The 72,089-nt window shown below is 32.1% G+C and overlaps 1 protein-coding gene across 2 annotated transcripts; it reads right to left on the bottom strand.

The window, feature by feature from the left end:
- Window positions 1–42,806: 42,806 nt before the first annotated feature.
- Window positions 42,807–56,607, bottom strand: LOC114340944 (PCI domain-containing protein 2). Of its 2 annotated transcripts, XM_028291730.2 has the most exons (7): window positions 56,433–56,607; window positions 56,210–56,339; window positions 52,372–52,533; window positions 51,010–51,188; window positions 50,790–50,957; window positions 47,400–47,974; window positions 42,807–42,997 (listed from the first exon to the last, which is right to left on the bottom strand). In XM_028291730.2, the coding sequence occupies exons 2-6, from the start codon at window positions 56,333–56,335 to the stop codon at window positions 47,413–47,415; spliced, it is 1,197 nt and encodes a 398-aa protein (XP_028147531.1). In that variant the 5' UTR covers window positions 56,336–56,339; window positions 56,433–56,607; the 3' UTR covers window positions 42,807–42,997; window positions 47,400–47,412. The 2 variants fall into 2 exon arrangements, with proteins under 2 accessions (XP_028147531.1, XP_028147523.1); XM_028291722.2 differs by lacking the exon at window positions 42,807–42,997 and having other exon boundaries at window positions 47,355–47,974.
- Window positions 56,608–72,089: the final 15,482 nt, after the last annotated feature.

Below are 72,089 nucleotides of genomic sequence, written 5' to 3'. Positions count from 1 at the left end.
ACTCAAAAAGGATTCCTTTTAACAAATTTGTATGTTGCTAGGACCAAAAGTGGTCAAAAATTTTTTAAACGTTTTTTTTTTTGTTTTTTTCCTAAAATATTTTTTTTTTGCATAGAAAAAAGTTTTTTTAAGTTTTTTGGATCATTTCAAACAGAAAAGGTCTTTAGTAACTTTTCTCTAAAAATGATAGTTTTTGACATATAAGCGATTAAAAATTGAAAAATTGCGGAATCGGCCATTTTTAACCTTCAAAAACTATGTGAAAAACTGAAAATTTGAATGTTGCCAAGGTAGGTAGGTATTCGTTAAACATCGATTGATGAAATCCCGAAGAGTTTTTTGCAATACTATATTCAAAACTCCTCTGTTTTTTAATTGCTAATCAAGCGTGCGCGACACTATTTTCCACGACAGTATGGTGCAAATGAAAGGAATAAATTCGTTATTTCGTAAACCGGCGACTTTAAGAAAAATTACCGAAACAGGTAGATTTTTATTTTTAAGTTATTATATTGTGGCATATATGGTATACTAGTGACGTCATCCATCTGGACGTGATGACGTAATCGATGATTTTTTAAATGACAATAGGGGTCGTGTGCTAGCTCATTTGAAAGCTTCTTCAATTCTCTATTCATTAATATGAACATTTACATAATTATTTATACAGGGTGTCCAAAAAATGTTTAGTAAATTAAATTATTTGACAAAAAGATAAGTAGAAGGGCACCCTGTATAAAACGCTGTTTGTCCGGGTCAATAACTGCCGGATAACTTTATTATTTATTTATTATTTATATTTTAAACAAATTATATAATACGTAATATTAAAATATTATTTTTAAGATTGAATAAAGGAATTTTATTATTTATTTATTGTTTAGATTTTAAACAAATTTGTGTTATAATAATATTTAGTTTGAATTTGACGGATCTGTCAAAAGTAAATAACCTATCGACGCTTAAACTGCAAAACCTCGTAAGTCGATTTTTGGTCCATTATGACTTTTATACTTTGTTGGTTTATACTTTTAAATATCTTTTAAACTACGAAAGCTCGTAAGTCAATATTTAAATTTAATGGTACTAGCGACATCTACAATAACCTCGTAAGTAAGATTTTAAGTTAAAAAACCTTGCAAGTAGCATTTTTATGCATTTTTATGAGACAAAACCTCGTAAGTTTAATGATAGTTTAAGATTTTAAGTTACAAAACCTCGTAAGTCACTATTTGAAAAAATATTACTGAATTTTACTTAATGGTAATGGAATCGTTACCTAAAAGAACCCTACACACAAAAAACGAATAAATTGAATCTTACATAAAGAACCCAACATGTTTTTCGTCTCTCCTCTAAAGTTATATAAAACGGACTTACGAGGTTTTGCAGTTTAACCGTCGCTATGCTTGAGTCTAGGATCAGTGGACCGAGTATACCTAAAGTAAGAAAATATAAATATGGTTCTTTTCATGAGGATTTTTCAGTGCGTCACAAATGATAGAAAAAAAGGTAAGTCCGTGATAACATACATTTATAACATTTATTCTAACATAACATTTTAGTTAAATCTGACAGTTGTCAAATTTTATTTGCAATTGGGCATAAAAACAAATCAATTGTCTTTATTGCATTTATAAAATGGGAGATTCTTTGATTTGTAATTGTATAGTCTTATAGATTGTACAGATTATATTCGTAGATATATTATATAATTAGTAAATAAATTTTTTTCTATTATAGCGCCATCTATCGACAACTAGAATAATCACCGAACTAGAATAATTACCAAAGTAATCACCGACGTGCCTTTTTTCCTGTCATATACAATTTAATGCGTTAGAAAGGAATCGAAAAACTGTTACGCACTGAAAAATGCTCATGAGAAAAAGTGTATAGGTACGTTTTATTCAGAGGTTTCGGCGTTGTTGTTAATTATTGCCAATTTAGTGCGAAAATACGATTTTTCAAATTCAGAAACTTAGTGCAGTGTTTAAAGTAAAAAACTGCTTCGAGCCATGTTCTCTTGCTGATAGGTACTGACTTAGGTTGCAAATAGACACTGGGAAGTCTCTCTTTATATATCTGAAACACTGAAAGGAGTCTTTACAACAACTTTTTTCACAAAATGTATAAAATGATTCATTCACTAACGGGACCACATTTCTTATTTTTTGCAATTTTATTGACTTCATAGGCTAGACAAGTGAATTAATTTAGGAAAAAACAATATTTAAATTAACAGCAGCTTTTAATTAACATCTATTCTGCAGCATCTGAAAGCATTAAAACTATTTTATTTACTGGGATAGGGTAGGGTAAAAACAAATGTGTTAAACTATCTCAATCACATTGTAGTTTGAAATGTTTGTTTTTATCAATTTTTTAACGGCATATAAAGAAGGTTTCCTCGCAAAGTTTTCATTCAGAATTCCAGTCATCAAAATATTTGATATTTGTACTACTTTAGAGGAATTAAATTTTTACAAATTACGAAGAAGTTTATCAGGTGAGGTTCTATGTAAAATAGGGTGGAACGAAAGGATAGGAAAAACATTTTTTTCAAAGAACTTTCTAATAGCACTCGGAAGTTGCCTTTTCATGTCTACAATAAAACTACAAAATATTTGTGTTCTAGGTTTACATTTTGAGGTGCCGCAAGAGTATTGAAAAGATAGATTTTTAACAAAAAAATACAGAAATTTTCAAATATTTTATATATTTAACCTGGTGCCATAGCTACATTTCTTAGTCAAATATTGTTTATAATACTGGTTAACATTGCTGTCATTGCTTTATGTGCACATTGCTATAAAATTTATTTAGTTACAATATTTCTCTTGAGACTCAAAACATTGTTTTTTATCTCAATCTTGGGCATAATCTTTTGGGAAGCAGTAGTTGCTCTAACAAAGCCATTTATTGCTTCTATGCCACAGATACGAAGAGATGACTCAGTCATGAGCTTTATGACTCTTTCCACTGCCTGTGTATGACAGCAAAAACACTGAAAATCCATACATTGCACCTGAAAACTAGGGTCTCTTGCTTCACTTATATACTTAGTCCTCGTCAGTTATATGTTTTTTCGTAGGAGGTTCAGTAATTCCTTCTTCCGTCCAGTTAATTATATCAATGTAGTCATTGGCAATAAAGTTAAGCTTCGGGACAGCAAAGTTCCTTACACCATTTATGAGTTCCGATCTTGCCTTCAAAAGTCGCCGTAGACCTAGCTCCCTTATGTGTTTTCTCTTGTCACATTACATGGAGAGAAGCATATTTTCTGGGAGAGAGAGACAATAAAAAAATTTTCAATTTTTCATCATTACTTTGAATTGCTAGATCAGGTATTTGGAGATGTTCCTCACAAAGATAACGTGAAAAGTTGATGAGTTCCCATATATGTTTTAATCCATTTACACAAGATGGTTTTAGTTTGATATGAGACAAGACTGGGGCATACACCTTCATCTTCATCACATACATAGTTAAAGTTTTCAGATTATCTGAAGGATTCTCTGTTGCAACATATAACCAAAGAAGAATGTGATTGGCCAACGTTAGCCATCGTGAATGAGCTAATTTCCCAGGGATTTTCAAAGAAAGATCAGAAGGGCATACACCACTGGAGATTGCTTTGCATATTTCAAGTAAATATTTTCGATCTGTGTTTAGATCATTCTTAATCTCTAGAACAGGAAGGTTATTTTGTATGGGAGCGAAATTAACCACAGGAAGCTGGTTACAGATTTCAAGTTCTTTGCTTAATATATATAATGTTCTTGAACTCCTAAGTGGAGCATAGAGCTTCAGTGAAAACGCGCCATCGGGTTCTATTTTGCGCTAGGGCCTTCACCTCATTCCAAGACTTTCCTTGACTTCTTATCTCGTCCATGATGGATCTTCTCCAAGTTTGTGCTGGGCGACCTCTTTTTCTCTTTCCTTGGGGATTCCACTCTAGGGCATTTTTTGCAATACTGGAACTATCTTTTCGGAGTGTGTGACCTATCCACCCCCACTTTCTGTATTTTATTTCATTTTCTACCCTCTTTTGTTGGGTCAGGTGTAGCAGATCTTCGTTTCTGATGGTGTTTGGCCAGAAAATACGAACAATTCTTCGTAGACATTTGTTAACAAAGACCTGCAATTTGTCTGTAAGGTATTTTGTCACTTTCCAGGTTTCACATCCATAGAGTAGAACAGACATAACATTTGACTGGAATATTCGGATCTTTGTCCTTGTAGTATATTCTCCAGACCTCCAAACAGGGTTAAGCATGCTGAAAGCTTGTTGAGCTTTTCGTATCCTCATACGAATATCGTCTTCTCTACCTCCGCTTTCTGTTATGACACTTCCAAGGTACGTGAAGTTCTCCACATTTTCAATCTGCTTGTTGTCGATATTAAATAGCGTGTTGTTCCTTGCATTTATTCTCATCGACTTGGTTTTACCAATATTGATTTTTAAACCTGTTTTATTGGCCTCAGTGGATAGTGTTTCCAATTGGTCGGCCACATCCTGGAACCTTTTTCCTAACAGGCAGATATCGTTGGCGTATTCCAGATCACTTAGGCGTGTGGTTAACGTCCATTGTATCCCTTTTGTGTCGAAGTCTATTTTGGAGAGAACATAGTCCAGAGCTATGTTAAACAGAAACGGAGAAAGAGAGAAACGGAGAAAACCTCTTTGCTTAAAACCTCTTTGCAATCATTAGGGTTTTTAGTTTTTTCATCCAATGTACAAAAAAATGACGCAAAGGCAATTGATTGGTATGGAACAAAAAAATCAGCCATTGCAGTGGCTTATTTAGGCTTTTTTCTATTAAAGCAATTACACCATTATTAGCACCGGTGATAGTGGCAGTTCCATCACATCCGACAGCTATTATATTGGAAATGTTCAAAGAATTGTCACCTTAAAAATGCTTGTTTTATAGCTTCACCTGTTCCGGAAGCAGGAGTTATATGCCCTATGAAGGTTGATCCAGGTTCCTCTACTATTGAAATGTGCTCTTCTAATATAGTCTTTTTGTAAAATTTGTGTCCTCGTTTTTCTTGAATAATTGTTTTGTCTTTTCTTCCATCAAAGAATAACCCCGCGTTTTTCCAAATTGAGTAAAGATTCTGTGACTTTTGTACGATTTTTGAACCGTGCTCGACGTATTTTCATCCTGTTAATTACCTTACTTTTATTATCTTCCATAATAATGCCAACATCTGGTGATTGATGCTGCTATTCTGTCAGAGACACCAGTCCTGTCACAAATAGAAGCTACTGTTGGCAGTTCTACTCGCATTTGTTTAGTTATACTTAAAGAACTTGAGGGCTTTTTTTAATTATAAATAAATTCTTGCTCGTAACTTTGATCAGAATTATCAGCATGTAAAACATATAATATTCACAGCTCTGTTACTATCAGCTACTGATTATTGTCTGTAATTCAAATGCTGCTGTATTAGTTTTTGCTTCCTTTCCTCCCTTGTTGCCAGAAACTTTAAAACTATCTTTTCAACTCTACCAATACACATTTTCCTCACGTCTTGGCTTTTCATCTGCTACTAAGAATGTTAAATTATATTAAGAAATGAAATAAATAGTTACTACTAAATATTTCTTTAAATGTGGAATTCTAGTTCAAACTTTGTCAGTTTTAGTAAAAATAAATATTGGATTGTTGTAAGTACTAAAATTATCTTTAAAAAGTAGTTTTAGAGTGTGTATTTATCAGTTAAAATAGGAGTTAAGACATTACAATAGCTATTTTTGACCAAAACAAAATCATCAAAATTCGCAAAATTTAACTAAAAATTCTAATTTTCAACCCATTTGCGGCACCTCTAAAAATATTTTGTTTGGAAAAATATTTTATTTGTGGCTTAACAATGGCTATAGGCACCTTTGTATCACTATTACACTTTAAAATCATAAAAACATTTTTTTCGTTCCACCCTAATGTACATACAATGCTGGTTAGTAATACGCTTTTTACTACTTGATTTTTGAGAATTTTTAAAAATAATAATTCGAAAATTTTATTGAGAAAGACACCAAAGAAAAAATATTAAAAAAAACTTCCAAGAAAAAAATAAACACTTATTGAAGACGGCTAGTATGAGGGAATATTAAAGCTATTTTTTTATGTAATTTTGACGACTTAATCGAAGTTTAAAGAATAATCTTGTAAAATTAAACCAATACTTTCATAAAAAATATTTTTTCCACCTAAACTTTAATTTGGAGAAGGTCCCGATTGGAAACATCATATAATAGATTTTTTTGTTTTGACTGGTCTATATACAACATTTTTTCTCAGTTTCATTCTGCTGGTGGTTTCATTGACCTAACACGTGCTTAGAATCTAACAAACAAATAAAGAAATATTTCTTCTAAAATCGCGCCCACGACTGAAGAAAAGCAACCGGAATGAAATGCCGTGGGTTCATTAAGGGCTTGTAAGAAAATATGTTTGTTGTTTACTTCCCACAGTAAGAATAAAATATCGAATTTCTGCTTATATAATGGTCAAAATAATATATTTCGAGATGGAGTTTATAAAACGCGTGTTCTATCACGTTAAATCGTTCCATTGACAAATATTTTATACCGTCGATGTCTACGTTCTAAGTCGTGTTTTCCAAACTTTCTTCGTTGTTAAATCTTTTGACGACAATATTAGTTGGCTAACCGCTTGTCTTATTATACCCAGTTCATTCGCCATTTATTTACACTAATAAATCGAGAATAGTTAATATTATGAGACATCAAACTGGTCTTTCGTGTGAAAATTATCACATTTAAGATACCTTAAGACAGAATAGAATCACATGGAAGGTGGCGTGGCACTCGTCGCTAATTAGATTATAAAGAGGTAAAGAGAAACAGAAAATAGATTATAATGAAAAGAAAAGGGAGGACAGTTGGCATTACATACTCGGAAATTAATAAATATTGATTTTTGACAAATTCGGTCGGACCATTTCGATGGAACATGTCCACTCTATCATAGAAGGTATAATACCAGTGTTGGCGGTAGATATTTTAGTAAGTTGGTTATTTCATACAAGGATGCATAACACAACTTTGTCAAACCACAAAATTACCACGGCACCGACCGTGCCAACCAAGTTGGAGGGTTGAAGGGGTACGTACCTAGTCTGTATCAGTGTCTGAGTTGGTTTGTTCATTTACCGACAAATGATGGTAAACTTCATTCTCGGGAGGAAAAGTAGCACTTTCCTCCCTTGTTATACAAATAGCTATTACTATCTGGTATTCCTGTAACATGTTAGTCAGTTTAATAGTGTCAAATCTGTCGACCACCATTATTTTTGTCTTAGCTTTATTGATTTTCAGACCAACTTTATTGCTTTCGTACTCAACTCTTCGCAGAAGGTCAAACATTTCTTGTTCATTTGCTGCTATAAGTGTAGTGTCATCAGCAAATCTTAGATTGGAGATTTTCCTACCAGCTACTGTTACTCCACCGGCCCATCCTTCTAAAACCATCCTCATGACATGTTCACCATAAATGTTAAATAAGTCAGGTGACAACACGCATCCTTGTCTAATACCTCTCTCGATCTTGAATTGGTTTGAGAACTTCTGATCTAGTCGTACTGACGCTATATGAGACTGGTACAGATTTTTAATAAGTGTCACCAGGTGCATTGGTGTGCCCATTTCTATTAAAATTGACCACAGATTTATCCAGCTTACACAATCAAATGCCTTTTGGTAGTCAATGAAGCATATAATCATAGGTACTTGAAATTCTCTAGACTTTTCAATGAGTTGTCTCAGGTTCAGGATTTGTTCCCTTGTACCTTTACCCTTTACAAACCCTGCTTGTTCCTGAGGTATTTGGTAATGTAGATAGGTTTTTCTGTTTTTGATGATATGCAACAAGATTTTACTAGCATGTGTTATTAGTGACAGTGTGCGATAGTTTTCACATCTGGTAGTAGTTCCTTTTTTGTGGAGTGGAATATAAATTGAGGTACACCAATCAGATGACCATTTTCCTAAATTCCAAACAGCGACACATCTAAAATGGATGATATGTAATCCTTTGTCACCTAGTAACTGTAGTATTTCACACGTTATTAAATTAATGCCTGGGGATTTATTTATCTTTAGTGATTTAATTGCATCGTTGACTTCAGCGAGTAAGACAGTAGGTTCTCTAGGGTAGTCAGAAGGCCACTGATTTTCTGCTTATACCTCGTTATTTTTATATAGCTCGCTACAGTAGTTTCGCCATGTTTCCAATATTTCATCAGTATCGGTCTTTAAATTACCTTCCTTATCTATTACAGACCACGTTTGAGGTTTAAATTCTCTGGTAAGAAGTTTGATCTTCTGGATTAAGTCCCTCGGTTCATTTCGACAGCCATATTCCTCTATCTCTCTGCATATTTGAGATATGTAATCAGCTTTATCTTTGCAGCACTGTTTTCTGATTTCTCTCGATAACGCTCTATATTCATCGTCTGTTCCGTATCTAGTTTTATGTTCTTTTCTGCGTTGAATCACAGTCCACGTATTATCGGATATCCATGGCTTACGGCCAGTGGAAACTACTGCCTCACAGTCTTTTGTAGCCTCGATTACATTATCTTTGAGATAGATCCAAGTGCTGTCAAGGTCACTATCTACTTGGTCTAAAGAAAGAGCATCTTCTAGGTTTTTTTGGAAGTCATTGATTTTTGATGGATTTAGAGGCATGACTTTTCTCTGGGGTCTTCTTTTGGGGACTTTAAAACGAAGTCGAACGTTCAATACCAGGAGTTGATGATCGCTTCCACAGTCTGCGCCAGGATATGTTTTACAGTTGATGGGCGACGACTTCCATCTTGATCTTATTAGGATGTAGTCTATTTAATTCCTTGTTCGTCCATCTGGGTTGCGCCATGTGTATAATCTCCGTGGATGATGTTGATATAACGTGTTTGTAATTGTAAGATGTTGTTCTACACAGAACTCCACTAGAGGGTCGCCATTCTCATTTCTCTATATTCATCGTCCATTTCATTTCCCAGTCCATTTTTGCCCAGCACTCCTTCAATATTTTCATTAGATGACCCCACTTTGGCGTTAAAATCTCCTAAAATTATGACGAGTTCACGATTCGGAATAGCGCGAACAGTTTCTTCTAGACGACCATAGAACCTGTTGATGTCTTCTTCTTGTTCAGCTGTTATAGGAGCGTATACCTAGACAAGGTGTAGGGTATTGGTGGATATTCTCATTTTAAGGGATATTATCCTGTCATCAACAGTATTATATCCAATTACGCAGTCGTTTAGCTTAGCCCTTTAGTATTGCCTACTTAGGAAACGTCAAAAAGAAAGAATTAAAAATAGTCCAAGTAATGAAGCTTAAACTAAGACAAAACCTTGCAATTTTTACAGAATGGATCGATTTTGTTGAAATTTGAGAATAAGTAGTGGTCCAAGGATTAAAATCTATATCATCCCAAAAGGCGCTCTTACCATGGGGGTGGTTTCCACCCCCATCTCGGTGGTTTCCCATGGGGAAAATTTGAGTCCAACTTCCATCTCAAAACAGATGCGCCCTGGACTAAATATCATTGTGGATAATCAAGGTATACTATGTATGCGCAATTATTAAAATAATTGTATAGTTTTAAGACTATATTATTATACAGTGCGGTGGAATAAGTGTTGCCCCTCCTATTAACTTGTTTATTTTAACAATATAAGCAAAACGCTCGGACAGGTCGATTTTTAAACTAACCGTAGTATATTATAGCATCAACGTTTCGAACTTTACGCGATCCCTCTTTAGGTGACAGGCATAACTTTGATTTTTTTAAATGGGAAAGTACATCATGTGACACCCCATTTAAGCAGTTTTCTGCTAATAACTCAAACAGTTGTCGTTTTATCAAAACAACTTTACTTAACAAAAATGTACCTTTTTAAAAAATAAACAAAACCGTTTTTTTTTATTTTCTTTAAGACCAATAGTAATCTAGTTATACTTTATTATATGTTGGCTCTTCTTCGTCAAATGCTAAATATTGTAGTTTCAAAGTCAAAGGACGGGAAAACTATGCATCTTTCGAGGATAACTTGTTGAAACTAATTTAAAGTATTTAAAAATATAAAAAAAAATCTCTAGTGACTTATAATGAAAAGAATGTCAGTCCCTATTTTTTTCAGCAAAAAAGTGATCGTAAACAACCACCTAATCACCACCCTAATTAAAATTTTTCATTGACCTGATTTTTTTTCCTTGATTTATGTATTTTTAATAGGTTCTAGAAGTTTGATAGGCTTAGAATGATTAGTTTTAAAAAAAATGGAGTCAAAGGCGAATAACGAGTTTTTGTAGTTTGGTAAAAAATGCCTTTTTCTTCAGAAGAGAAAGATTAGCATCAGAAATACGAAAAAATATTTACACATGAAATTGGAGCTTATTTAATTCCCAAGAACCTGGTTTGCAAAAAAATTTTTTACAGCAAAAATTGAGTGAGCTATTGACAATTAAAACTTAAATCATGCAAAAACCACCTTTATGCCACCTTTAACCACCTTTCAATGCCACCTCTTTTTTTGACTGAGAATTTTACAAGGATTTAATATTAATTGCCTTATAGATCTTGTGAAAACCTACAAAATTATTTTTAACGAACATTCTAAGATAAAAAATAAAAAAGATACGGTTAAAAATCAATATATTTAAAAAAAATGGAGAAATCCAATTGGAAGCATAATAATGTAAGTTAGCGGTGTTTTTAGTCATTGGCCTTATTTATTCTTCTTTACTTATGTATTGTTAATAGATTCTAGAAGTTTGACTGGCTTAGATTGATTAGTTTTTAAAAAACTAAAGTATAAAGCGAATAACGAATGTTTGCAATTTGGTAAAAAATGCCATTTTCTTCAGAATAGATAGATTAGTTTCAGAGATACGAAAAAATTCTTAAATATGAAATTGTAGGTAATTTAATTCCCAAGAACATGGTTTGATAAAATTTGTTCTACGGCAAAAATTGAGTGAATCGTAAATGAGTACATATAACATCGAAAAACATTGATTTTTTAGATATAAAACTAACACTTTCGATAGCGAATAAATCAAAAGCTATTAATTTTGTCAAAAAAACATATAGACATTTTTTGCTTAGAATGAATTTATTTATTAACTTTTGCGGTCAAAATATAAAAAAAAAATTGTTGCCCCCATGGTAAAAGCGCCTGCCGGCATCATATAGATTTTGATCCATGGACTATCCACTACTTACTCTCAAATTTTCAAGCAAGTTGATCCATTCTGTAAAAATTGCGAGGTGAAAAGCTTTGGTTCCTGGACTAAGAGTACGGCATATTAATTCCGAACGTATAAATAATAAATGTGGAAAACCAGTAAAATAAGTTTTGTATCAAACTCAATATTTGGTACTTAATTTTCGTTTTACTGATCTATTTCATTTATACGTATGTAGTATTGTGTTGTGGACGACAGTAACCTGGTAACTCTATTCTTAACTCTGCTTTAATAACCACCTTGTATTACATCAGCGTTCCGTTTCTGAACTTTGCATATAATTTTTGGTTAGGGACAAAACCTCGTACAGGTCGTCTTAATTTAGACAATATCTACCTTTGTCGTCGACAAAACATAGGGCACAGGAAATTATGTACCCCGTTGGCGTTCGTGTAATAAGGAAACTTAATAAATTCCTTGCAGTGCGTTTACCCTCTTGTTCATTTCGGTTTGTTAGAGTTAGAGAGAGAAATAGAGAGTTACAGGCGCTAGGTGTCTGGGATAAATAACTGCATTACTAGATAGACACATTGCGAACTACGTAGTAAAACAAAAGTGTAACTTAATTACAGTGCATTCAAGTTTTATTTAATTGTATATAATGAAATTAGTTAACGATATTGTGAGTTTTAGTTTTAGTTTGAGTTTAAGCTAAATTTTAGTTTAAGGGGATCGGTACGAACTTTCGACTTCAATGCTATTTAAATAGGATTCATTTTTTTCGAATGTTGTACATATAAATTATTACAATCACTGAATACATAGTTAGTGAAAAAATTATCACATTTATTAACTGAATTAATAATTTGCAATTATACAAAAAATAACAGTTATCCAAGAACATTCAAAAGCCATATCTTTAAGTTAGTTATGACATTGTCAAGTAGAATGACATTCTAGTAATATTTACCTATCCATACCAATGTGAATTTTACTACACGTAATTTTCCGTGTGAAGACAGAAAAAGTATAGATAGCCGTAAAATATTTGCGAATTATGTATCCATGGCCTTAAGCTAAATTTTAGTTTAAAAGGATGGGTACGAACTTTCGGCTTCAATGCTATTTAAATAGGATTTATTTTTTTCGAATCCTGAGAAAACTAGTAAGTATTTTTGAAAAATTTAAACGCACAATGAAAGATTACGGTATTACCGAGGACCGAAAGTCCCTGAAAATTTCTATAATGTTTATTTTAATAAATTATAGGGGTGAAAATTAAGAAAAAATTTAGTGTGATTTTTAATTTTAAATATCTCATTCAAAAGAAACTTTTTATTCATTCTTAGAGACTTTCGGCCGTCGGCAATAAACTAATTTTTCATTCTGCGTTTAAATTTTTCAAAAGTACTTATTAGTTTTCTCAGGATTCGAAAAAAATTATTACATTTAAAATACATTGAAAATGTTCCTTTCCTCTTAATTTCGTATTATAATTTATTATCTTGAAATGTAAGTATTATCTATCATTGTGGATAATTAAGTTATACTATACCTCGTCCAATTTACTTACCGTTGCACGTCATCCGCGCCATAGCCTGTGACACGATACCAACACGAAATATCTAGGCGGTAGGTGTGTTCCCCTTTAGGATCATTTTGATTTCAAAAAAGAACACACCCACCGCCTAGATCTTTCGTGTTGGTATCGTGTCACAGGCTATGGCGCGGATGACGTGCAACGGTAAGTAAATTGGACGAGGTATATGTAATCGCAATTATTAAAATAAATGTATAGTTTTGAGACTATATTATTATAGATGTGGTTCAAATAAATTAGAAGTGGTAATTAGTTGTTATACAGACAATAGGATAATCAAGTTTATAAAAGGGCTTACCAATATGTTATAAAAAGGAATGAATCCCTCTTATTGGCTGTATACCATAATAAAAATTACTAAAGAAATAAAAATCTTCCCTTGTAGATGGTATATAATTTATTTAAATTTTTTTCTAAAATAGATCCAAGCTGGACTCAAAGTGGGTACATCACTGGTACAATACAAACAAACGTTTTCGGACTAATCAGTCCATCATCAGGTTATAGCTTCAGATCCAAAGTAGTTAAAACTAGCTCTTTAGATAGGTCGAATGACCTTATCAATATAAAAATTAGCCATTTCGGCTACATCAAGAGCGACAATAAGTCGATGTTACAAGAATAAAGTGTATTTAAACCATAATGGAGTCTTCACCTTGGCTTCAAACTACATAAATTTGAAGCGATTTTCAGAATGGGTCGTTCAAACGGCGACCCCACGTTTTGGTTGATATCTATCTCAGTTATTCCAAGTTGTGGTTCTAAGGTTGAACAAAATACCTCAGTAACATAAAATTGACTTATTTCCATGAAATACTGACTTTTTCTGAAAATAAATGGGATTGTTACAAAAAACACACAGTAAAAGTTTAAAATTTAAATTAGAAGTGCCCAGTACAAAAAGGGGCTATAGGCGATATAAAACAGTATTTAGTAATGTTGCATGTGAAGGAAAGTTTAGTGTTTCATGAAATATACCGCCGCAGGGGTGTTTTAACTAAGGACTAAAAAATAACAAGGTAAGTTTAATACAGCCCATCACATAACAAACTTTACAAAACTGCATAAGCTTCACCTATATACAAACAGTTAAAAACATATTTATGTTTCAATCAAAAAGTATACAATTTTGTTTTAAAATTAAATTAGTTTCAGTTTGTAAACAAGTTTCGTAACTGTTAAAAAGTATAGGGATCAACTATTAATTCTACATCACAGTTTTTTCTATTTCTGGTTATTATTGTTACGTTCCCAGTATTAAAATTATTATTAGGAGAGGAATGAAGCACTAATAAGTACTAAACCTACCAATTTTCATGCAACTTTTTGCATTCGATTCGGAAAAGTGTCAGGAAAGTCTGTAAATAAAATTCATGGTCGTAAAATAAAAAATGCATTTTGTGTATAATGGAAAAATATTTCCAAAGTGTATAGAAAACGAAACATTTTTAACTCAGATCGACAGAAATGAGACAACTTTGTTACTCGGTTTTTAAGGTCGTTGAGCATGAATACGATAACAATAATGGTCCTAGAGCTAGCAGACATGCATGTCTTAGTTGACATCTGTACATTTCTGTGCCAGTACATTAAAGGTATACATGACTTCTATGGATCCGAACTGTGTATGTGATGTTTCATTTTCACCTTATTTGTTGTAACTTCTGGTATCTTCTTCTTCTTAGTTCACTCGAAACAAGATATTCTGTAGCTTTTGCTTATAAAATCTTTGTACCAAACCATGTATTTTTCATTAAACCGTTTACATTGAATCTTTTCATTAACGTTCTCGTCTGGTTCAGTCCTCAGTCATGTATGTGTAAATATTCTGATTATGTTTTAAGCATTTAATATTTTCAGATGGTTTTTACACTCTTACTCGACGAGAATATGGATGAAATCCAAATCTAGATTGGTCTGAGAACAAAACTGTAGCCCACAAATTTGCATTCCAGTTTTGATATTCTTGACACCACTCTAATCTTGCAGTGCGATTGCCTCTGCAGATAGTTAGATATCTCAATGGCCTTCAATTGTGGAGATTTACTTCATGGACACGATTTCCTGCAGTATCACAGCCTATTGTTACCTTGTGTGCCCGCTGCTAGTCGCTATCTATTCAGGTGCTGTAATTGTTCTATCGGTTAACACTAAAAATCGGTCTTGAGCTGCAGTTGTAGCACGCTCACGTCGTAGACGACGTTAGACTGGACTTCAAGGGTCACAAAAATTCCGCTCCAATTAACTTATTACACTTTGAGAGACTCCCATGCACTCAACTATATTAGTTTCCCGCATGCCACATTGAACAAGGCCTACACTGCCGTCCTCAAATAAAACGCGGTACGTGCAGCCAACTTAAAGCCGAGAAATCAGCTTTCAAAGTTTTTTCTCGGGACTCTATATGTTTTGCAAACTTTTTAACGCAAAACATGTTCTAATGATAGTTGAACATTATTTAAAAACATATTCTTAAAAAAAATCATGTTTTTATCAAAGCTGTAAATAAAAAGTCATATACCGCGTTTTAATTGAGCAACGTACATAATAATAGATCAGAAATAGTGCCGTATCTACATTTTATTTACAAATATGATTTTTTACAAGGAAGAATAGTTACCAAAAAAGAAAAATAATTTGCTTATAATTGTTTATTATATACGCAAAATACCTACATGTCATAAATGTTCAAAATACGAGGTCGTAACACGAGTCTCGATAAAAACGCGGTAAATGCGCTGTGCTCAATTAAAACGCGACCAGTACATGATACTCGCTAGCACATACCGCTTTTTAGTTGAGTACTCTGTAGATACCGCATTTTAATTAAGCAACTATTGAAATTTAGCACATACGGCATATTCCAATTTGTTTATTTTGGTAGTAAATAAAATTATACGGCTTTCAGATATTGCAGAAGCATAAATCGCCGCCGCCTACGAAAAGTATAGCTCCGAAAAATGCCGTTAAGAGTAGAACTTTCAATGAATGCCGCGAAAAATATTATTTTCGATTATATGATTGTAAAAATTATAATCCCTAATAAAGTGTTAGTGAAAAAATTCATTTTTTGAGGAGTATCGGCAAAAAACATCATATCTGTTTGTGGGTTCACGAAAATTATAATTAGTAAAAAGTTCTCAGAAATAATTGTTTTCGTCGGCAAAAACAGAAACAGAAAGGGAAATAATTGTTTTCGTCGGCATCTAATATGAAATAAATGTTTTCATTATAAATATTTTGGGAGTTATAATCTTCGCAGGCACGCATATAAAAAAACTGTAATCACCAATACTTCTCAAAGAGTTATTATTTTCACTGGAAATGTATTAGGAATCACATTAATCATAGGTACCAGCGAAATAAGGTCACAAGGAACCCACATATAGCAAAAACTCGATTTTCAATTTTTTTTACAGATACCGCGTTTTAATTAAGAACGGCAGTACAACCCCTGTGCATTGAAAAAACAACTTTTGCAATGCACCAAGTAAACAAGAACTTTATAGCATGAAGAAAATGGAAACTAACAGAATATTTACTGCAGTGTAAAATCCATAGTTTGTTCCTCACCTGTAAAAAGTTTTGTCAAAAATATTCTTTATTACTTTTGCCGTTGTTTTACTCACAAAAATCTACAGGATGAGCCACTGTATAAATTCAATTGACATTAAATGATCACGTGGATTTATTTTTGTGAATTTTATTGTTATAAAATTATCCCTAGACTTTTCTGATGTGTGTATAGCTTTGAATAGATCATAATCAAGAGTTAACAGAATAAAAAATTATTGAAAATAATTCTAAATGCAACGAAATGAAAGGCGTCCGCAATATTCTTGCTGATAATACCATTAGACATGTTTTATTTGTGTGCATGCTTACGGAAAATACACAAAATGTACCTTGGTGTAATATACATGTGGCCGCAAACATTTGAGAGACAAGAGAGAAAGACAAGCGTAAAATGGATAATCTTCCATCCGCCGGAACACCGAAATGGTTTTCTGCTTTAAGCTACGGGTCAGATTGGTCCTTTGTCACTTATTTTCCACTTCTGGGACTATTCTGCCTTATTTTAGGGACGCAACTTTCGGATTTGCCCGCATATGTCGTCAGTAGCGTAGTAACAAAAATGAAACAAATCCTGTACTAAACGATTGTTGTTTATTTATTTATGCCTAAAACACGTATTATAATCAATTAATAAAATGGAATAAACTAGAAATCCAACTATAAATAATTTTGTAATTTAGAAATTTAAAGTTCAAACTGTACAGTAGGGCTTGGCACTATTCGTTTTGCAGGCGGCTAAAGAAAATAGTATTTTTCCATGGATGCTATACAATATATGCAACTTCTCTCACTATACTTACATACATTCAAAACGAACAATTCCTCACACAGTGAGAAAAGTCGGTCATTGCACGGGTTCTCCTAGGATCTTCCATACTATGATCGCCGTATCCTGGTAATATGCACAATACAAACACAATTAATGTTGTCAAATAAATGTGTTAAAGCAAAACTTACCGGGAATTACCTTTCAAAACTGTTTAAAAAATATCTGTGAATTAGAATTTTTTTAAATAAGGCATTTAAAATTTTAAGAATATTAAATACCTATATTATGTATATGTATTTTATGAAATTTAGATCTATACTGTGTAAATCTCGTCTGAACTTAGGATCAAGTTCCTAAAATCGTATTACTCTATGGATATAAAACCTGGATCATGAAGGTTATAATGAACAAATTATAAGCCTTCAAGATATGGTCATATCATAGATTGCTTAAAATATCATGGTTTCAACGTATTTTAAACATAAAAGTATTAAATAGAATAGATCAAGTCGAAGGTGACCATGAAGATAATAAAAAAGAGATAACTTAAATATGAGGGGTAGCAGATACTCAATTCTTCTTTCTTCTTAAAGTGCCTATCCGTTCCTGATGTTGGCGATCATCATGGCTATCTTGACTTTGTTTACCGGAGCGTGGAACAATTCAGTGGTAGTCGTGTTATACCACTAAATTTTGAAGCCAGGATATGCGTCTTTTTCCCGGTCCTCTTTTACCATTTACCTTTTCTTGGAGAATCAGTTGGAGAAGGCCGTACGTTCTTGATTTCTCATTACATGTCCTAGATATTCTAATTTTTTTGTTTTGATGGCTATGAGAATTTCACACTCTTTCCCCATTCTACGCAGTACTTCCACATTAGTAATTCGGTCAACCCAGGATATACGTAAGATGCGCCTATAATACCACATTTCGAAACTGCAGATTTCGAGGTACTGGATACTGCGGTTATTACTCAACGGGAAGATCAAGGAAACACGGGAAAAGAAGATTCATGGTAGAAAGAAAAAATATTCATGGCTCCGAAATCCAAAATTCGGGCATGGTACTCAAAAAAGAAGAAGATGTATTACAACTTTTTCTTTATTCATTGGTACAACTATATCTGCATCAACCACTAAGGGCCATTTAAACCAGGGCAATTAGAACAAAAAACGCCGGAATATAGCAATTTTTAATACATCACCTAGAAGCTTGCTACTTTTTGCATTGTGTTGTTCTGAAGCTATTTCCTTGTGGCATTTTTATGATTAATTATTTATATGGGAAATAAGCCACAATTAAAATGAAAAAAATAATTTTATTAACGTTTCGACGCCCAAATCGGGTGCCGTTGTCAAAATACAAAATACTACTAATGGAAACAAAAATGTTGTTGCTTAGTAAAAAAATTCTTCTAATAATTTATTTAATTTGACTCATTTATATCGGCAATTCAGATACATATGATACATTTTAAAGTAGAAGACTTTAAAATGATATTGCGAATATTTATGAGTTGCGTTCCTGGGACGACTTTACTGAAAGATAGTTCATTCGATTATATGAAATCAACCCCAACTCAAGAATATCCGTCACAAAAAAAATAAATCATAGCATGTGATCTGTCTTTAAAAAGACAACCACATGCAACGGTGACATTAAAATTCTAGTGTTAGAGATCTCATAGTAAATCACGAGGGAAAACCATAGTCGGGATAGTATCACGAGGTTTTTCCTGGTTTTCCCTCGTGATTTACTATGAGATCTCTAACACTAGAATTTTAATGTCACCGTTGCATGTGGTTGTCTTTTTAAAGACAGATCACATGCTATGATTTATTTTTTTTGTGACGGATATTCTTGAGTTGGGGTTGATTTCATATAATCGAATGAACTATCTTTCAGTAAAGTCGTCCCAGGAACGCAACTCATAAATATTCGCAATATCATTTTAAAGTCTTCTACTTTAAAATGTATCATATGTATCTGAATTGCCGATATAAATGAGTCAAATTAAATAAATTATTAGAAGAATTTTTTTACTAAGCAACAACATTTTTGTTTCCATTAGTAGTATTTTGTATTTTGACAACGGCACCCGATTTGGGCGTCGAAACGTTAATAAAATTATTTTTTTCATTTTAATTGTGGCTTATTTCCCATATAAATAATTTTGCATTGTGATCAGGAAGACGACATCAGGAAAACGTCTACAATATAAAAATGAGTGGAAATATTTAATTGCATTTAAACTGCATAAAATGCATCCAAAAGTGCATGAACATCTCAAAATCAGTATTTTAAGGATCAGATTTTGTTATTTCGGGGGGTTTTGGACACAATCTGGAAGAACAAACACCTAAGACAAGACACAAAAGCAAGAATCTATAAAGCAGCAATTAGACCAATATTTGACCTACACGGCGGAGAAAAGACCTGACACATCTAAAACGAGACGACTACTAGAAACATCAGAGATGAAAATACTCCGACGAATATCAGGGAAAATTCTGTTGGTTAGGGAGAGAAGCGAAAACATAAGAAGATCATGCAATGTAGAAGGTATAAGTGGATGGGTGACAAAACGGAAACAGGAGTGGAATGGCAGAGGATAAGATAGTACGAATATCATGAGATAAGTCACCAAATGGACGAAGAAATATTGGCAGACCAACAAAAAGATGGTGCGATAACTTAAACAATTTAGGAGGCTAATATTGAAAAACAAACAGGCCTTAAAGCCTACATACAAGAAGGAAGAAGAAGAAGGGTGGTTTTGGGGTCACTGAATACGAATATGTAATCAGAACTGACTCCCGAATCACTTGGTGCCCCAGAGTGACTGCTAAGGAGCGTCATGTTCTCAAGTTTCGAGGGTATTAGGCATTAAATTAATACAAACAGATTATTCGGGAGTTTTTGGGGTTGCTGAACACGAATATGACATCAGAACTGTCCACTAGAGTACCTAGTGTCCAAGGTGACTGATATAAACTTCAGATGGAATTTCGAGAGTTTTCGGTTTTCGGAGGTCAGTTCTGATGGCGTATTCGTGTTCAGCAATCCCAAAATCCCCCGAGTAAGCTACTTGCACCAATTTAGTGTTTTGTGTGCCTTTTGTTTTTTTTTGCGGTGCCACGTGTCCTGCCCAGTTCGGTTGAAAACAAGTGTGTATATCCACCAGTTGTTCTTGAGGTTATGCTGTATCAAAATAAAAAATGGAGGTTTGATTACTTGCTATTTTGGTTTAAAGTAAACTTTATTTACTTTATTATTTTTTTTGTTTAACAATATGTGATTCTTTTATTATTTTCTACTCCACTGTCAGGGAAAACGCAGAACATAAAATCTGGTTTTTGGGCAACGGCCTCATTGTCTCTTTGACAAATTGCTTGTGAATGAAAAGGACAAATATTTTAATGCTCGCGAGTATATTTCCCAAGTCCGGCTATTATATCTTACAACATGGTCAAACTAACTTTGTCCTTTATGGCAGGGAACAAATGACTTTTTGTGTACTCGAAACATTTAGGAAATAATACAAATGTATAATTTATTAGTGGTCATTATTAGATTAGTCGAAAATTTGGGAATATTTTTGGAAATATTAAGATAAACCCTAATTATTTAAGAAACCATTATTTGTTGTAAATGTATAGTTTTAATACATTACAAATACAATAAATTTTATACAAAGCAAAAATCCTTTACTTGAGATAAGGCAACTATCGGAATTTAATGATTTCTTAAGGGCGTGGGCGCAAAAATTCGCGCCAATGTGTTCTAAATGCATTCTTTTTTTTTTTCGAATGCTAAGAAAATTATCAAATATTTTTAAAAAACTTAAACTTCCTAAAACTATTTTTAAAATCTGGAAAAGTACACATAAAAACATTACACTACTGTTAATAATTTATTTATTTTCCCAGGCAAGTTTCATGTAAAGTGGGTGCACATATTATTTCACATTTAATTACATTTGTTTATTTCCTGTATTACCTGAAAACTTTGTTCATCAAAGGATATAGGTCCCTTTTATTTACATTTCAAACATATTTTAATTACAAAATTACTCTTTTTATTGTTAATTATATGATACACCACTCTTTGAGCTACAAGTAGCCCATTATTTTCAAAACATAGATGTGACAGCCGCGAGAGAAATAAAAAACTTATTTACCGTGTTTTTATTTTTTAGACATATTTGAGTTTTGTTCTATACAGGCATATTCTCATAAAACAGTGACCAGACCCTAGAGATGTGTCGTTGCTATATAGAAATAGAAATGAATCGGTTAAAACAAATATTTAAAATAACGAGCCATTGGGAAAATAATTAGAGTGAACTGTGAAATTTTTATGTTTTCGAGTAATAAATGCTTCAATAATTTGACACTTTCACTTTTTTAAATTGATACTGTACGTAGTCCTGTCGCCAGGGGGGTACAACGGCCTCCTTTATTCAGATGGACTTACCCAAGTTGTTTTATGTATTTTGACCCGTAGAACACGAATTTTTTGGATAACAGTTGATCCGGATGTCGATAAGATTTTTATAAACAAAGAACTTCAAGAATTTCAACAAAACATTTTTTTGTATTTTTTGGGTCATTCTAAGCAAAACATGTTCTTACAAGTTTTTTTGTAGAATGCATAATTTCCAAGATAAACGCGGCTGAACTTTCAAAAAATCGAAAAATTGCAATTTTTGAACCCGAATACCTTTTGATTAAAAAATAAAATAGCAATTCTGCTTATATTTATTTTTCTCAACAGGCCATGTAGGCCCTGGGCGTGAAAAACACAATTACATTTTTTTTCTATACATATCTATAATATACAATATTAATTTGTCTATTAAAAAACACATCATATAAATATAAACATATAGCTCTCATTTTACAATTCAAAGCACGTTCTTCTGTTACAATTTCTCTTGCGCTCTTCTTACCAGTCCTCTTCATTCTCTTCTGTCTAATACCTTGTTTCTCCAGTTATCTATTTTTGATTCTCGTAAATCTGCTTGGACGCTGTCAAACCATCTTTTACGGGGTCTTCCTTTACTTTTTTTCCCTACTGGTTTCCTGTTCAATATCATACCGGTCATTCTATGGTTTTCCAATCTTTGCACATGTCCCAGCCATTTTATTCTATGCGCCTTTATTATTGCGGTGATTTTTGGTTCCGTATACAGCTCTTCCAACTCTTTATTTGTCCTTCTTCTCCATCCCATTTGTGTATTTATGCCTCCGTAAATTGATCGGAGAATTTTCCTCTCCCATCTTTCTAATCTTTCTTCATCTGCCTTTCTTAAAACCCATAATTCAGCTCCATATAAAACCGTAGCTCTAATCATAGCATGCATTAAAATGCATTAAAACACTATTTGTTTATAGCTTTGTTTGACAATAAAAAAATTAATTTTTAGAAATGCAAGTAACCAAAATCAAACCGATATAATTTGGCTTGAACTTTCAAATGCGGTAAGCAGAATGGCTATTCTATCTTTTAATCAAAAGTTAATATATTCGGGTTCAAAAATTGCAATTTTTCGATTTTTTGAAAGTTCAACCGCGTTTATCTCGAAAACTATGCATCCTACGAAAAAATTTGTAAGAACATTTTTTGCTTAGAATGACCCAAAAAATACAAAAAAAATGTTTTATTTTGCGAAAAATCGCTGTTATATAATTTTTCAAGTTCTTTGTTAATAACAATATTATCGACATCCGGATCAACTGTTACCCAAAAAATTCGTGTTCTACGGGTCAAAATACATCAAAAAACTTGGATAAGTCCATCTGAATAAAGGAGGCCGTTGTACCCCCTTGGCGACAGCACTAATAGGATTCAGAGATTACAAATCTTTCTATTACATTCATATTGCGTACCTACTACTTCAAAATAGGAACTTCGAACCCCGGCCTCCTCTATTCATTTTTGCGCTGTTAATCTAATCAAAAAAATAATAAATAAGATTCAGTCTAATTTGCGCTATTTCTGTGTTTTAGTTTCTAAAATAAACAGCTTTGTTTATTTAGCATTAGAGCTCGTTTCAGACTTACGTAAGCCTTCAAAACGATTTGCAGTTTTCAGTTTCCCTAACTGATTTATTAGACCCGTGACATGATGATCCGATAATGGACACCTCTACATGTTCCAGCGTTAATTTTGTTTTACTGAGAGAACTCTCGACGTACACTCATTAATGTTTTTAATTAAGAAATAGAACAAAACACATGGAAGTTGATTACAAGCGGCGAGTACAGGTTTATAGTTTATTTCAAAAGTCAGCGAAAGACAGAAGTACATAAAACATACTTAATCGTTTCCATCTATTTACTAAGGCTTCGGCATAAAATGGGAGCTGCGAGCTCATTCGGAATTGCCCATTTGAATAGCGCTACACTTAAAATCGTTCCTAATTTTGATGATGAGATTATGAAAATGATGTGCATTTAGTAGAAGCTAGAAAGACGGAAAATTTTATGGAAAATTTGATGGAAAACTTGTTACGTAATTTAATAAATGAACGTGTCATGCTCAGCCAGTTCGTATGCGTTTTATTAAAGTAGAAGGTAGAAACCGGCTTGAGGAAGAACAAAAATAAATGAAAATAAAAATTTTATTTAGCTGTATATATTAAACAGGGAGAAGAAGGTTGTAACGATTCAACAATCCTATAAGTTTTAATTCACTTGTTTCAATTCCCATTCTGTATATTACACCTTACAAATATTCGATCGGTAGTTTGTTATTAACATTTCAATTCCATCTTAAACTTCGACGAAAAACATTATTGTCTCTCCGATTCAAATACATAAAAACAAAAATTCTCGATTTAAATAAACAAAATTTCTTCTTCTTCTTATTCTTTTTCAATGTGCCCCACTGATCGTCTTCCTATTGGGGATAGTGATGAGCAAAACAAGAACAAGACTAAGACCAGGCTAGTCTTGGTCTTGGTTTTGTTCTTGCAAACTTGGTCTTGGTCTTGCAGCTAAAAGGCAGTCTTGGTCTTGGTCTTGCACTAGCCGATCTTGTTCTTGGTCTTGGTCTTGCTGCAAGAGTCTTGCTGGTCTTGCTTTTTTGGTAGTAATAATTTGAACCAAACAATTTCGAATAAAATACCCAAAAATCACATATACTTTTACTTTATTTAATAAAATTAACTTTTTTATAAAATAACTAAAATATACTTTTTAGTAAATACATACATATTTACCATACCTACTTATAGACCTAATACTATAACATAATAACTAAACCTAATGGGGAGTTATAACGCTTAATTCTGTAATTTGTTATCTTGCAGTTCTTTATTTTATTTAAACTACATTGCTCTCATAGCACGAGGTATTCGCACTTTTTATTTTCACATATTTTTGGATTGAATACCCATTATGACATTTAAAAAGTTGAAAATATTCGGATGTGGGTAGTTACTAGAATTTAAAACACACTGAAATAATTCACATGTATTTCAAGTGCGGCACATTTTTTTTGTAGTACAGGACCTTTCTGAGAAAAACCTAGATTCTTCCAAATAGTTTTCAACTATGAAATCAGTAAAATTCTTTACGCGTTTTTCATCCGAGATTTTCACAAATAATTATAATTTAACTTCCAACTTTCGTTGCTTATAAAAAAATAAATCCAAAAAATAATTTTAAAAATTTCATGCATCATACCAAAGAAATGGCTCTCCTCTACTTTTGTCACAATGCCGAAGACGAATAACGCCAGAGAGTGTTCAGACCACAGAACTATGGCATTGATGAGTCACACACTAAAAGTATTTTTTAAAATAATTCACAAAAGAATATTTAATAAATTAGAAGAGGACATAAGCGCCACACAGTTTGGATTCAAAAGTGAACTGGGAACACGGGAAGCTTTGTTTGGTCTGAGTAGGTTAATGCAAAGATGTTTGGATGTAAACCAAGACCACTACGTAGGTTTCATAGATTTTGAGAAAGCCTTCGATAAAGTCAGACACCAAATGCTGTAAGAAATCCTAAGAAGCAAAAACATCGACAGTCGCGACATTAACATCATATCCAGGTTGTACTGGGGACAAACAGCAAAAATCAAGGTTGATAATGAGTTAACCGAAGAAATTGAGATTCGTCGAGGTGTGCGTCAGGGTTGTGTGCTTTCTCCACTACTATTCAATATATATGTATATATATATATATATATATATATATATATATATATATATATATATATATATATAAAACACTTTTGAGTTTCGGTGGGTTGGAGTCAATAAAAAGGGGCTGTTAGAATACTATTTTTTATTACTCGAGCTTTCGAATGTGTTTACATTCATTTTCAAGAGCTAAAAAGTAACTGATAAAGTGGAAACAAAGATCATGTAAAAATATAACTGACCAGATAAATCTAGATTGGTTATTAAAACTTGCTAACATTAATACATATAAATAAGAGGAAAACTATTCATATCCATAAAATGAATTCTTCCCAGACTGCATAATATAAATTAATGGCCAAAAGATTTAAATTTTTTGAAATGACTTTTGAATTTGAACGATCGGTAAATTGGAAAAAAATTTTAATACAAAAAGTCAATGTCAGTGAAAAAATCAGCCTACATCGACAAGTAGCTAAAAGTAATTTATTTAAATATATTATAACGTGATGATTTGTTAAAAAAAAAGAAAGAAGAAATAAATACGTAGAGAAAAAAATATTTTAGTAGTTTACAGAAGTACAAAAGAAATGTAATAAGGATGTGAAAAAAGTGAAATATTTATGTGATTGACAAAGATCATATCATGGATTTTGACAACATAAAAATTTTGTGCAATGAAGGTAATAAATTCAAAAGGACTTTTTTGGAAATGGTATCTATTAGTAGAAGTGATTATAGTTTAAATAAAAGATCAGAAATTCAAAATTTAAGCAAAATTTATAATTACATCATTTCCTTATAATTTTAAATAATATTCAGAGCACACCATAAATATTTCACTTTTTTCACATCCTTATTACATTTCTTTTGTACTTCTGTAAACTACTAAAATATTTTTTTCTCTACGTATTTATTTCTTCTTTCTTTTTTTTTTAACAAATCATCACGTTATAATATATTTAAATAAATTACTTTTAGCTACTTGTCGATGTAGGCTGATTTTTTCACTGACATTGACTTTTTGTATTAAAATTTTTTTCCAATTTACCGATCGTTCAAATTCAAAATTCATTTCAAAAATTTAAATCTTTTGGCCATTAATTTATATTATGCAGTCTGGGAAGAATTAATTTTATGGATATGAATAGTTTTCCTCTTATTTATATGTATTAATGTTAGCAAGTTTTAATAACCAATCTAGATTTATCTGGTGAGTTATATTTTTACATGATCTTTGTTTCCACTTTATCAGTTACTTTTTAGCTCTTGAAAATGAATGTAAACACATTCGAAAGCTCGAGTAATAAAAAATAGTATTCTAACAGCCCCTTTTTATTGACTCCAACCCACCGAAACTCAAAAGTGTTTTTTATAAACAAGTCAACAAAGTACTTCTTTTTTCTATATATATATATATATATATATATATATATATATATATATATATATATATATATATATATATATATATATATATAGCGAAACAATATGTTAGGAAGCGCTCCTAGATCACAACATTGGCATGAACATTAACGGAGAGTTAATTAACAATACGATACGCTGATGACACGCTAATATTAACAGATAACCTAGCAAATTTACAGTATTTGATGGAAAACATAAACACTCATACCAATAAGTATGGTATAAAACTGAACATAAAAAAGACTAAATTCATTATTGTAACAAAGAATCTATACACCAATGTGAATTTAACCATAAATAATCAGCCAGTTGAAAGAGTTACGTCCTACAAATATTTAGGGGTTTGCTTCACTGATACTACTGACCAGACAAGAGAAATCAAGAGGCGAATTGAGATAGCGAGACAATCGTTTGTCAAAATGAAAAAGTTCCTATGTAGCCGGGACATAAATATAAACTTAAGAACGACGATAATGTTAAGGTGCTATGTTTTCTCCGTTCTGCTGTACGGCATGGAAGCTTGGACTCTGAAAAAGATAAACATCAAAAACATTGAGGCATTCGAGATGCGGTGTTACAGGAGAATGTGGAAAATACCATGGACAGAAAGAGTAACAAATCAAGATGTTTTGCTGAAGATGGGGAAGGAATCCGAAGTCATAAAAACCATACAAACGAAAAAACTGGAGTATCTAGGCCATATAATGAGAGGAGAAACGTACTCTCTGCTAAGACTCATAATCCAAGGAAAATTCTCGGGAAAGAGAAATGTGGGTTGTAGGAGGATTTCCTGGTTGCGAAATTTAAGGGAGTGGTATGGGTGCAGTTCAATACAGTTGTTCAGAGCTGCATCCGACAAAGTTAAGATTGCTGTGATGGTAGCCAACCTCCGATAGGAGACGGTACTGCAAGAAGAAGAAGATCTGCTGTTAGAATCATGGATTTAGTCTTGTTTGGGGAAATCAACATGGTAAATTTTCTAGCGGTTATATTAAATTCGTGCAGCATATGTACATTGTACATCATCTTCAGTTTGAGAGATTAGTATTGCGTCGTCTGCATAGCAGATTATTTTAAGTTGTTTTTCTCCTATTTTATATCTTTTTTTGTTCTTACTTTTTTTATTATTTCATCCATGATCAGGTTGAACAATAGAGGACTAAGGGAATCTCCCTGTCTTATCCCATTGCCGCTTCAATTGGGTCAGTTAGTTCTTCATCTACTTTGACTTTTATTGTGTTGTTCTGGTAGATATTTTAGATCGTTTTAATTATTCCTAGAGGTAGCTCTCTTGCGTACAATAAATGGATAACGTCCTTTAATTTGACCCTGTCAAATGCCTTCTTAAGGTCCACGAAACATAAGTATGCCGGTTTGTTGTATTCCAACGATTTCTCTTGAACTTGCCTCATTATAAATATAGCGTCTGTCCATGATCTTCTCGACCTAAAAACCTTGTTGTTCTTCTGCTAATATTATAAATAATTTTATTCAGTTTGTTTGTTATCACTTTGGTTGTTAATTTTAGTGTTGTGTTTAATAAATTAATTCCTCTGTAGTTCTCCGGGTCCAATTTTTCTCCCTTTTTGAAGAGAGGTATTAGGATACTTGATCTCCATTCTTGTGGTTTTCTGTTTTGTTCTATTATTTTTTGGATTAGTTTTAATAGTTGTTTGGTCAAATCTTGTCCGTTTACTTTAGGGGTTCATTCGATATTCTGTCCTCTCCTGGTGATTTTCTATTTATTAATTTCCTTAATGCTTCCGTTTACCTCTGCTTCTTCAATATTTATTTCTTCGTTTGCTGTCAGTTCAGGTGTTCATGGTTCATTATCGTTATCTTTAGCAAACAGAGATCGAAAATAGTCTGCCCAAGTTTCCTTGTGAATGTGTTTCGTTTTTATTAGTTCGTTCATATATTTCCTTTGTCCTCTGATCATTCTCCATATTTTCTTTTGTGTTCCGTAGAAGTCTTGATCCATCTGTTTTAAGAAGCTCTCCCAGTGTTCTCTTTTTATTTGTCTGACTAAAGTGTTTGTTTCGTTTCTAATTCGTTTATAGTGGTGGTATGCCTGTTGTGTTTGTTGTGTTCTGTATTGTAAAAAGCTTTTTTCTTTTATTCGCATTTTATCTTCACTTCCTCTCGAAACCATTGGGTTTCCTTTTTTGATATATTGGTATTCCTTACTTTTCTCTCTCCAAGTGATTCTTAACCAAAATTTAAAAATGTTTATTTTATTCAATGCACATTGCCTCAATTATCTAACCGTTTCTATGTACGTTTGATGTTCGTGTTTTAACAAATTTAATTTATGCATTGGCTTTTGTATTACATTCACCATGAAATCCCTCGGCGCAAGTTTATTCTTGGCCCTTATTTAGTTTTAGAACTAACTTACAATCTAAGGAGTCTGCTACTTGTATTTTCCAGGCACGTTCTTATTGACCCTGATCTACTGGAATCTGTGTTTGTGTAAGAAATGAATCCAAGTGTTACTACGCCTCTGGTTGCAAAATAATTTCTACCTTCATAAAACCAACCGAGTAAGATATTTCCAATAAATCCCGGGTAGAATTCATTCAAAAGCTTGTTTTACCTACCTATAGTCCGTCCGCTATAACTTTTCCCATGCGGTACGATTGATTTTCAATCAAATTAAGTCAAAACATAAATTGAAACGAACGTCGATGTACACATCGGCGTACGATGTACACATCGGCGTACGTTTCACTTTCTGTTTTGACTTAATTTGACTGAAAATGAATCGTACCGCATGGGAAAAAGTTATAGCGGACGGACTATAATGAAAATTTAGTTCCGCGAACGCCTGGTAGATCTTGGCAGTTAAAATTTGAATGCGGCCTGTATCAAGTTAATTTTTGTCTAACGTGAAATTCACACTGGGATTGGAGTACGGTTAAGATAGGAATGCGCATTCAGTGTTGCCACAGTTCCTGTGCAACGCTCTTGAGAGAGCAATCAACAACTGGTGAAGACCGACAACTCTGTGCGTTTATTCCCCATTAGAAATGTATTGCCCTATCTCAGCAGTACTGCATTCTCGGTGTGAATTTCTCAATAGTGTCTAGTCTATACGTTGTATTTATTAGTTTTAGAGTCGCATCTCTCGCGTATTTTTGTTAGTAAGAAATTACAGTTCACCTAGATTTGACGACCCGTTTGTTAAGTAGTTTTCGAGTTACAACTCTAGCTTTTTTGTGAAAAAAGTTATCGCTTAATTATCCTCGAGTTTGGAGGCAATTGATAGTTATTGTGTCTCGCTTATAGTTAAACGCTACACATTACGCAAATGTTTATTATTAATAAGGTTGATAAGTGTTAAAAACATACTTAGTACATGTCATAGTCACTGACCTTTAAACTGTAAAAGTGCTATAAAGTTTGTTTTGATGACTAGTGTGAATTGGAGCGTAAATTAGACGGTTGAAATAAAAGAGCTTTACGAAAGAACTTTGGCCAGATCATATTTTAGAAATAGTAACAAAGTCATTCAACCACAATTTTTCAATGTTTTTAATTTTTTTATTTCCACGTTAGTAGCTGGTCCTTCGAATTTTAATTTATTACATTGTTTATTAAGTCGTGATCTCACTATCAAATAATTTGATCAAACAGTTTGAGCAAACTCCGGAAGTACGTCAAAGTGACGTCACAATTGCAGTTTGTTGAAATTCTAAAGATCTGTTCTCACTATCAGTCTATAGTTTGATCAAATTTTTTGTATTGAGTTGTCTAATTGTTTGTACTTTATTTAAAATTAAAATTTTTCATTATTATCCACAATGAAAACTCAGGATGTGACGTCACTAACTGTCAATTTCAGTTTTCCCAAACCAGTTTGATCAAATTATCATTTGATAGTGAGAATACAACTTTACTCTCTAAATTGCAGTAAAATCGCCATCGTAATGTATTTTTGCGTCCTTTTTTAAACGTTAAATTTTGTTGATCATCTTTTACCATTTTGGTTAGTCTGGTTCATCTAATTCAAATGTAAGTCTTCTTTTGCATTTAAATTACGAGTAGACAATTACAAAATAATTAAAAAGTTGTTCCAGCACGTAATAACAAAACAAATATAATTTATGCATTGGCTTTTGTATTACATCCACCATTAAATCCCTCGGCGCAAGTTTATTCTTGGCCCTTATTTAGTTTTAAAACTAACTTCCAATCTAAGGAGTCTGCTACTTGTATTTTCCAGGCACGTTTTTATTGACTCTGATCTATTGGAATCTGTGTTTGTGTTTTCCTACCTCACTTTGTACCAGATGGTATCGATCCGCTCGAATAAAGACCACAACCGATAAAATTTTCTAATATACATCCAATCTGGCCGTCTGCGTCGCGTTTGATATTTTCTGAATCAACAAACTCGGCATAAAGTTCCGGAAGGAGGGACATTCACGTCCACGGGGTCACTGTTATTTTAACAGTTTATTGGATTACACGACGTGTGATGAACGCTGAATGTTAGCAGATATCAACGCTAAAATTTATTATTATTACCATTAATGGAGAGAGTCGAAGTGCACACTACAGTGTGCACTTTTACACTGAGTTTTTACAACTCTTTCGTAATGTTTCATTTGAACTTTTTTTAAACCAATGGAATTTTTAAATAAAGAGGATTTAGGGAACTATAGAAATAGACTGGACCAAACTACGGCGTAACCAGGAGATGATCCTGAGGGGGGGGGGTTCAACTTTAAAATGGCTTGATTTGTGTCAACCCATAATGGTGTTAAAGGTATAGAGCTCAAAGTAGATCCCAATGGGGGGGGGGGTATAACCCCCAATACCCCCTGGTAAAGCCTATGGGACCAAAAATTCAAAATTAAACAATCCAATAGTAGCAAAGAATATTACAACTACATAGAAATGGAAATGACAAAGCTAGAAAGATGTGCGACGAACAAAGCGGTTAGGTATCCCAGCAAACAGACCGACGTGTTAATTACGTGAATTGGGTACATTTGTCACCAATATACGTAAATTGCTTACGTGAATTTCACGTGAAAATTTGGTTGGAATGTCACATTGAAAATACGTCTTTAAATTATGTGAATAACTCGTCTTCAATAGACGTGTTATTTACCTTAAATAGCAATAAAATGTTTCGGGAAATTCACGTTGAAAATACGTGTTGATTAACGTATCTTTGGGAATGTATATGTTACAGTTCAAGTTGATTATCCAGTTGGAGTTGACTCCAACTAGCCGATTCTAGGAATTAAATGTTACTGAATATGTTCAAATTAGTCTAGACTGTATCGTCGCCCCCGTTAGGTAAATTACTCCGATTCTAATTTTTGCACAAACTTACTCAAAAAGAGGTCCTTATAACAAATCTACTGGGTGCCAGGCAGTACCTTGATCGATAAATTGTTTAAACAATTTTTTTAGACAAATTCACAAAAATAATTTTTTCACTTCGAACAATTTTTTTTTAGATCATTTGGGTTAGTCTGAGCAAAAAATTGGTATTTTGTGATTTTTCTCTAAAATTGATTGTTGTCGAGTTATACGCGATTTAAAATTTGAAAAATGCGAAACTAGCCATTTTCAAGGCTTACTCGGTTAAAATCCATTATTATGAAAGTCAGAAAGTGACCAAATCAAAGTTTATAGCCCCCTCTACAAGATCCAGCAGAAATTTTTGTCACTACAGTAGTCTCTCTTTATAACGATTCCCTATATAACGATAATTCCTCTATAAGGATCAAAATACTAAACATTGTTTGGTTCGTCATAAGGACAATATTCTTTCTCTATACCGATATCGTTCTCTCTTTATAACGATAACTTTTCAATATTCGATGACCTCACTTTTCAAGAAACAACTGATAACCATTTGCGTTTGGCAATAACTAAGATAACTAAATAACTAAACCGTGAGAATTTTAAGAATTAAAGATAACACTTAATTGAAACACAGGGAATAACTGAAAAAGCTGTTGCGTAGGTGTAACTTGATAAAAAGTGATTAGTGAGTGATTCATTTTGTGGCTCCAATTTAGCAAAAATTTGGTGGTTCAAATTTCAATCCGATATGCAGAAAGTTGAGTATGAATACACGCTTTTATCGTTCGGGCGGTGCGCCTTAACTGTTTTCACACAGATGTTGTCTATTGACGACTTATATTCAATTATTTCGGTTGTATCTCGGTCTGTGAACAGTCAAGATGTTTTCGAAAAAGCGTAGAGTACTCTCGGTTAAAGAAAAGTTATCGATAACTCGGGCAGTAGAGAAAATTAACACAAGGTATTTAGTACAGTATGATTACTATTACAATAACGATTTTTTTTCTCTCTCTCTCTGTATAACGATATCTCCTTATAACGATGAAAATTCCCGGTTCCTTGCAGATGAGAGAGGACTGTATTTTATTACTAAGCTTTATCTTTAATTATTAACAATGAGCGCTAAGTGCGTATTAGTCAATGGTGAGTGCTAAAGAGATGCACCATTCCGGCCGTCCAATGGTGAATCTCACTCGCACTCACATTGACGGCTGCCTCAATACACGCTTGGCGCTCATTGTTGATAATTAAAAATAATATCTTATTAATGAAATAATGACAAAAATTTCTTCAGGATCTTATAGAGGTAGCTTTAATTTTTGATTTTTTTTTAGTTTCTTACTTTCATAATATATAATATCGTATGGCATTTTTGCCTTTCGGACAGTTCCGGCGCCAATTACATCTTTAACCCTGTTTCAAGCAACTAGTGTCGATGTACAATAGCCCAGGGGGACCGACGGCTTAACGTGCTCTCCGAGGCACGGTGAGACGGCTAGTGTCATTATTGGAAATGAAAATGGTTTGTCTTTGGCAGGACCGCAAATAATGATATGTACCACCAGTGGTACATGTACCACAGATTGAGAACCGCTGGTTTACATAATATGAGATAGAGTAGATAAAAATTATTTTTGTAAATTTGGTTAACAAAAATTGGTTAAACAATTTTTCGACCGCGGTACCGCGTGACACCCTGTGTATTTGTTATAAGGATTGTTATACGGATGTATTTCTTTGAGTAAGTTTGTGCAAAATATCGAATCAGAATAATTTACCTAACGGGGGCGACGTTACAGGCTATACTAATAAGTAGTTGAAACGGTCAAAACAAAGAAACGCACACTCATCAAAAATGCACTTGAGATTCTCGTATAATCAACATTTACTGAATCGATCCAGGAAGAGTCAACTCCAACTAGTAAAAGTTGATTTAAATTTTTAAAATCAACTTTTACTGCTCGTTTCAGTTGGAGTTGACTCCAACTAGTTGAAGTCAACTCTAACTGAGAATCAACTTGAACTGTAACATATATATTAGTATTCACGTGAAAGATACGTCCTCGGTTCACGTAAATAATTCGACCTTAATTAACTTATGAATCACGTAATTATTATCCTCATATGATATAAATAAAACAAACATATAAACTGTTAACAATGTATTTATTTAGTAGCATTTAGAGACTTTAAAAGATTTGTCTTGTATAATTATTATACAAGATAATGAAACAAAAACGGTACCGACCTAAAGACACATTAAAAAATTTGCCAACACAAAACATGCACAAAACACAACACAGGTCACTTTTTATTTCGAAGAGGACACTTCGACACTTTGTTTTTTCTAATTGCATAATTGCATCATCGGCACTTCAACCCTCGAGCAGTGAGGTAAACGTTAATTAATACCACAGAATAACTAACCACATTAATACGAAAGATATTATTATAAATAAAACGAGGGAAATAAAGCTCTTCACGTTTCACTTTTTGTTGTGAGTTGTGAGAAATGTGAGAAGCTGATATTAGAGGTTATGATTATCGATTATAAAAATCGATTATTTTTAAATTACAGTTAAACTATTCTATTACTTTAAATTAGTATTACTTATTTTCTTTTTGTTTTTAAATTTCTTCTACTATTAACTAATTGGTCTTACTAAAAATCTATTTCAATACCAGAATAATATAAAAAAAATAATCCTATCGAAACGTATCTATTATTCCATAAATCGATTAATTTAGTTTTCGAACCAACTATGTTGGTCACGTACCGTGGTCACGTGATAGTATTTAAAGGAGGAGAAAGGCTTGGTAGTACGTCATCACCGCGCGCGATTTGAAAATTAGACTCGATCATTTTAGCTCCTGTGATATTATAGCAAAATTAGCTTCAAATCAAGGTTGGATTGGAATAGTTATGCTAAATGATTTTAAAAGCGAAATCATAAACTTTTTGTTTAAATATTGGTATTATTTACATTACTTTTACGTGAAATACATCTAATTTTTCGACCACCATAAAATACAGTGAGTAAAATTCAAGAGATAGGTATTTAACCAACACCGTTGTAAAATTTTGTTTTCCAAAATATTTCTCAAAATTTAACCAAAGGAAGTTATTTCTGTTTCGTGATTATTACGTGAAATAAACGTACCTTTGCGATGTAACCGACATTCACACCTATTATAAAAAACATGTACTATATTCGTCATTATGATTTTATATTATTCTAATGTCAAACATTTATAAAGGAAGCACTAATATATAGGTGACTGATTTGGCACTGAAATACGTTTTTTTCTCGTCATAAATCACCGAGTTACGTATTCGTTGAAATTTGCCGTAAATTTAACGTAATCATCACGTAACTGGGCTCAAACCTGTTTGCTGGGATTGGAATGGCGACCAAGGCAAGATAAGAGAAGCATCGGTCGACCACCTGCACCATGGACTGACGATTTAAGGAGGCTAAATAACTGTATAGTTGTGAGGCCAGAAACAAAAGCAAGTTTATAATTGTAGTGACTTTTTAAAGAGTTTTTAAAAGCAACAGGTACGTAATTGTAAATGTTTCAGTATTGCAATAAAAAATTATTACATAGGTACCCACATAACAATTTCATGTTCTTAGTAGATTCACAGAACATACTTTTCAGAAAAAGTATATACTAAGAATATGCGTAATTACCATTGCGAATGTGCATAGCACATACTGAGTATATACTACCCCAGCAAACAGACTTGAGCCCAATTACGTGACAATTACGTTAAATTTACGGCAAATTTCAACGAATACGTAACTCGGTGATTTTTGACGGGAAAAAAACGTATTTCAGTGCCAAATCATTCACCTATATATTAGTGCTTTCTTTATACATGTTTGACATTAGAATAATATAAAATCATAATGACGAATATAGTACATGTTTTTTATAATATTTGTGAATTTTGGTTACATCGCAAAGGTACGTTTATTTCACGTAATAATCACGAAACAGAAATAACTTCCTTTGGTTAAATTTTGAGGAATATTTTGGAAACAAAATTTTACAAAGGTGTTGGTTAAATACGTATCGCTTGAATTTTACTCATTGTATTTTATGGACGTCGAAAAATTAGATGTATTTCACGTAAAAGTAATGTAAATAATACCAATATTTAAACAAAAAGTTTATGATTTCGCTTTTAAGATCATTTAGCATAACTATTTCAATCCAACTTTGATTTGAAGCTATTTTTTTCTTTAAAAATATCACAGGAGCTAAAATGATATTGTCTTATTTTCAAATAGCGCTCGGTGATGAAGTACTACCAAGCCTTTCTCCTCCTTCAAATACCATCACGTGACTAACATAGTTGGTTCGAAAGCTAAATTAATCGATTTATCGAATAATAGATACGTTTCGATAGGATTATTTTTTTTTATATTATTCTGGTATTGAAATAGATTTTTAGTAAGACCAATTAGTTAATAGTAGAAAAAATTTAAAAACAAAAAGAAAATTCGTAATACTAATTTAAAGTAAATAGAATAGTTTAACTGTAATTTAAAAATAATCGATTTTTATAATCGATGATCATTACCTCTAATATCAGCTTCTCTGGGCGTCTCTGGCTTCTCACAAGTCTCACAACAAAAGTGAAACGTGAAGAGCTTTATTTCCCTCGTTTTATTTTAGGCGGGTTTATTTATAGTAATGTCTTTCGTATTAACGTTTACCTCATTGCTCGAGGGTTGAAGTGCCATGATGCAATTAGAAAAAACAAGAAAGTGTCGAAGTGTCCTCCTCGAAATAAAAAGTGACCTGTGTTGTGTTTTGTGTTGGCAAATTTTTTAATGTGTCTTTAGGTCGGTACCATCTTTGGTTCATTATCTTGTATAATAATTATACAGGACAAATGTTTTAAAGTCTCTAAATTCTACTAAATAAATACATTGTTAATACTTTATATGCTTGTTTTATTTATATCATATTATTAGGATAATAATTACGTGATTCATAAGTTAATTAAGGTCGAATTATTTACGTGAACCGAGGACGTATCTTTCACGTGAATACTAATATTATATACATTCCCTAAAAGATACGTTAATCAACACGTATTTGCAACGTGAATTTCCCGAAAGATTTTATTGCTATTTAAGGTAAATAACACGTCTATTGAAGACGAGTTATTCACGTAATTTAAAGACGTATTTTCAATGTGACATTCCAACCAAATTTTCACGTGAAATTCACGTAAGCAATTTACGTATATTGGTGACAAATGTACCAAAAATTCACGTAATTAACACGTCGGTCTGTTTGCTGGGACATTACAGTACTTAAACGTTCTATGTATATACTTAAAATGTACTACCGCACTTCTTTTCAGTATATACTAAGAACTTACTTTTTAGAATATTCCAAGGAAGTGCTATAAACCTTCTATTTATATACTTAGAACGTACTACTACTGCACATCTTTGTATTAGAAGAATATATTTTTAAGGATATTCTAAGAAAATGCTATCAAGTGCTATATTGCTCAGAAGTATGTTTTCAGCATCACCTAATCTCATCTTAGGTTCTACTGGTTCTACCAAATACCTATTATATTTACATATTTTAATGGCAAATGAGAATGTAGTTAGTACCTACATTCTGCAATATTACTTAAAAAGTAAGTAATACATATTTATAAATTTTAGTTATCTATATAAACTATTATATTATAATATTTAGCTAAACTAAACTATGTATGAGTAACTACAATTTATATACTTATATGTAGGTACTTACTTATATGTATTTATTAAATAATATTGAGTTACCAAAATAGATTATACCTATTTTGAAGCACCGCAAACAAAATAAAGGAGATTATGTATGTTCTTTAGTCCTAGTACTTTATCATTGGTCTTCATCCTTAACACTGCATAGATTAACAAATAATGTCTATTTTGGATTTCATATTTTACCGTTGTTCAGGTAAGAAATGGTCAGAATAAGACAAGACGGGGTTAGGGGGATGGGGGATATGTATTGTGGAATAACATCGGTGCACCGGTGATTATAGTGTTACCAAACCGAGGGAAATTTCACTTTTTGCGGGAATTTTCAATATAAAAGGTGATAAAGGGAAAAGTTAACTCAAAAGAATTTTTGTTCCAGTCCAAATTGTAACATATTAAAAAAAAATCAAAATATTTGAAAATAATTAAACATTCTCAGATTTTGTAAACAGGAGGGAATTTTTTTATAAAAGTAAGAATTTTTAAGGTTGACGGAAAAATCTTACTCGACGGTTGGCAACACCAAAGCCGTGGGTTTTGGCCATAGATAAGGGGGTGGTTTATTGGCATGCTTTGGTTCTGGAATGGCCCATACTGAATTGAATGTACCTAAATTTAAATTCCAAAGATGTAATGGTAAATGGTAAAGTTATTTCAATTATGAAAATAAATTTTTAATAATAAACGTTAATACAGTTAATGTTTAAACTTTTTTACCATACAACAATTTTGAAATGAAATTCGTCCAATACTACCTACATACATAAATTTTATTCATTATTCTAAAATATAACGAAGTTGATAATCTATAAGGCTAATATTATTCATACTTCCTATACATATTATTTTTAAGATATTTTAAAAGTATCTACTTATAAGTATGTGTTAAGAATGTACTTATAAGTATGTGCTAAGAATATTCGATAAAGGTATATTCTAAGAATAAACTTTTACGAATATTCCGAGTTACTACGTACACGAATATACTCAGTATATTCGGTACGAGAATATACTTTAAAGTATATGCAAAGAACATGAAATTTAGAATGTTTTTAAGGTACATGCTATGCTTGTACTACGCATATACTAAAAAGAATATACTCCGACGAATGTTGGTAGTATATGCTTAGAACATGATACGAACATCATTGTTATGTGGGTAGGTATCTACCTATTTGAAAAATTTCAAAGTACCTACCTTGTAGGTAATGTTTTGATTTCCATAATTTGATTACCAACAAAATTTCTACTTCTACCAATCTTCATATAATATATATTATTGTTTTCTTACTCTATGTTATGTTGTATTTTAATATTCCACAAAATAATCCACTAATGTGGAATAATAATTCCACAAAAATCAAACTAGTTTGATTAAATTCAGAACTGTAAAAAAGTTTAAAACGTTAAAACACATGACGGGCGTAGCTAAATGCTAAAACGCGCTCTGATTTCCAACCAAATCACCCTAACATAATCGGGTTCAATCCCCGACGCAAAATTTTCTTTTTTTTTATACATTTTATGAGTTTAATATTTAAATAAAATATAAATAATCTGTTTAAAGCAGGTATATTAATTTCGTTGAAATCATACCTACCTATAATAGAAATATAACTTCTTACGAGCGTACAAAGTACACGAATTTTTATATTACCCAAGTAGCAATTTGTCGACGCGACAACGTTGTCTACCGCGTGGCAACGTTTTGTTACAACGTTGTTATTGCCTAGAAGACGACCCTATTCTGCACTAATTTGGTGGACGATTTTTGAGTTGTCTTGACGTTGCCTAGGCAACCTCCTATGAAGCAACATCGTTTCGTAAGCGTTGCATAAGACAACTGAAGCGACTATAAAAAGAACCTGCGCGTGCAATGGTTGCTCAAGGAGTCAGACTAGTTATGTTTTTTTACCTATATTTTTAACACCTATATGGTGAATGCGAAAACCAAAAAGGTAACTATTTTGACATCGTATTAGGTATTTAAATTTATATAAATACATAAAGGACATAACAAAATTACCTGATCTGAAATTTATAAACGCATCTCCGATTACCGTCAAATATGGATATTTCACCTTTAAAAAACACACGCGCTACTTTTTTACGACATTTTTGACAAAAAATATGCAAATTTAAAAAAATCAAATTTTAATATAAAAGTTAAAATTTATGTTAAAGATGTTCTGTATAAATTTAATGTATTGATGGTGCTTTTAAAGGTATCAGAAAAAGGTATCATTTTTTATATTCTGTATTTTCATTTTCTTTACATCCCAAAAATCTCAAGTAAAACCAAAATGGTGCATTAAACAATATTACCTTATTACTAAAAAAATACCTTATTACCAACCCTAAACCGATAAGACAACTTAGAAGTCCAATCGCCAACCAAGCCCGGCCGCGCTGACTATCCCAACCATTTTAGAACGCACCCTCTTATTGGGTGACAGAGAGGTCATGTGACCAGTGTCAAAAGTGTAGCATTCTCCTTAACAGCGTTGCCACATTTTGGAGATTTCTACTTTTTTGGTAGATTTTTGATATTTTTTAAAATATTCTAGTAGGTAATATTGTTTAGTAGATTTTTGTTATATTTCAACATTTTGTTATGACTAAAATAAAATTTGCTTTTTAATAGTATTTACCCCATTTCTAAATTAATTTTCACACATTTGGTTACAATTTCCCAATCCGAAAATAAGACCGAAAATAAGATTCAGAATATTCCGCATTCCGTAAACTGACAAAAGCCTACCTATCTGAAAGACCATATTATTCAGTAGAAGATTTTCTTAATCAATAACTAAGAAATTACAGTACCCTTTGCACAAGTAGTATTTTTATTATCATTTTTTTTTTGTGTAAATTTGGGTGTCATATGCAGCAGCTTAACTTTTAAACTTATTAATTACTAGGTAGACTATGCATTTGCAATTTACTTAAATTTTGCAATTGACTACTTCTGTTTAACTTCATTATTATTGTTATTATTGTAAATATATTGACGATTTATGTAATTTTAGTAAATTGGATTGTTATTGTTTTGTTGTCTTGACTTTTTATAAGCTTTGTCGATAAAATTGTACAATTTTTCATGACAATAAAGCATATTTCTGATTCTGAATAATTAGGTCATTACCGAAAATAAGATTCAGGACGTAGATGATGAATATTACAGAGAAATGAAACTGGAAACTGGATTCTTGTGTAACAAACTTGCAGATTTCAAGTAACAGTGCAAGCAGTATTTCAGGTGTTATTGAAGAGTTCTGGCATTCGGTGAGCCTATTAGAAGCTAACGATGGAAAACTAAAATATCTAAACATATGTAACTTTGCAAAACACAAAATGTTGTGTTCACGTGTTTCTAATGTTAAATGCGAAACAATTGTTTGAAGAATTTGATCCAGACATGCAGCTGTTAAAATTAGTGGATGACAAAATATTCTAGTTGTTAAATGTACCTATTCATTTTTTTCCAATCATGACGAAACTATAATAAGTATTTTTGAAAAATTTAAACGCAGAATGAAAGACTGCATTATTTAGAAAAACCAAAACGTTTCTTTTGAATGAGATATTTGGAATTAAAATGACACTACATTTTGTCTTTTTTTTTCACCCCTGTAACTTATTAAAATAAACATTATAGAAGTTTTCAGGGACTTTCGGTCCTCGGTAATAACGTAATCTTTCTTTCTGCGTTTAAATTTTTCAAAATACTTATTAGTTTTCTCAGGATTCGCAAAAAATGAAAACATTTAAAATACATTGAACATTTTAACGGGCGACATTTTGCGCCTATCCCCTTAAGTTAGCTGTTGTTTTTATTATCAAAAATCCCAAATATATCCCAAAAATCCTTAAGTATATTTTAGTTTTTGATTTAGTAGATTTTAGCTAAAAAATGGTAATTACCAGTTGTTGTTTTGGAATAATTAGGTTTCCAATTTTTTGGAATTCCTCTTGGACAGTTAAGACGGATATGCAGATTACTGTATAAGTATACTGTATTTACATGGCCTAAAAAGAATCTACTGATTTTGTGAAAGCAAAACTACTGAAAGAGTAAAAACTGACCTGGCAACCCCGTCTAGCAAAGCTGATACAAAGATTGAAAGATTAAGGTTATCAAATCTACTGATAAAACAGTGGACAATGGAATGGAAACCAGCTATTAAAAAAACAAACAAACAGGTTTGTTTGTTAAATAAATCGAAAATTTCCAGCAAAATAAAACATATAATAATAAGAAAAAAATAAGGTTATAAAGTAAATTCTTTTTCTCCTTCTGAAGTTGCCGCAAAGGTGTCACACACCTAGAACAACACCTAGGGTCGTGACAGACAACTTCAGAGTCGGCCAGGGCGTAAATTAGTTTAGCATTATAACGTTTTTAAGTCGTTGCGATTGTTGAAAAAACTGAACTGTGATATGTAGTTGTCACAATGGTAATAAATTAGTTGCCCGTGTAACTAAAGGTATTACTTAAAGTTGTAACATCGCAATGTCAGTCGGGATAGGGGACGTTGGCCGAAACAACTTAAAATGCTCTCGGGCAACGTTATATACAGTGCATTTGTTTGTACTGACAACCAATGCGTCGACAAATTGCTACTTGGGTATAGTCGAACCCGCTTATTGGAATAGCCTTCATGACATGCAAAAGCATTTCTATAACCGGGATATTCTAATAACCGATCATTGGTGGCTAATATTAACGTTCCGAGAGCTCAAATTTCTTTTGAGGAGCCCTCAAGGGGTTCTCCTGTATATAGAGACTTTATGAATAAAACAAACAATACATTGACATCAATATTTTTTAAACTGTTTTATTATATTTATTTGTATATCTTACAAAGGCTGCTAGCATAACATTTAATTTATAAACAGTAATAATTTCATTATAAGAAAATTAAACTGGAATTTCGTACTACAGAGACAAAAGCTAAAGCTTGTCGCGCCATCTCTATCACAATGTCAGATGTGCAAGGTGGAGAAAGTTCTTCAACCCGTTATTTAACGTGGCAGTCTGTGTTTTCATTCGATAGATGGTGCGCTTGATATTCAATTTACATTGTATTCTCATTCCAGATATATTTTATGTATTTTCATTTTTTACCTAGAAAATTAAATATCGTACCAGAAAAACAATCAAATACATATTAAAACGTAAGATAAAAAAGTCAGGAAAAATTGGAAAGCTTTATGAGATGTTAGTAGTATGAGTATGAAGAGTTCATTTTAAGATTTATTCTCAAAACAATATTACATACAAATTATTTCAGTGTTATCGTCAATTTCTTTACAATACTGTTATAATAAATAAAACAAGAGACAATGACAACTGAGAATAAAAACCATTTAGGTGCTACATTTGTCACCCTGTTATAGCACTCTATGGAGAAGTAGAGGGCTGAACTCTAAAAAAGAATGACATAACATAATTATTATTGCTGAAACTAACTGGTGCTATCCTTAGATACCTACTGAATATGAGCTGAGTAGAGACAAAATGACGATGGAATCGGATGTTACAAGACTATAAAAATAAGAAAGCTTGAATATTTGGATCACTTATTAGTTTACAAGCTGTGTAAAAGTCAAATGAAAAAACAAGGGAGAGGTCATTTCAGGAACAAAAAACTATTATCGATGGTGTTCCCTTGACTGAGATGAATTGATATGATAACAAAGCTCTAATAAGCGCATATGCAGGAGAGTATTCATGTAGCAAAAAGAAGAGATAAGACCTTATTATCTAAACAATACAACACCTTGATATTGAATGTCCATCATCCATTCTTTTATACAACAAGAGTAAGAGAAGCGTTGATTTGCTAGATTCGCTATTGCCTTATGTAGAATAACGATTAGGTCCAAGAAGTGGTATCACAAATTATTTTTTCACTTTGTTGAAACTATGGTTGTTCAAGCAAGCAGATTCGAATTTTTAAAAATATCCAAAAAGAAACTGTTTCTTACAGTATATTTCAAAGCGGAAATTTTTTCGAAAAATAAGGTACATATATTGGCAAAAAGAAGTGTCCACCTAGTTCCAATTTGTCCACGGCATAGGCGGAAAAGAAAATTACATGCAACACCCATTCCTTGCGAGGAATTTAGAAAATATCATATGGGTGATTAGCTCATGTATTTTAAAAGCAAAATAAGGTGTAAATATCCTAATTGTAAAGGAACCTGCAAAGCTCAATACCAAAGAAGTGAAATATTTCTTTGTTTCACTATAACTTCTAGTTTTAAGAATTTTCATTCGGAAGAAAGTTCTTACATGTTGAATTTTTAATATATTATAAATATGTAGTGTGATGGCATAATGTAACACATTATGCCATCTTATGCCACATTATGCCATAATGTAATAACAGTACACATTCCATATTTTCCAAAAAAAGAGGGGCAACTCAAAAATTAGTCTAGATGAATTTTTAAATTTATCACTAGAGCTATGTCAAAACAAGAAATGATGTTTAGTGTCCATATAAGGCGTTTAGAAGCCAAGGGATACAAGTGCATTTTTGGTACTTTTGAGAAAATCAAGTTTGAAGTTTAACATCTTTCCTAAATTCTACCGCTTGTCTGTCCAAATAAAGTGATGAAGCAAAGTGATGGCTGATCTCTTTTACTTTAAAAATTTTTTGTACGAGCACAATTATATCAGATTAAAAAAACTTGGCATTTTACAAACTATTTTAAAATAAGAAACAGCACTTATACCCATTGTCTTCCAATTGTAATACTTGGACTATACTTGTATCTTTATTCTTTTAAATACAATTTAATTAACAGAACACAGAATTTTTGTGAAAAAGTTAAAAATTGGTATAAATTATGAAAAAAGTAGGAAACACAGTAAAAATAAACTTAACTAGTCATCATCGCTTTCAAAGCAGTTATCTGGATCGTCGAGTTCTTCCTGAATATTATCCCGAGTGGCTTGATCTGGAGTTTGTTGTCTTTCCCGTTGCTGATGAGGCAAATTTCTGTAGAAGTTGTGATGGATGGGAGGTTATTAAGGGATCTAGAGCTCGTTAAAGATAGCGTCTTGTGATTAGTTTTTTTTAAATACCTCCAGAACGCTACCATTTAAAAAAATGAAAACTTCCATGCCTATTTATTCTCCAGAGATAAATCGATTCCATATATTGCGAATGTATAGTAGTGGTCATAGGCGTCGGTTTTGGGCAGGGGAACGGTTATTTGATAGCATAACTTTCTTTGTATATATTTTAACCTTTCGATGACCAACTTTTTTTGTTACACGGATGACCAAGGGGGGGGGGGAATGACCCCAGGTCAAAAATGACAATTAACAAAAAAATGAAGTTTTTTTATGGCATGGACTGTATGTCATTCAGCCAGTCACAACGTGAGTATTAGTGTCATGTGTATGTTGAGTAAGTGTCTTGTTACTTTGCAAAGTCGACGTCATTAGCGTAAAACTACTTGGAATTACATATAATAGACGGTATTTTACTAAACATTAACCAGAATATATTTTTTATTCGTAAAATATTTCGAATTTTTTTTATTTCAAAATACGAGGATATCTAGAATGATATTAAAGTCAAATAAAAAAAAATTGAGTTAAAAATTGAAAATGCTTTTGGATTTATTAAAGAAAAACATACGCTGGGGTCACAATTTCCCCCGCTTGGTCATCCGAAGGTTAAGCAATATTTTGACCCTGGATTATTAAATTATGAGGTATTCTATAAAAATCGATTTGAAAATATTTCGTTTTTTGAATTTGGAAAAAATGTTCACAAAAAAAAAACTATTAAAAATAACGAAAACTGGTACGCTTATTTATTTTCCAGATATGAATCGATTTCATCAATTCCGAATTTCTAGTACCCATTATAGGCGTCCGTTTTGTGTAGGTCAACGGTTATGGTATCGCACAACTTTTTTGTTTTGAATTTTTAAGCAATTGTGACACTAGATTATTAAATTATGAGGTATTCTAGTACTAAAAGTTATTCTTGCTTTAAATTGGTAAAATACACCGTTTTATTATGAAAATATTTTTCAAATTTTTCTCAAATTCACAAAACGAAAAGTTTTCAAGTTGATTTTTCTAGACAACGGTGCATCTTAGCGACTTTCAACAAGAGTATCTTTTAGTACTAGAACACCTCACAATTTGCTATTACAGTATCAGAAATGCTTAAATATCAACGACAAAAAAGTTATGCGATAAAATAACCCTTGCCCTACCCAAAACGGACGCCTATGACCGGTACTAGAAATTCGCAACTGATGCAATCGATTTATCTCTGGCAGATAAATAAGTTTACCAGTTTTCGTCTTTCTGAATAGAAGCGTTCTATAGGTATTTTAAAAAACCTAATTACAAGACTCCATCTTTAAAGAGCTCTAGCTCCCTTAGGAAGCATTTTCGGACTAGATGAATTGAGTTCAATTGTCTTAAAATTATCTGAGGAATCTCCGGTCTTCGTTTGTCGGGATATTTTCTGAACGCTCTGTATGACTAACACTTATTTGGAGGCCAAGGGATATAAGCGTACTTATATCCAATGGCTGCCAAATTATAAACAAACTATTTTCAGGATATAAGTGAAATATCCATATACAGTCCGTCTAATTTACTTACCGTTGCAGGTCATTATTTACGTTAGAGATCTAAGTTGACATTGTTGCCCAATTACAAAAAATTCTTGAAATCATTTTAAATCAAATCCATCACACAGTTTTTGCGGAAGTGGATCATACAGCAAAACAAATTAATATTCAATGTAAATAAATAAAAACTTTAGAAATAGAAAACAAGAATTAATTTATAATCTTACGTTAAAGTACATAATAAAAACAGTAAATATAATGAAACAAATACTTATAGTAAAGAATATAAACAAATATGAAGTGTCATCACCGCAACTGTCAAATAAATGTTACCAATTTATGCCAAAATATCACCTTCGTTCGATTATAGTTACAGTGTATTCCGAACAAATGTGCTTCATAAAAACGCTTTATAATCCATTTATACAAATTGAATGGAACGTATTATTGTGTATTTCTTTAAGTTAACATTAATAGAAATCTTTAAATATTATTTCTACTCGTATATAATAAAATATGCCTAGTGGCTGTAACGCCGGTGTACTCGGCAAAGTGATTCTAAAAAAGAACACACCTACCTCCTTAATATTTCGTGTTGGTATCATGTGACGTCTCGGGCTATGACGCGGATGACGTGCAACGGTAAGTAAATTAGATGGAGTATATGTCACTACTGGTTTTAAATTCACTTCGTATCGTTTGTCCACACATTAAAATGGGTATTGACTACATATCTATTTCTGTACTTATGTCCAACTTGACCAAAATTGCACTTATACCCTTATATATTGTACTTAAATATAAATGATATATTTCGGTTACTAATTTTCAGATTTATTTGACATTTCTCGTTTAAAATAAGAACAAGACAATTATACTTAGTTATTTATTAATTATAAAAATAAAAAGTAACATACTTTAAAATTAACCCTAGCTTAAACTGGTCAACGATGGAAACGGGTTTTGTTTACTAACAACAACTTTCCGGTGCTGATGCGAGATGTACCCTTTGATTTTACCCTCGTATATTAAATTAGCTACTATACACTCCGTCTCATCCAGATCTACATCTTGGCCTAAATACTCCAAAGCATGCTGTAAAGATTCAACGGGTATTTGGTGAGTGTTCAGAATTAAATACACCTTCTTGAACAGATTCCTGTAAGCTATGATCTTCAATTTATCTACTATGAGGTAGATTCCACTGTTGATGAAAAAGGATTCGTGCTTCTCCATTAAGTCGTCGAATAGTTTTAAGTTTCCCTGGCAAACGGCTTGGACCAAATCCCAAAATTCCACCACTATGTCATATTTTTCTAAAACTTTTCGGCTAGGAATGAAGCCAAGTAGCATTTTGACTGGAACTAGGTATATGAGGATTAGTCTCTTGTTTTTTCTGCTAGACTTGTGGCAATTTTCGAATGCGTAGGTTAGGTGTTTGTCTGCGGCTTTGTAGTTGCTATCGTACATCGATTTTCGGCCAAAAAAGTACCTAAAATAATAAATTTTATGTACATACTTTTAAAGATTGTAATCATATTGGACTCATATTGTAATGGACTCATATTCTTCCTATTTTAACGTATTGCATTTTTTATTTTTATTTTTTTACGGGCAAGCCCAATTCTATAAAAATAAAAACATTACATTTTTTTTTAAATTGATTATAGAGTATTATATAAATACATACTGATAATAACAATAACATAATAGAATATAGAAAACAAATATATAGAAATATAAATATATAATAGAAGTAAATAATAGAAAACGATAAAATAAAAACAAATTAAAAAATTACAGACGTTTCACTCAAATATTCTTCTTCTTTAAGTGCCATCTCCGCGACGAAGGTTGGCAATCATCATTGCTATTCCCACTTTTGACACTACAGCCCGAAAGAGTTCAGTTGAGCTGCATCCAAATCATTCTCTGAGATTTCTCAGCCAGGACATTTTTCTCCTACCTATGCTGCGCCTTCCTTGAATATTTTCCTGCATAATTAATTTTAGGAGTTCATATCTGTCACCACGTGTTATATGACCCAAGTATTGAAGTTTTCTTATTTTGATGGAATCCAGTATCTCCCTGCTGTTCTGTATTCTCCTTAGTCCTTCCTCATTGGTTATTCTGTCTGTCCAGGAGATTCTCAGCATTTTTCGATACGTTCACATCTCAAATGCTTCCAATTTATTGAGGAATTGTTTATCGAGAGTCCATGTCTCCACACCATACAAAAGAACTGAAAATATATAACATTTTAGTACTCGCTTTCTAAGATTTAGGCTGAGGTCTCTACTACATAATATTTGTTTCATATTAGTGAATGCACTTCTAGCCTTTTCTATTCTAATTCGGATTTCTTTGGTATAATCGTTTGTTTCACTAATGTTTGACCCTAAATAGTTATAATTCTGAACTCGTTCTATCGTCTTATTATTTACGTGTAGATTGATGTTTCTAATATTTTTCTTTGATATAACCATGAATTTCGTTTTCTTTATGTTTAGTGACAGACCAAATTCTTCACTCGTTGCAACAACCTTATCTAAAATTCATTGTAGATCTGTAATAGTTTCTGCTATTAGTATTGTGTCATCGGCGTATTTATTTTTATGCCTGCTACTTCATCTTCTAATGCTTTTTTGAATATATCTTCTGAGTATTTAAACTGTGATGGCGACAAGACACAGCCCTGTCTAACGCCTCTTTTGATTTTTATTTTATTGGTGTTTAAATTATTTATTCTTATGACAACTTCTTGTTGATAATACAGATTATTTATTATTCTTATATCCCGTGTGTCGATATTCTTTGTTCTCAGTAGTTTTATTAACGGATTATGTTTCACCGTATCGAATGCCTTGTTATAATCTAGGCAGCAGACATAGATGTACTCGTTTACATCTAAACATCTCTGTATTAGCACATTTACTGCAAATAATGCTTCTCTGGTTCCTTGAGCATTTCTAAATCCGAACTGAGTTTATCCAATGTCTTGTTCTAACTTTTTGTATATTCTACAATGAATAATCTTTAGAAATGCTTTGAGTATGTGGCACTTTAGACTGATGGTACGGTGTTCGCAACATTACTCGAATTTACTCTCATTTACTCAAATATTAAACCCTTGTAAATTGATTTTAAAACGAATGATGGAATTGTCAAACAGTTGTAAATTGTAAAGGGAGTTTGCTAGCTTCAAGACTCTGGGTGTGAACGAAAAAAGTGAATAATTAAACCTATGGAAGGGTACATAAAATATTCGCACTTGTCTAGTGGACCAAGGCGGTACAAACTTAAGTAGTTGAGAACAACTGCATATACCATTTAAGATCTTGAATAATAGTAACAGGTCTCTTTGTTTTCTCCGGATTTTGGGAAAGGCAGTAAGCCTATAAACAAGTGGATAAACGGAAGATTATTATTTGCTCGAACACTTATAAATAAACAGTTTCATTTTAGAAAATCGGAAGAACAACCAAATAAGAAATTTTTTAAAGAAGTTTCAGAGATCAAGCCGGCTACCAAGCAAGAACAGGAAACTTCCTTCAAAACGACAGCGGACAGCTTATTACTGATGCAAAGGATATCCTAAAAACCTGGAAGGAACACTCCTATCAACTGTTAACCGACAAATCTAGCAGAAATACATCAACTCAGAAGTGCATCTACAGCTGAAATAAAAGACACATACCCAACATACGAAGAAGTAACCCAGGCAACTAAAAAACTTAAAAAAAAAACGATACGGCACCAGGCAGCAGTGGTATATCCACAATGCTTTCAACATGGAGGAGAAGCGTAGTACAGAGAATATGTAGAATTGTAAATATTTTATCTTAAATTTTAATTCTCCTGTATATAATTTGTCTTAATTATAATTAAGAGCACGAAAAGAGTCTCACACATATGAAAATATAAATTTTTGTTACACCTTACTCGGTTTAAGAGTACAAATGACCACGTTTCATTAAAGTAATCTGCGACGCATTATTGGAGTGTTCTCCTAGCGGCGCCGCTTGGTACTACTGTATCTCGGTTAACAGAGTACTGACTCGTGGTCGAAATTATTTTCACTCATTTCGTTATTCTCCGTTAGAGGACAGTCTGACCACACTCCACTGCAAATATTTTAATATCTGCAGTTATTTTTCGTTTCGTTATGGTGCAATTCAGTCTACTTGTAAAGCCTCTTTGACAAGGGATAGATTCCGAAACACCAGGTGTCAGGGGATGGCAAAAGACTCGAATTGAATCAAAACGAAACGATTATTTTGTTTTTTCATAAAATAAAAGTTGCTTACTTATACGTAACTTGCTGTCCTAAGGGAAACACATCTTTATATTGTGATGCCTCAATGGCATTTATCAAGGGTTTACACAAATGTAATTTGTTGATCCTAAAATAAACTTTAAACAGCTGATTAACCAACCCTAGCATTCCAATTCTCTTAGTATCTTCATCAGATGATCTAAAAGTAACAAAAGTTAGCTATTGGGCTCACATTCCCATTCTACATTTACCTGTTATCTGCAGCTAGTACTCGAAAACATCCAATCAAGCATTCAGCAGCTTTTTCTAATATTTCTCCAGGATTTTCAGTGTTACTAACTCTTTGTTTTTCTGCTTGCTGAGCTATTAACCTTAGATCTGATGATATTACATACAATATTGGCAGAGACCAGTTTTCATCTACTTGTGACTAGAAATATAAAACTATTTAATAACATAGTTCTGTACAAATACTAGTGATTTTTTTGTTTAATTTTTTTTGTGTAAGTAGACAAAATATTGGTATACAATTCAAATACATAAGTAAATATACATCCCAGAAGTAGGAATATAGCTAACCAAGAGGTTTATAACCAGTTTATAACAGTATAACCTTAACATAACGGTTTACTTAATTTAATAAATATTTCAACATCCTCTAGAACTGTAAGTAAGAACTGATGCGAAATGTACCTTACCATTACGAATACATTTGTCAAAAACCAGTTTATATGAAACTTTGTTAACTTTATAACTTTTATATAACTTTTTAACCTTTATATAACATATCCTATTGAAAACCACACGGAAAATAAAATTCCTGTAGCTGGCTGTATACCACAAATCACAAAAATATGACAGGTTCAATTTTCTATTTTGAACCGTGCTCTTCAAGTATTGTTTTGGTTCGATACTAGAAGGTATTTCAACAGATAGTTGTGACTACCACCTTTGGTCAACACTAGGGATCATCTTCCAAGATTTGGAAACTGCAAAAAATAAATCTTCCTGATGAAAAAATGGTAGGTACATAAAAGTAATTTCAAGAAATTTTTATCCTGTTCTGGGAGTACTTATCACCTCTGAGTTACTAGGATGTATGATGGGTGGATTCTTTGAATGGACTCATATAGTAACGAAAGAACTGAAGTCACTCTGCAACAGCCTTTATTTAACTCAGTGCTAAGTTGGATATCTTAATCTGTTTGTATTTTTAAACCTTATCCTTAATTGCATTTTATTGTTGTTTTGTGATGAAACTGTATAAACTGTTTCAAAATAAAAAATAAAGTGTTTTCATACATCAACACCGTAAGGACCTCGACACTGTAAGGTACAAGAGGATGGCTTAAGTAAGTAAGTAAGTGTTTTCATTTACTTCTTAGTGAAAATCATTCACTATAATAAGATAGAGAGAGATAAGTAAAGATGGAGAGAAATAATCAGATTAGTACCTACGTAAAGTTGAGAAAAAACATTTGTAGACCAACCTAACCTCTATAACAAACCCCAATCTAACAAATTCCTTGGTATGACTATTTTTTAATTTTCTTTAGTTTGATTATATTGAGGTTGTACTGTATGTAACAATATTGGTAGAAAAGTGAATTTACCTTTAATATTTTGGCAAAAGTTTGTACTAGGGTACTTTGAGATTTATAGGCTTCCAAGTAGTTTTGTTTTCCAATATAAAAAAGACATCTCAAATGGTGGCATATAAGTTCATCTAAAGGAGACGTCAAGAATCTATCTACAATACCTTCAGGCTGCTCTACCTAAGAAAAACCAAATCATTATTTAAATAATTGTATTTAACAAAAAAAGTAAAGAAGTGTATTTCCCAAAATCCCACATTATGTCATCATCATCATCATTGGCTCTACAACCCACGATTAGTGATGTAAGAAGAGAAAATTCTCGAGAACGGGAATATTCTCGAGAATATTCTCAGCCAGAATATTATATTGAGTGTTGCTGCATCCTTAATTGTGCTAAGACGATACATAGAGAAGAAAAATGAAAAACAGAAAATGTGAATATGGCTTTTCTAAGTAAACACGAAACAATGAGTAATTTAACTATGGAAATAATGCTAGACAATTTGTTTAAGAATTTTACAAGAATGTCAAAAAGTGATTTCTAACTACTTATTAATAAATATGATAGGGCCAAGAATAGAGAAGAAAAATCAAACATGGGAAACGCAATACCAATCTCAACAAAATTATCAATTGTTATTTATATATACTAACAGTTTCAGTTTAATGTATTTATTCAGGATGCACTACTCTTCCATTTGTCTCGTAGTTCCAGAAGTATGCCAAGTTCCACAACTCTGGACATAAATGTACTGCATTAATAAACCTTATTGTGATTTCATTTGACCACGCTTTCATCTTTTCTTTGTATGTTTTGACAAAACCAAATTAAATTTCAACAGAGTACAGGAAATAACGAGGAAATACAGAGCAACATGCAAAATTTTCCACAGCAGTTCGACTTTATCAGCAACACATCAGGCACTGCAATAGTGTTCAAATACCAGTAAAATTTCATCCACATGGCTCAGCCAAACGGCGATATTTTCGTCAGATGGCTGTAATGTTGCCAGAAACATACCAAATATATATTTTCATCAACATATTGATTCAAAAACTAGCCCGTTTAATGCCCCTTTAGATGTAGACCAATCCATGACTGAGCTGATGACTCATGAAAAAAAAATCCCACAACTTCTCATCAGTACATTGAAATGCAGAATGTAGATGGCTAGGATGAGCTAATGATAGAAATAGATTCTGAACCTGAGACCTCATGTTTTTCTGATTAAATCGCCACATCCATTACTTGCATTATTTGTTGAAGAAACTTTCATTTTTTTATCAAATAAATTTTGTGTTCTCTGTTGTTTTTGTATTTTGTTTATATATAAAGAACACTGTTGTTTAGTCTCATAATTTTGTATATAATTTCATGATTTTTAATACCCTATTTCATCTTCAAAAATATCTGTAAGTGCATAGTAGGGTTCATTCTCAGAAAATTCTCCATATCAGGAATATTCTCTGATTTTTCATTCTCGAGAATTTTCTAACACTACCCATGGTGGGTCTTGGTCTTTTTCAGAATTAGCTTTCACTCCTTCCTATCCTTCGCCTTTGTTTTCCAATTTGGCACTCCAAACATTCCCAAGTCGTCTTCCACCTCGTCCTTAAATAGTGCTCTGGACCTGCTTCTTCTTCTCACTTCATCCAGTCTCTGGCTATAAATGTGTTTCGACAGCTTCGCCTCATCCATTTTCTCTAAGTGGCCTAGCCGCCGCAGCCTGTTTATCCTGATAGATCTACCAATACTAGGCTCACTATAATAGAGTAGTATCTTGATTCACTCAGTCAGTCCCCAAGATAATACTGAGATAATACAAAGATAATACAGAAATGAAGGAGATAAAAAATCTCCAAGAAATGGATTAATCAGACTTGTGCAAAAAATATCGAGGGGTTCAAGCGAAAACCCGATAAATGCCAAAATTATGAAATCCGGTATTTTTATTTCTGCTGTATTAAAAACACATCTCCTACCACTGATAAATGTTATTATTTGACATTAACATTCTTGAGGACAATAACTAATAAAAATCAAACATGGTAAAAACCGTTAACTGGTATTTTTAAATATCAGCAAACCGATATATAACTTTACTAATAAAAATACTTTGTTGTAAACATATTTATAATATGATATTCCGGTAAAATAATTTATTTTCTTTTTCCTGTGTAAAGTTACTACCTAATTTAATTAGAAATATTTCTGAGTTAAAAACTGATAATTCATTTTATCAGAGACAAAGATTACAAAATTGTCAATTTTGAAAAACTATATTCATGAGAAAACCCAATAAATAATTTTAGACTATGATAGTTTATTAAATTTCAGTACACTTTTTTCCTGCGAAAACCCAATAAAACATGGCGTAAATTGGAAATTTATTATTAAGAACAAAAAGACCGTTAGAATGGGGCCCATATTTATAACGAAAAACAAAAATCAGGGCTTCCAAGGTACCACAGCAAATCAATAGTAGTAAATTTAAGTTTAATTGTACTAAAAAGTTGTCTGAAGACTATAGACACAAACTCTGTAGAAATTACTGGAGTCTAGTAGTAGTATACTCTAGAAAATGTTTTATTTTGTACAATATAACTGTCAATATGAGAAGATATTGGTTTGAATTAAAAAAACTACTCTGAGCGATAAAAGAAAAAAACAAATCAAATTTATTGGATATCAAATTTAAAAACCGGTAATAAGATCGTAGATCGAATTCCAGACTTAGTGATGGGAGAACAATTGGAAGAAGAAGACATTTTACCTTTTTATTTTCTAAAAGGAATGTAGATTCATTTTTTTTGTTGGAGTAATATACAGTTAAATCTTATTTTATAATTAAAAAAATTAAAAATAAAAACCAATAAAACCAAATGTTATACTCATCCAACGAGGTAAAACCTGATAAATATCACGGTTTATTATTTTTTGTAAATACATTTTTATAAATTAAACTTACAATAAATTATTCTAACTAAACATTAAATTCTCTACCATTTGGCTATAACAAATGTTTGATTAAACTTCCTATGATGACTTGAAATCTTCTTCAAACTTCCTAAAATTTTAATTGCGATTATCTCGAAACAATGTTTTTGTTAGTTATCGGGTTTTCGCTCGATATGTTACTAAAGAAGAATGATGTGTAGTAATGATGTACTAAAGTGCTCCTGGATGAGTAAACTTTAAAACTCTTGGTTGACATTAAGAAAGATATTCCGGAAAAGTGAAATGTATCTTCAATAATCCAAAAATAAAATTAAAAAAAACATATTGAATACTGCGTAAAGTTGGTCAATGTGTCGATGTGTCTTCACTGTGTTTGGATTGGGTTTTGGTTTATCGCTCAGTCTTGTTTTCGGCGTCTATCACCTCATCAGGACATGGTTTAATTTGACTGGGTGGTGGCACTGGGGGGTGTTGCAGCTTACTGGTGGTATCCATGTCTGTTGTGGATTGGTTTTGTCTGCGAAAGAGATGTTTTCAGAGTTCGGTCGAAGGAGAAAGATCTTTGTACTGAAATGGTTCTTTTCAGACATTTTTTGTTAGTATATGATTTAATTGAATGAATTTACAACTTTACTAACATTGTAAGAATAAAATTTTAATTGGGACCTGTGGCTGTGTCCTCCCTATGGACACATGTGTACATAATTGTGCAATGAGATCGGAAAACAACAGAAAACTGATCTCTCCTTGTTTGTAGCAGAGCTTCAAGGGAGCTATTTATCTAATAATGTGATAAAATAGTGGAGTTTCCTCCAGGATGACTAGATTCGGTCTTATCTGTACTTCAACTACTGCATCCCTATAACTAAAGGACTACTGAATGCAATACTATACCTGGTAATTTGGAAATTTGGCATGGTCATGTCTCAAAGAAATAAACTGTGCAACTTTGCTTCCGTCTTGATTTCTCCAACTTCTGTCTAGAATTTGCAGGTAATGAGCTACAGTCATAAAAGACATTATTCTAAAAAGTAAAACAGGAGTTAGGTATGCCAAATTATCATGAATAACGATTGAAAAATGTTAGGTTAGGTATATAAATTTTATATATACTTACCCCGACGTTTTTATTCTCTATTCGACTACAAGCACACGAATGAATTTATGTACTATTATTTCAACACAAATTTACAGTATACATTTACTCGATATTTAATATATCTATGCTTTAAAAAATACCAATTGAAATTATTGTTTATTTTTTAAAAAATATCCATATATCCAAAATCAATGTCAATGTCCTGCTATGACATCTACCTACAGTTTACCAAACTATCAAGTAAAACGCTTAAAATCGCACTGTAAACTGACTGTCGTCTTGGCTTTTCATGCACAGATGGCGCTAGTGTAGATGCTGTATTGATTTGCTTTAGTCCAGGAATTAAAGTAAATGTTACAAAGTATGTACACGATTAAAAATTAATATATGCATTATACGACATATTATGGAATAATCGCACATATGGTATTTATTTCATAACAGCATGCACATACACATGGTTTGAATGCATTAGGCTTTCGACCAGATGTGGCATGAAGGATTTCAAGTTAAACTAAAATAAGGTACTGCCATGTGCCCATCCATCCCCACTTTCAACATCTAAAATCATATCTGACAGATAGGCACTTCCAAATAAAACATGGAAAAGAATATACAGAGTTTCATTCAATAAATTCAGGAGTGGAGTTCTACAAGGTAGTAGCGTGCTTGGGCCGATCCTGTAGCTGTTGTTAACGACAGAGGTGCCATGTCAGCTCGACTTACAACTTTTGCGACATTTGCTGATGACACAGCCATTTTGGTGCCCCACACTGATTAACATCGGTCTTTTCGAACCTGTAAACGAGTCTGAACAAGGTCCAAAACTGGCTAACAAAATGGCGTATTACAGCAAATGGATTGAAATCAAACTTTCACAATCTGATAGCACCAAATACCTCAGAATACATACTCTTGGATGGAGGACTGACTTGGACAAAACACATATATTCACTAAGCGCAAGCAACTTGGCCTCAGGCCTCAGCTCAACTAAGAAACGTGTATTTGGCTCATCGATCGCAGGTCAAAGCTCTTATTTAACAACAAAATATATTATTATGCAAAACAATCTTGAAACCTGTGTGGACCAACGAAATCCAGCTGTGGAGAACTGCTAGCAACTCCAACATAATATCCATCTTTGCCTGGATCCAAAATAAACCTACCTATCTGGATCCTACCTACTGCGAGCTATTATTGTTGCTTCCTACACTACGTCGCAATAACTAACTAATTCAGCATATTTCTTTAGAATCCATCAAGGAAGGCATACCATCGTTTTAGTGTCAACTATAGTTAGTGACAGAGTGTCAGTGCACCCAAATCGGTTAGCCGTCAAACAAAGCCGTTAGACAAAAGTTTCTTTATAGTCTAGTAAAATAAAATTACACTACATGTAAATCAAAATGTAAATTGTTGAAACAAATTTTATATCACAGTTTAGGTGGGTACAAAAGATATTTTCAAGGAAGTATCCAAATCATACAAGGGGATCATTGTTTAAATAATTAAAAAGGGGTCATTTTTGCAAACAAATACTTTTTTAACTGCTGAGGTCATTCAATTACCAATGAAGGTCTATGGGATTTTTTTCTGCAAAGTTGAAGGGTAAGTCTTTCACATAAGTCTTACTAAATTAAATTTGACCCCCTATTTATTTCAATAATTGTATATAAAACTTTAAAAACAAATTTGCAAAAAATTATTTTTAGCGTTTTAAATAAGCACTATAAAATATCTTATTTTACAGACTAAGTTGCACTATGTTATCAGTATTAAGAAAAAAAAATTGGTCCAAAAATATTTAATATTTTTTGAGATATTGAATTTGTTTATTAAATGTTACTTTATTTTCTATTGCAAAAACGTGGTTGTTGCCAAAGAAATATTCACCTGTATTAAATCTTATTATTTTTATTTTTATGTATATTTTTGATAAATGTATTGATAAATTCGTTTAAAAATTTGTTTTTTTTTTAATAACGTCGCGGGGATTAAATATTTTGAAATGCCGTTCCGATAATTGGGTTCCTGGGAATTTTTCACTAATTAACAAATTTTTTTGTCTTTTTTTCCTCTTTCTTTTTCTTGGAGTTATATTATTACGGGCCCTTTTAGGGTTAAGTTTCATTAAGAATGTCGAATCTCTAAGTTGTAGATTCTAGACATAAAAATATTAAGATTGGTCTAAAATTACTTAAATAAAATGTGGCTGGGTGTTTTATTTAAAAATTTAAAAATTATTTTTACCAATTACTTTCAAACTGTTTGACGTATCCTTATCACACTTGGCAGAAAGTGTATGGACTATACACCCTACTAAATTGTGATAAATAAAAGTTTCTAGCTACTACCAGAGGCGTACGACAGGGGATAGTTAATGGTTGACCCTTCCCAAATTCTACGCCACTGAGGGAATTCTATTTTAGCGAAATTTTTCGATTCTCCAATACAATACTGGTAACGATTAAATCATTAGCTTTCGAGATATTGGACGTTAAAAATGAAACGGCATAGTTATTTTGATTCATTCAATCATTCATTTTAAACCTCCAATATCTCTCAAACTGACGGCTTTATCAATACCAATAAAGTTATTTACATACAAAGTATACGAGAATCGAAAAATTTCGCTAAAATAGTAATTCACTCAGTGGCGTAGAATTTGGGAAGGGTCAATCATTCACTATTCCCTGTAGTACGCCTCTGGCACTAGCTAGAAACGTTTATTAATCACAATTTAGTAGGGTGTATAATAGGCACACTTTCTGCCAAGTATGATAAGAATAAGTCAAATAGTTTTAAAGTAAATGGTAACAATAATTTTTAAATTTTTAAATAAAACACCCTGCAACTCAGTAAGTAGCCACATTTTATTTAAGAGATTTTAGTTAAATCCTAATATTTTTAGGTCTGGAATCTACAACTCAGAGATTCTATATTCTTAATAGAATTTAACCCTAAAAGGGCCCGTAGTAATGTAACTCCAAAAAAAAGAAGAAGAAAAAACGACAAAAAAATTTTGTTAATTAGTAAAAATTCCCAGGAACCCAATTATCGAAACGACATTTCAAAATATTTAATCCCCGCGATGTTATTAAAAAAAGAAATTATAAACAAATTTGAATAATTTTCAAATGCCATTTTAGGGGGGAGTTTAATTGAAATTTGAATTAATCAATACATTTATCGAAAACATACATAAAAATAAAAATAATGACATCTTAAGCAGGTGAATATTTCTTTGGCAACAACCGCGTTTTTGCAATTTAAAATATAGTAACATTTAATAAACAAATTCAATATCTCAAAAAATATTAAATATTTTTGGACCAATTTTTTTTTGTTTAATACTGATAACATAGCGCCACTTAGTCTGTAAAATAAGATGTTTTATAGTGCTTATTTAAAACGCTAAAAATAATTTATTGCAAATTTGTTTTAAAATTTTATATACAATTATTTAAATAAATAGGGGGTCAAATTTAATTTAGTAAGTCTTATGTGAAAGATTTACCCTTCAGCTTTGCTGAGAAAGATCCCATAGACCTTCATTAATAAGTGAATTACCTCAGCAGTTAAAAAAGTATATTTTTTGCAAAAATGACCCCTTTTTAATTTTTTAAACAATGATCCCCTTATATGATTTGGATACTTTCTTGAAAATATCTTTTGTACCCACCTAAACTTTGATGTAAAATTTGTTTTAACCTGTACGAATTTACATTTTGACTTTTTTTTATTTTATTAGGCTATTAGGATATTATAGAGGGTGCTTCCATATTTGATTTGCTCAGTTTCTGACTTTCATAACATATTTTGAACCGTATTATTAAGCTTTAAAAATGGCTACTTTCGCGTTTTTCAAATTTTAAATTGCATATAACTCGACAACAATCAATTTTAGAGAAAAATCACTAGAGACCTTTCTTGCTCAGAATGACCCAAAAAATATAAAAAAAAAATTTGTCAGAAGTAAAAAACTTATTTTTGTGAATTTGTTTAAAAAAATTGTTTAAACAATTTTTCAACCACGGTACCACCTGGCACCCTATATATTTGTTATAAGGACCTGTTTTTGAGTAAGTTTTTGCAAAAAAATCGAATCGGAATAATTTACTTAACGGGGGCGGCGATACAGCCTGGACTACACGGTATATAAAAGTTTCTCTTCCTGATAAATTCATTCGAGCTTGAATATTTTAATTATCTATACATTAGGGTGACAACGTGTTCAAACTAATTGAAAAAGTTTCAAAACTTCTTTAATGATAAATACCACATATTATACACATACAGACTGTTTTATTAACCAGGAAGTGTTAACTTTTTCAATATTCTGTTCATTTTGATATTCAACTGAAGTGAAAAATAATGATTTAAAATTTCATTTAAAAAATGTAATGATCCCTGATAATTTTAAGTAAAATTCTTTAAACACCTCGCACCCCGACTTCGTTGCTGCCATAACCCTGAAATCGCAAACTTTTTAGGAGAGCGAAAACAGATTTTATGTGAATTCTTCATATTGTTTACTCTGCAAGTTCCTATAAGAACTAAAACACATTTTATGTGAACTCTTCATTTTTTTCCCGCAAGTTCCTTATTTAAGTTAACCAAATTCTGCACTCATGTTGATTATGTGTGTATCTATGTAATGCTAGTATTTATTTCGCGAAATTCACCTGCTTTAACCTGAAATTCACCCTTAATTATGATACGGTGTTATTGCTAAGCAACCTTATTCAACATTCGAGACTTAGGTATCTCACAAGTTATGGCACTAGAGAACGTCGTGGGTCGGGTCCGGACATGTCATTTTACTCTGGGCTAATTAGCAAAATTCATAGAAAAGTTATTTACCAGAAATTTTATTGCTGGAATCGAATTATAAGATTCTATATATTAATAATATAGGTATGCAAAATCCGCAGATAGTGTGCTACTTTTTTTATAAACAAAATGGCGCCGACAAATCGTATTTTTTTAATTATTGCTCTATAACTCCGAAGATTTTAACTTTACATCAAAAACACCCAAATAAAAATTCACCGCAATTAGATTCTTCATAGAGATGTGTTTTTCCAGATTTGCTCCGACGAAAATTTTCCTCGAAAAATGCCCGGGTTTTCCCAACAAAATCTCTAATTTTCAAATAAAGTTTTAGGTAAGTAATTATTAATCAATTATTAAATAACTTAGTGACATCAAAGCTTTCTTAGAATAGATTGTAATTCCAGAAGCCGGTGAAAATTAAACGAATATTTTAGCAACAATTCAATTGTTAATTACCAATTTACGATCGCAATAATAACCAAAATAATCATGATACATTGATCAAACTTATACAGATTATAAAGATGAGATGCCTATTTAATATTTTATCGACAAAATATAGATTTTTCGTTTTTTTGTATAATCTTTAAATTTTGAAAAAAAAATAGTTATAATACGCTGGTCTAATTAGTAAAGTACAAAGAAAGGATATTTACCAGCAATTTTATTACTGGAATCGAATATTATGATCCTATATATTAATAATATAGGTATGCAAAGTCCGCAGATAGTGTGCTATTTTTTTTATTAATAAAATGCCCCCCCCCCAAATCGTGTTTTTTTCAATTACTGGTCTATAACTCCGAAGACTTTAACAATTTACGTCAAAAACACTCAAATAAAAATTCACCCCAATTTAATTCTACATAGAGGCATGTTTTTCCCGATTTGCTCCGACGAAAATTTTCCTCGGAAAATGTAGGTTTTCCCAACAAAATCTCGAATTTTCAAATAAATTTTTTGGGCCAGTAATTATTTATCAATAATTAAATAACTTGGTAAAATAAAAGCTTTCTTGGTATAGATTATAACTGCAGAAGCCGGTGAAAATTAAACGAATATTTTAGCAACAATTCAATTAACAATTTACAGTCGCAATAACAACCAAAATAATCATGAGACATTGATCAAATTTAGAAAGATTATAAAGATGTGATGCCTATTTAATATTTTGTCGACAAAATATAAATTTTTCATTTTTTTGCATAATCTTTAAATGTTAGAAAAAATAGTTATAAACATTAACATTTCTCAGAAATTGTTAATTATATTATAATTTTAAAAATACTTAAAAAGGCGTATTTCAAATGTCTTCAAAATGAATGCTTTGAAAATTTTTTCCAACCATTTGCAAAAAAGTTATGAAACAGCAAATGAAACATAGGATCACTCCGTTATTTATAATTTGTTTTAATTGTTTCAAAGCTTAAAAGTGACTTTATGGTACAAACTAATTACTCTCAAAACATATCAAACATTAGTTTAATGGTTATATTTTAATCAAAGATTAAAAATATTTTTTTTGTAATTTTTAGCGCGAAAGTAGGCTTTATACAGAGCCCGAGCTAAATTGTTCACTCGAAGCGATTGACACGCAGCATACAAATACTACTCTACGTCACGCGGCGGTCATCGCTTCGAGTGAAAATTTAGCTACGGTACTGTATTAGTCTACTTTCGCGCGTCTAAATTACAAAAAAAAAATTAAAATCTTTAATTAAAATATAACCATTAAACTAATAATCTATATTTTTTGTAAGTAATTAGCTTGTACTTTAAAGTCACTTTTACGCTTCGAAAGATTAAAAAAAATTATAAACAACGTTGTAATCGTATGTTTATTTTGCTATCTCATAACTTTTTTGCAAATGGTTGCAAAAAAGTTTTAAAGCATTCATTTTCAAGAACATTAAAATACGCATTTTACCTATTTTTTAAAATTAGAATATAATAAAATGTTTCTGAGAAACGTTAATTTGTTTATAACTTTTTTTAACATTTAAAAATTATTCAAAAAAATTAAAAATTATTATTTTGTCGACAAAATATTAAATAGGCATCTCATCTTTATAAGATTTCAAAGTTTTATCAGTGTATCATAATTATTTTGGTTATTATTGCGACCGTAAATTATTTATTAACAATTGAATTGTTGCTAAAATATTCGTTTAATTTTCACTGGCTTTTGGAACTATAATCTAAATCAAGAAAGCTTTTATGTCACTGTGTTATTTAATTATTGGCAGATAATTACTAGATTTTGTTGTGAAAATCCGCATATTCTTAAGAAAATTTTCGTCGGAGCAGATCGGGAAAAACATTTCTTTATGCAGAATTTAATTTCGGTAAATTTTTATTAGGGTGTTTTTGGTGTAAAGTTAAAATGTTCGGAGTTATGGAGCAAAAATTGAATAAAACACGTTTTGTAGGCGCCATTCTGTTAACCCGGCACCTGCCACGTGGCTTTGCAAGGCGCCAACTGCCACGTGGGGTGCTCACAGCACCCCTTAAAAATTTGCTGTGATCTACTTGTAAGTAACACAAGAATATAAAAAAACATGTTTTATTGACTTATTAGCCACTAATATGTTATAAAAGTTAAAAAATAAAATGAAAAATGTGTCATAAGCAAATTAGCAAGTACCAAGCCATAATAAATGAAGTCAAGTAAAATATCTAAAAAAATTAAGATTTAGTGAGTATGTATATAGTTTATATTAATAATTTAAATCAGTTATTTCAATAAAACATGTAAATTTGACCTGTTTATCAAAAATACAAAAAAAATTTAAAATACAAAGTGCCAGATGATGACACCCCAATTCGATTTTAGAGCTATAAGTTCAGAATGACACTAAATAACCACTTCAAACACTAACACATATATTTATAGAAAGCTACTATGACGCACAGCTCCGTTACCAAACTTGAAATACCAAATATTTGATAAAAATATGTTATGGGGTGCTGGTAGCACCCCACGTGGCAGGTGCCGGGTTAATAAAAAAAGTAGCACACTATCTGCGGACATTGGATACCTATATTATTAATATATATCATTATAAGCTTCGATTCCAGCAATAAAATTGCTGGTAAATAACTTTTCCCAAAAATGGAATATTCTCCGATAATTAATCAGCCCAGATTATTAATAAAATTTCGGTCCAGTATTGGGCTAAGTCGGTTCCATCTTTGTTAGCCAGCCACAAATCTTCGAGAGTACCTACACCGATGGGGACAGTTTCTGCATGTTATTTAAGACGATGTTCCACATTCTGTGTTTCTCCACAGTCACAGTTCACATCATTTTGATCTATTTTCCCCCATTCTACCATGTTTAATTTCACTGGAGCGACCCCCGTTCTTATCCTATTCACAGTTTTCCATGTTTTAAAGTCTAGAGACTGGCCGGTCCATTGAACCTGGGGAAGAGGAGAATACTGAGGCGGTTCATCCTGCACTGTCCTGCCAAAGCAGGAAGCTTTTCCTGCATGTCTCATTTAGCGCAGTCTGCAGTATCAACTTGTTTGATGTGGGCAGATCTGCTTCAAACGGGGCACGCATATTCAGCAGTTGAGAAACACAATGTCTGTGCCGTTGTTCTTAAGACGCCATTACAGCACTCCATTTTAACTCCCGTTAACTTTCTGAGTATGCTGTTCCTAGTTGTTACTTTTCCTCTCATTTCTATGCAGGAGGAAGGTTTTTACGTGAGGGACCGGTCCAGAGTTACTCCAAGATATCGAGGGTTTAGTGTCAAACAACGTTATCTACATTTTTTGTGAAATTGAGATATACCTATGATCGAATTCACCGTTTTCGACTTCTTTTAGTACCAAAAACCTGTATCTCTATCTGAAGTAGATTACAAAATATATTAAGCATTAACTACCAATGTGAAAAAATTGTTCATGTCAAAAACATCTAAGAGGTGATAACGTTATTTCACAGGGAATTTCGTGATACATCAAATACAGTTATCGACGGTTAACGTTTATTGACACTAATATTTTAAGCTGAAATTGTAGACAGCGTTATTATTTATAATTCGTATTCGTTTGAAAAACGTTATTTTGATACTGGATACCTAAATAAATTTGTTTATTTTCGATGTTGTTCGATTCTACCATATAATAATATTATATGGTAGAATAATCTGATTATTCATTACATTTTTTAGTTTTGCTGAAGTTAAAAGAAAACAGATGTTATTTTCTGATTGCCGGTCACATATTATCTATTTGTCGTAATTATGTATTTAATATTGTGATTTTGTCAGTGTTAACAGAAAAATGTCCAGTCGTAGCACAAAACTTTGTATGTCACGAATTTTCAATTAAAAAACTTTTGTGCCAAGAAGAAAATATGAGACGCCGTCAAGCCGTTAACAATTATTGATGATAAAAAATTAAAAGGTTTAGTTGAACTCTGTGAGCAAAATATAATTAAAGAACAATATCATTTCTTTTACTACAATATTAAAGGAAGGGGAGAAGATGAAGACGTGTAAAGATAGTACAAGTATTTAGACACTTCATAAGTTTAATATTTGCATGTTATTAGAAAAATAAAGTTTTTTATTTAAATATACTTGTAACATTTTTAATAAGGAAGGGTTAGGGCTGCATTGGATATCCTGAAAAATTTTAAAATATCAGGGAATTTAAGATAAAGTCAAAATTGATATCCTGAAAAACGGGGAAATATCAGAGAGATTTTCGCAACATTTTAGGGAAATTAACAAATTACATTTTCACCCAGCAGTGCTAACCCGATAGTAAAACTATTATTATCAAGTGCGACGTTAACGGTTACAAAAAATATATATCGGTAATATCAAAAAGCGTTATCAGGTCATTATTAGAAACAAATTCTATTTTGTTCTCTGTAGCATAACAATAACCTGTAATAATTTTTACAATATGTCAATGAATTTATATAATACTATATAAATTTACAGATTTCTATTGTAATGTATTTTGCCTCCGTAATTACAAATTTGTTGGCCGATATTACGTTTCAAAACAGTTTTTCGCATTTTCTGCCACTTCCTGTTTTTGTAGTTTTAACGTTGTTTACAGTGCCGGTTTAACTTAACTTCGGGCCCTGGGCGCTGCAGGTTTAGGGGCCCAATTCATTGCTATTCGTTGTCAGTTTGTTAACAAGAAAACACATGCATTAACTATAAAGGTTTATTGTTAAATCCATAAAATAATTTTTTTAAAGAAGCAAGAAAAATAGCCAACTTAAAAAATAATCCCGGGCTGGCGCCTGGCGGTAGTATGCTTGACTCACGTGCTGGTAGGCCGGGATTCAAATCCCAGCGTCGGCAAGAACAACTAGACATTTTTAAAATGTCTATAGGCCCAGGTCGACTCAGCCTGAATAAAATTAGTAACTTGGGTAAAACCAGGGGTAATAATAGGCGGTTGAAGCGTAGCATTGGCCCTGTTACCCTCCTTGTATACCGTAGGCCCTAGATATAGCAGACTACCCAGATATATCTCAAAGGCGCGTCAGCGGTATAAAACGGGAGACTATTATTCCAAGAGAGTATTCCAAAAAATACATTTGAAAACATGAATCAAAAGCAGAAAGTTTCACAAAACAACACAGACACGACAAACAAAAAACATATTCTAAAAAATACATAAAGACAAAAATTAGATCACTTTTTTTCTTGACTTGGCATTCGCAAACTACCATATAATACTATCACAATTCAGTTTCTCCAGTTCTTCATTCTCTATATACAATAGTGATAATGCGTCTAGGTTTTCTTGACCCAAATTTGATTTTAAAAATGTTTTTATTCTTTTTAAAGCCGAAAAGACCGCTCGCCTGACTCATTAGAAATTAGAATCGTCAAATAAATTTGCAGTTAAAATATTGGGAAAAATTGCCTTTACATCCTGGATGATATCAAATTTTTCATAAAATGTATGTTTATTTAAATTTTGGCATAACGTTACAAAATGGGTAATCTCATTATGCAAGTTCTCTTTGGTTTCATCAACATCTTTTTTATATTTCTCGCATAAAATATTAATTGTTGTCTTGACTTCTTCTTTATCTAGCGTAAAAGAAAATCTAAAAGCTTATGTTACATCATTGTAGCTTGTAGCATTCAATTCTCTTTAAAAATTTATTGCCCCTTTAAAATTATTTGACTTTCACCTGCTTCTTCGAAAAATGATTTTAATTTGTTTATTCTTTGAAGGTCAGTTGTATAGTAAATGTTTGAGATATCCTCGCCTTTGCAAACGAAAGTTTTCACTTCTTGTTCAATTTCGCTAAACTTATTTCTTAAGTCTCCAACAAAGCTCAAAAGAGATGTCATTAATTCTACTCCAATTGACACGTTTAGGTCCACAGTTTCTAACGTTTTGCTTGTTGCATTCACTCCTGCCTAAATTCTTGCCCAAATCAGTGTCAATATAGCTGTCCCAAAGGTATTCATTTTATTGTACAGTACCTTGGCTTCACTTCTATCTGCTGATTTTTCATGTCTATTATTGTTTAACTGAAAAAAATATGTTTGATGGATCCGTAATTTTTAAATAATGCATTTACAGCGTCAAACCGGGCGGAGCATCTAGTTTCAATTAATCTTTTTACACAACATTTGCCGCTTTTTTCAGTAAATTCCACCTTTGAGGAGAAGCCGAAAAAAACGTGTAGATACTTTGAACAGTTCTGAAATCACTAGTTGCTTCCAAGCTGGATTTACATGCAAAATTTACTACAAGTCGAGACATCTTTCTGACAACTTTCTGTAGTTTTTGGAAAAGGGCCCGCCACAAACATTGACACGGGATCCCTGTGGGGCTACACCTAGTGCTCCTAGGCTAGGCTACTCCACTGTGTATAGGCGTGAAGAGATGTACCAATAGAACATAGGCGTTTGCAGTGTACTGGAGTATCTGTGTATGAGATTATTTTCTGAATATATGTAGATTATTTAGCGACTTTACTTTTTTATAATTAAAGGAAGGGGCCCTTTCGGGCCCCTCCGAGGCCCGGGCCCCTGGGCGCCCGCCCCATGCGCCCAGTGGATAAACCGGCACTGGTTGTTTACGTATTTTTTATGGGAAATAAGCCACAATTTTACTAAAAAATAAATTTATTAACGTTGCGAAGCCCAAATCGGGTTTCGTTGTCAAAATACAAAATACTATTAAAATAAAACAAACATATTGTTACTAAGTAAAAAAATTCTTCTAATAATTTATTTAATCTGACTCATTTATATTGGCAATTCAGACGTATATTATACATTTTAAAGTAGAAGACTTTAAAATGATATCGCCAATATTTATGAGTTGCGTTCCTGGGACGCAATTATTTTAATAGTATTTTGTATTTTGACAACGAAACCCGATTTGGGCTTCGAAACGTTAATAAATTAATTTTTTAGTAAAATTGTGGCTTATTTCCCATAAAAAATATGTAATTATAAAAATGCCACAAGGAAATAGCTTCAGAACAACATTAACGTTGTTTGATACTAAACCCTCGATATATGGGTTGGTCTGTGTGTTCTAGTGTATTACCATTCGACGCAATTTGGAGATTTCACTTGGCTTCCTCTGCACGAAGGTGGAAGGCGCACACTTGGGTCTTAGAGGGATTTGGTCTCAGGGAATTCTGCAGGTAGTACGCTGTTATTATTTTTAAGGCAGTTTCGAGTTTCTCCTTCACTGCTTCAAAGCTATTTCCTTGAGCACATATTGCGAAATCGTCAGTATAGAGGAAGTGCTTGGTTTACCACAGCTATTTCTCAGTTAGAATTATTTTTTTTAATTAGTTGCTTTGGTTTAGAGCCTGAAACCTATGACAGTTCAAATAAAACACTAGATAACTATAGAAATATGTAATGTCAACAAAATTTAAGTCCCTTTTTTACATAAAAATATTAGTTTTGATTTCAACACTTTATAAGAACAAAAGTAGGTAATTAATTAAAAAAAGAATGTGTGTGTACTTTGTACGCACGTAAGAAGATATTCTTCTATTATATAATAGGTAATTTAAACGAAGTAAATATACTTAAAAGGTTATTTGTATTTTATTTAAAAATCAAACTAACTGTCTTATCTACCACTTTCAAAAATTTTTTATTAAAACAACAACAAAAAAATATGAATCGCCCAGGAGTTGAACACGCGTCATTCCAATCTCAGAGCTAACGCATTACCCACTACTCCAGCGAGGCCCTAGGAATTGACATGTAAGTTTCGGATATAATTACAAAACACGGCGACATATAGTGTAAAAATGTTATGCTTACATAATATTTTATTATTTTACTACAGAGAAACACAAATCCAAAAACACAAGAATTATAATAAATAATACATTTCCAAAAAACAGTAATATATTCTTTTAATGACTTATTTGCACGGTTAGAGATACATACATACCTATCTTGAAAGATTAGCAATGAACTACATACTGTCAGAACTACATACTGTCAGTGTGCACTGGCGCGCAGATTTGTGTACAATTTTACCCTCAATCGATTCGCCGCTAAAGAAGAATATCTTCAAAAATTAAACCAGAACCAGCTGTTTCCTTCACATAAATATAAAAAAAACTTGATATTTTATTCCCCTTTTTAGACCCATTTAACCCAACCTAAATTGTACCTTGTTTTTTCTTGTTTTCTCCCATAAAATAAAATAAAATCTGTTACCGTCTTTTTTTCTTCAATAACAAACCATTTGCCTGGATAAACACACTGAAATATTCCTTAAATTTGTCAAAATGTCAAATGGTTAAACTTCAAATATAAAACTGCTAAATACCTAAATGTACTTCTATTACAACTTCTTCAAAGCCCCAGGATCGATAAACACATACAATTATTGTACTACCGGAACTCCCTAGAAAGAGAAAAAAACAATAAAAATAACTGAACTAACCTCTTAAAACTTAAAACCAATAAACTGACCAAAAATGACTTCAGCTTACCTTTAACATGCAAAAGTGTCCATTAAACAACTCTCAGCCTGGCCATTAACAAACATCAAATTAATCTTTCAAGGTTTTTCCAAAACAAATCTTCACGTGCCCCAAATTTCCAGCACACCAACGGAAACCTCAACAAAAGAATTCCCAGCACATCCCACCAAAGGATTGAAAAACTACCATTTTAAAATTAAATTATTAGATTAAAAATTGATCTGATTATTATTAGATTAAAAAAACTGAGAATTCAAATCGCCGACCAGGCTTCAAGTCTCAAGTGCTTTCTCAAAAATCTTTATTGAAAAAGAATGAACATTGTTATTTTGCTATCAAGGCGTTCAACAACAAAAAAAAAACTACAACAAAAATCTTCTCTCACTAACTCACACAAAAAGCATATAGTACATACATCCAAACATACAAACTATACATCCAAGGACAAAATAATCGGTAACTAAATAACCAAAGTTCAACAAACATTACTATCAAATTTTCAACCCTAATAGGTTTCAGTCGGCGTAGGTTGGTCTTTTGTGTATATATCGAAGAGCATTGGCGCTAAAATACTTCCCTGTGGGAGGCCGTTCTTTTGAACTCTCCACCTATTTATTTTGCCCTCCAGCATAACAAAAAACATATAGATGAAACAGACCACGTTCGTGTTTTAACCTGCAACGACTTAAAATGCATAAGGGAGAATATGTACAATCAACGTCGAAAAACGTATCCGACTATACCGCGCAACGCAGAGGAAGTACACAAGTTCCTTAGTGATTTTCATCATAATTACAAGACATCCAAAAATGAAGAGTTTATTCTATACAATGAATGTTCACAAGGAATAATTGTTTTGGGATGTAAAGCAAATTTAGCAGTTTTAGCTAAATCAGAGATTTTATACATGGACGGAACTTTCCAATATTGCACAAAATTTTTTAAACAACTTTTAATGTGCATGGTTATTTTGATGGACACTACATTCCATTATTATTCTGCTTACTTAAAGATAAGTGCGAGTTAACATACAAGTTGTGCTTACAGGAAGTTAAAAATCTGTGTTCTGAACATAATTTGCTTCTTCGACACCCACAAAAATTGTATTAGACTTCGAAACTGCTATTCACAATGCCGTGAAATATGTATGGACTGACATCATAATCCATGGGTGCAGATTTCACCTAACGCAATCTTGGTGGCGCAAAATTCAAAGTTTAGGCTTATCTTGTGAATATAAAGACAAAAGTTCTGATATCGGAAATTGGTTGCGTTTGTGTTTTGGTATGGTTCTCCTAGATAAAAATATTGTTAGTGACTTTTTTGTATTTGAGATGATGGAAGTGATGCCAAATGATACGCGAGTTATACAGTTTGCGGACTATCTAACTGATCATTATATTTCCGAAGAATCTAAATTTCCCCCAAACATTTGGGCGGATGCTAGTACCGAATTAAATCAAACAACAAACGCCTGTAAATCTTTCCATTCACACTTTAACAATTCATTTCATTACTGTTCGTCATCAATTTTTGATTTCATGACAGTTTTGACTAAATTTTAAAATGAGGTTTATATCAAATGTAACAGTATAAATACTCCTATAAAATCGAGGAATTCGCATACTTTACGAAGAAAGCGCTTTTTGGAGAATCTTTTACAAGATCTTAAGGACAATCAAATTACAACCATGCATTTTGTAAAAAGTGTTTCTCACATATATTGTGCTACAATAAAATAAGATATATTTTTTTGTATTTTAATATTATATTTGTACCTACTACGATATAAATAAATTTCTATAAATTAAAAAAAAATATTTCCAGTTTCCTTACAATTTTTGTTACCTGACTGATGTGACCAGATTCGTAGC

This window comes from Diabrotica virgifera, chromosome 2 (assembly GCF_917563875.1).
Source record: "Diabrotica virgifera virgifera chromosome 2, PGI_DIABVI_V3a".
Taxonomy (NCBI): domain Eukaryota; kingdom Metazoa; phylum Arthropoda; class Insecta; order Coleoptera; family Chrysomelidae; genus Diabrotica; species Diabrotica virgifera.
Note: the sequence above shows the minus strand (reverse complement) of the source record. Positions and strands in the feature narration are given on the sequence as shown.

What these genes read in the sequence shown, in the direction of transcription:
- LOC114340944 (XM_028291730.2), bottom strand. Translation starts at nt 56,335, where the DNA reads ATGTCTTTTATGACTGTAGCTCATTACCTGCAAATTCTAGACAGAAGT. An exon ending in CCAAATTTCCAAATTACCAG is followed by an intron (nt 52,534 to 56,209) that starts GTATAGTATTGC and finishes GGTTTTTCTTAG; the next exon opens with GTAGAGCAGCCTGAAGGTAT. An exon ending in GGACAGCAAGTTACGTATAA is followed by an intron (nt 47,975 to 50,789) that starts GTAAGCAACTTT and finishes TTATTATTTTAG; the next exon opens with GTACTTTTTTGGCCGAAAAT.